The sequence below is a fragment of the Chionomys nivalis genome, chromosome 14 (assembly GCF_950005125.1).
Source record: "Chionomys nivalis chromosome 14, mChiNiv1.1, whole genome shotgun sequence".
Lineage (NCBI taxonomy): Eukaryota > Metazoa > Chordata > Mammalia > Rodentia > Cricetidae > Chionomys > Chionomys nivalis.
Window position 1 is genome coordinate 7602158 of NC_080099.1, and position 67275 is coordinate 7669432.

At 48.4% G+C, this 67275-nt stretch overlaps 1 pseudogene; it reads left to right on the forward strand.

Annotated features, from left to right (window-relative positions):
• Positions 1-7802: 7802 nt before the first annotated feature.
• LOC130886982 (60S ribosomal protein L14-like) lies at positions 7803-59767 on the forward strand (annotated as a pseudogene).
• Positions 59768-67275: the final 7508 nt, after the last annotated feature.

Below are 67275 nucleotides of genomic sequence, written 5' to 3' on the forward strand. Positions count from 1 at the left end.
CTGGCGAAACCCTGGGGGTCTCCAGAGTATAGCCATTCTATCAGTCTCCCAGGCCACCTTCCTCTTCTTTTCACCCGAGATAGTCCAAGCTTCTGCCACACACCCCCTTTGTGTCCCTCCTTCCTCTACATGGTAGCTTTCCAATCTTTTTCTAATCAAGTCCAGCCCGACCAGCACATACTTGCAGGAGTGAAATAAAACTTGGTAAACAACACCCTCTGATGAGCGATTCCCGATGGAAATCGGCAGTCCTGTTATGACAGAAATAGATGGTTCTGTCCTGCTCCACCCCGTGACTTTAAACTGTTCGTTAGGACTCATTAATTTGATTTCACAACCAGCTAATGGGTTGCGACCTGCAGTTTGCGAAATGCCCTGTCGTCTGCAACCTGGAAGCGGTGGGCAGTGCCGACACCAGCTTCTGGCTTGTCTCTGCATCTCCTACCTTCTTTCTCACAGGATTCTCTGTCTAATAATCCCACTGTGGAGGGCTCTGCCATCACCTCCTCCTGGTCTTAGTGTCGTTTCATCAGCCCACCCAGCCCCACGTCTCTGTGCCCAGCAATCAACACACAGATGGCACCTGCCTGACCCCTACTCCTTGACCTGAGATGTAGAACCCATGTTTTCCTTCCCCAAAGCCATGAGTGTCCTTGAACTCATTCTTTACTGTGGCTGGAGAGTGAGGCAATGCTACCACAGAGGACACAGAATTTTGGCAGTCCAAAATTCTCTCTCTTTAACTCCATATTGTGTTTTTCAAGTTGTTGCCAGTAGATTGTGCTATTTCTTGGAAGTACAAAGGAAACTAAAGTTATCATGACAGTAAAATAAAATATGATCCCTACAGCCTGTCACTCTGTCTATCCCCTTTGGTAGGAGCCCCGTTACACGTGGCCTTTCACAAGGGGTATGTCGTGGTGTGTGTGCTTGCTTGTATGTGCTTGCTGTCTAATGCCTGCTGCACCAATGGAACCTAGATGTGCTGGTCCCACACTGCGCTGGGGCTCCATGTCACAAGGTCATCACTACCACCAAAGGCCATTTGTGGGAATCCCTAGCCGGCAAGATTGTGTCTGATGGCTTTTGTACCTTCAGTGTGCCATCAGCAAATTCCACCTTTGCCCTTAAACAGAGATCTGCTCATCCATTCCCTCAGCGGACTTTTCCTCCAGCACCTTCCTCACCAGAGAAGCGGGCAGTAGCCGGGGCTACCTTGACCTCCTGTCCAACGGGAATGCTTGGGGGCCAATGACACTAAAATTGGGGGAGAAGGGGAACGGTTAGGCAGATCTCTCCTCTTTCACCAAGGGAGGGTGGCCTGGCCAGTGACCTAGGTAGGATCTGCTTGTCATAGCGGCAGCTTTTCTCCCAGAGATCACAGTGATGATGCCGCCCTGGGGCTCACGTGAGATAAATCTTGGAGGCAATGTTGAATGAAGAAGCCAGCAGGACGGCCCAGTACAAAACAGACCCCCTCACTCCCTACAGCTGCAGGAAGTAGTAACCCCTCTGCTGCCCAAGCAGTCCATGCAAACCTTGGCTACCCTGGAGGGGAGGTAGGAGTTAATGGAACAAAGGCAGCTGCTGAAAATGAACGGGTCTGTGTCTCCTGAAGGTAGCTCCAGGACAGGCATCCGCTGAAGTCTCATCAGCTGGCTCTTGGTACCTGAGGGGCTTCCTCTGGCTTCCTTTTTTTCCTCCTGCAATATGGCAGTCTGTGAGAAGGCTGAATTCTTGCTGACAGCCTGGTGTAGTTAGTGTTCTCACCACCATCGTGCTCAGATACATTGCAGGAGGAGTGGGAGGGACAGCCTCTCTCCTCGCTGGCCCAGTAAGGAAGCTGCACGGGCCTACTCATGAATGAGTCCTACTGGACAACGCCTGGCCCTGAGTCCCCGTGGGAGGACCTCGCCCCCTGCCCAGCAGCTTTCTGCTTCAAGGCGGCAGGTGCAACCTTTAAGAAATCACTGTGCCCTTGGAACATTCTCTCCCTCCTCCCAAATTCTCACTAAAATCACAGTTGGGTGTGGAGTGACATCCTACTGGGTAGTGAAGATGAGAGCTTGGTAGTTGTCCTTCAGGTAGCCCCTGGGGAGGATGAGCTGGGGGAGGTTCAAAGGAGAACACTGCACCCACAGATCAGGAAGCCCCCCAGTATGAACAGGAGCCTGAGGCTGTGATGTGGGGTTTCTTTTTGACTCTTTGGGGGCTGCCACCTAGCTCCCAAATAAATACACAGACACTTACTCTTACTTATGAATGCCCAGCCTTAGCTTGACTTGTTTTCTGGCCAGTTTTTTAACTTAAATCTGTAAGTTTCCCTTTAACTACGTTTAGCCTCTGGACTGTTTTACCTTTCTTAATTCTATTTTCCTTTGTTTCCTTCTTACTCTGCGGCTGGCTGGTTGGCTGGCCCCTGCGTCCTCCTCTCCTTCTCCTTTTCTTGTTCCTTTTTATTCCCTCTGCCTGCCAGCTCTACCTATCCTTTCTCCTGCCTTGCTATTGGCCATTCAGCTCTTTATTAGCCCAATCAGGTGCTTTAGACAGGCAAAGTAACACAGCTTCACAGAGTCAAACACACATAAAAGAATGCAACACATGCTTGCATCATCAAACAAATGTTCCACAGCATAAACAAATGCAACACATCTTCAACTAATATTCCACAACAATGGGGCTTGGCAAAGGCCAGGTCGGACTCTCTGCAGACCTGAATACGGCAGCCTGCCTTTGCTTCAGCAACTCAGCAGAGCTAAAGAAAAGTCTGAAACGTGTGACGTAGTCACAGGTAACGCTGCTCTCTGGGGACCACTCCAGCCCTTCTGACTACCACTCTCACGTAGTATTGACATCCAAGACAAGGCATAGGGTCTTTTGGGAGTGATGACAGTGTCCCCAGGATGATGGTGTCTGGCTAGACACTGAAAATATATTGAAAGCGACTGCATGTGCATTTTACATGCAGGTCAAATGGTCTGCGGATGATGCTTCAGAGGAAAAGACAGATCCAGGCACATTCTCAAGTTCGCAGCCATAAAAGCCAGTGTCCAGTATGAGTGGACAGTACAGGCTCATCACCGTCTGTGGAATGTCTACGCAGTGAGGCTGACTCTTTACTGCTACATGGGAGATCTCCACTGATGTAGAAGGCTGGTTGTCCTTAGTGCAGAATTGCCCCTAATGAGAGAGCTTACACTTAGCTTACACCTAAGCCTTAACTTTCCCCCCCCCCCAAGTCTAAATGTTTTTAGTACTTTACCATACCTAAAACAATAAAAAAAATAGAAAAAAAAGGAAGAGAAGGCAAAGATATATTTAGAAAGTTTGAAAATATGTGATCATAACACAAATAGAGAGCCAGGGTTTGTTTGTTTGTTGTTTTTAATTCTTAGAAATCACTAGAAATAAAAGCACAATAAGAATATCAGAGGGAAAGTTGGAGATAAAATGAGATATATAGAAAAGGAGAACAAAGCACAAAGCGGGGGGGGGGGGAGCAGGAGAGGAGGGACGCCCACGCTACCTGACAGTTCTCAGAACCAGAGACCAGAAGAGAGCCAGGACCTTCCAGTGAAGCAGCAACAGTGGCTAAGGACAGCAGTGAGGACAGCACAACAGCCAGGAGAGAAGCCTTGTGTTTCCCAGGAAAGTGAGTGGTGTGTGTCACACACAAGCCCTTAAGAGGCCGAGGCAGGAAAATCACAAGTTCAAGATCAGCCTGAATTTCATAGTAAAGCTTTGCTTAAAAAAAAAAAAATCCCCTCCTCAAATTCCAGCATGGCCAAGAAAGGAAAAACACAGTCAGACATACAGACATGCACAATCAAAAAGGAGCTGTGATGGCTAGGTGCAGGCTGGACAAGAAGGGGGCCGGGGGGTCACAGTCACAGGAAGGATGCTTCAGGCGTATCTCTGGTAATGAACTGAAACAGTCTCACTGTACCACGACTTCCGGCTCTCATGGAAGGTGGGGGTGACTAAGGAAAGGCCGCTATTAACTTCAGGCAAAGTATAACAGTATAGGAAAGATATACAATGATAAGGCAGTGTGTGGTTAGGTTTCAGGTCCCAATCAGCAGTTTAAATTACCCATAAACCCATTTCTCCCATGTGACCATTTGCACTTACGCCTTACAGCTCCTTGGCCCTCCCTCCTAGACAAGTGATTCTGGTACCCGTGTGACAGCCTGATGTGGCATGCAGTGCTGCCATCGAACCTAGCTGTCCTGCGAAGAAGGGAGGGACATCCTTCACTTCACAGGTGCCACTCATAGATGGGCCCTATCGGTCAGAGCCTCACCCTGTGGTCCTCTCTATGAAGAAAGCAGAGAACTTACATTTGCTTAGCAGCATGGGAGCATCCTAGGAAGACAGGTGGGCATCTGGAAGGGACAGTGTATGTGATATCGGAAGCTAACTCCCTCAGCTTAGGCTGGCAGGAAAATGACATCATGTGGTAATGCAAACAAACAAGAACTTGCCTGTTAGAAACACAAACAGAAGTTTTTCGTGGTAGAAATGACGTGACACCCAAGATTTAGACTAGCAAATGCATGAGCCATTACTGGCAGAACGAAACAGTAGGTCTTTTCACAGGTCACAGGATTTGTTTCCTCCTGTCTAGAAGAAGATGCTAGATCTGTTTTTCTCTGCTGGAGCCCCTCCAGTCAGGCAAGAACAGCATATGTATAGACAAGACCTCCAGACTCCCTGCCTAGAGTCTGCCAGAAATCTGACTGGGGCCGGAGTGAGGCAGGCAGCAGAGGAGGCAGACGTGCTTCTGAGCAATGGGCCGTCCTGCGCCCAGGTGGGATAACAGTAGGTAGTGCCTATGTCTTAGGAACCACTGAAGGGCAGCAAAACACAGCTGGTAAACTTGGGAATTAAAAAAAAAAAATCTAAACAAGTGCAAGACCTGAAGGTGGCCACCAAGACTGCTTTGAGGCTGTTTGCTATAAAGAAAGTGTATCTGATTTAAAAGGAAGTCTCGCCAAAGCAACAGTTTCTTTTGCATGACAAAAGAAACTGATCTTTAAAACGGAAGGAACAGCACAGGAGTGACAGTCACTGCTGGCCCAGACCTCTGCCACCACCACTCTGCAGGGTTTGTCAAGGACACAGGAGTCTTCACAACCAGACACCAAGCACAGGGCTCCACAAAGCCAGAAGTCCAAGCTTGGAATGAGGTGCCCTGGGTGGAGCACCCTCGTCCCAGCTGCTCGCAACACAGGTTGCCAGCGTACAGAGCCACTCATCCAGCGCAGGCTCAGGAAGGACCTGTTGTTAGCCCCGCGCTTTTCCCAGATTGCCAGGCTGCTGGCAGCTGGATTCCTGGATCCCGTCTGCACCACCCCTTCTGGCTCCTGCCGCGCTCAGAGTGGAAACACAGGTTAAGAGTTTAACTCTTGCACGGTTGGAGTTTAAAAATGAAGTCTGGCAAGTGATTAAACTAAATTGCAGACCTAATTGCTTTCACTTAAAACAATATTAAGGCAAATGTGATATTGTGTTTAACTTGGAGGAACGGCGCCATTGGCAGCGGAGTCCAACACTGGTTCCTCACAAGGGAGGCCTTGCCCTGCAGACGGCTCACGCAGAAAGCATAGGGGCTGAAATCCTAAGCTGTATTTCAGCTGGAGCAAATGGCCGGCTCGCAGCCGTCCACAGGTGGCGCAGGACTGACCGCTGACCCGGGGTGAAAGTGGAGCTTAATCAAGGAGTGTGGCAGTGCAGCAAACGTGTGGGCCATGAAGGAAAGAGCTCTGGAAGATTCCAAAGGACACTTTGATCCAGGCAGTCCCTGGAAGGAGCCCGGAAGACTATGCAGAATTACAAAACGACAGGAGACCTCTATTCTTAACCATCGTCCTCCACATTTTGCAATTTTTATGTTCACTCCCAAAGTCAAATTTTATTCACTGTTGCCAAAACAGCTGTTCACACAGTGGAGATGAGGCCCTGGGGTTTCGCCCCTCCTAGCCCGCCTACAGTGAGGCAGCAGGCCCCTGCACAGGGTCTTGGCCACACCCAGGAGTGCTGCAGGAAGAGTGGCCCCGGGGACCAGGCAAGAGTCCCACTCCTGGAAAGCCTCCCACAACCCTGGAGCTCCGACCTACAGAGCAGCCAAGGCTTCTCTCTTCAGTGGTCCCACACTGACTGGAAGAAAAAAAAAATATGAGAAGGATCATTAATCTGGGACCTGTTTTATTGGTCCTTCTATTTCACATTTCCAGTTTGGAAAATACATGTTTTATGTGTTCTAGGCACCTCATCACTGGCTGAGATAGGATGAGAAACGAAAAGAGGGAAAAGGGAACTTTTGCAGTCAAGAAAACAAATGCTGGTCAATTGCCACTCGCCCGAGACTCTCCACTGAATCTAAATTCAATATGGTTTAGCTTCAGCTCCTCTGGTCTAACTTCAGATGTGGGCCTCTTCCGCTGGTGCCAAGTGCTGGGTGCCGGGTGCCCTCTGGTGCTGCTGGCTCAAGCTTGTGTTCTACAGAGCACTCTCCCCTGGGTGTGGAAGGAAGTAGGTGTGCAGGCATGGTGGGCGGTTGGATGGGAAGGTTTGCTGTACAGGAGCACACTGAGTGAAGGTTTCAAATGTGTCTCTGTGGGAAAGCACGAACGACAAAGCCTACAGAGGACCTTTCCCTGGACAAGTAGACGGTGTGACGTGCACTGTCTGAGCATGGCCTCGGTTTACCAGAGGAGACAGTCACAGTCACCACTCCGTTTTGGTTTGGAGCCATGGCCCGAGCACAGGCTCTGGTTTGGCCATGGTTTCTTTCTGCAATGGCCCAAGAAAAGCTATTTCCATTGAATTGTGAATCTGGGTTTACTGTGGCTGTGCCTTGAACAGCAAGAAGCCAGGCCCGGGTACGTGGGGTTTTAACGTGCCCCGGCTGTGCTGGCCTGTCTCCTCTAGCCGCCGTGATACTGCTAATACAGTACCAGCAGCTGGAAGCCATTCAGTCTTCTAAATCGACGTGAGAAGATGGAGAAAAAATCCAAACCTGCCCGTCTGCCCCATTCCACAGCTGTACTCACGACTCAGCGAGACTGCCGCCCAAACAAAGCCACCTCCCTGGTGTTGGCTGGCTGACAAGAGGAAAGAAAGGAGATTGCTGTAAGCCCCAGGTATTTTGGTGAGCTGGAAGCTGGCTGGAGCGGACTTGGGCGCCAGTAACACCTCCAGCTGGCGGATAAACTTGGCAGCGGTCCTCAGAAAGGCACCCTGGAGAACGTGGGATGTCCTTGGGTCAATGACTTTCCGGCTGCCCAGTAGGAGCCATGTAGGAACCTAGCCCCAACATGGGCCAGCACAGAATTTCCTCAGTGGGTCCTCTGCTCTCCTGAAATGATTGCGGAGAGAACAACAGAGAGCCTGGGCAGGAGTCCATGTCTACGGGTCCAGATCAGCTGACCACTTGACGTACTAAGAGGCTAAAGACATGAAGAAGCTGCCTCTCAGCCTGTGCCAGCTGGACTTAGACAACACCCCCCAGCTCCTCCACCCTACTCCCACCCCTCCTCTCCACTTGTGAATATCCAGCGTTCCTACTTCAGAGGCCAATGATGCCTTGGGAATTGGGCCACCAGAAGAAGAGGATGGCTTGGATGACTAGGGATAGTAATGATGATCATGGCAATGCTGTCAGTCATGGTAGAGCTAGTGATGGTGGTGACCATGGAGATGGCTATGATAGGGATGGGAATGGTGATTGTGCTGCTGCTGATGGTGGCTGTGATGACAATGGTGGCTGTAGTCATGGTAGTGGTGATGAGACTATGATGATGGTCAAAACAGTGGTAGTGGAGATGGTGACAGTAGTGATGGCATTTGAAGCTAATGGTGGTGATAGGGGTCACGGTGGCAGTGTTTGTGGTTACAGTAGTGGTGGTGGTGACGACAACATTGGTGGTGGAGTCAGTTGGGATAGTGGTAGCTACAGCAATGGCGGTGGTGATGAAGGCGAGGATAGTAATGATGGAAGGAATGGCAATAGAGGCCTGGCAGTAGTGATGGTAGTCATGGTGGCAATGATGGTAGCTGTGACAGAGGTGGTTGTGATGGTATTGATGAAGCTGTGGCTGTAATGCTTATGGCAGTGATGGTGGTTAGAGTAATGGTGGGGGTGAAGGGGGTAGCGATGGAGTGACGGTGAAGATGTTGATGATGATGGTATGGTAACTGGTTTCTGTTGGCTCGATGTGGATAAAGACAAGTGTCACCTGTCCTCCTGTGTCCTCCACATGTATGGATCTCCATATGTACCAGCATCCTGCTGTGTGGGCAGCATGGCGATCAGCCGTCCTCTCTACTCTCAATCTGAGAGAAGAACCTACAGTCATTGGCCACACACGAGCACCTACAGTGTAATGTGCACACCTGCCCGGTGCTAGCTATGGCTATAAACTCCGTGTCAAATTTAGAGTCACATAAAAACAATATAAAATGTCTAGTAATTTTCACTTTGATTACAGATTGAAGTGTTAATGTCTTCTTGGGATGAGTTAAATAAAATAAAAAATTAAAAGCGTTATTTATTTTTACTTTTTAAATGTAGCAACTAGCAGACCTACAATGATATGTTGCTTCCATTAGCTCTCCGTCAGGCTATGTGTGTCTCGAAGTTGCTATAAAACCTTCTCTGCCTGCTGAGTTTATGGGCGTTGTGTCTAATCCCCACAAATGTGAATATGGGTCACCGGGAGATCTTCACAGTTGACATGCTGAATGATACTGAATTATTGGGTTAATGCACTTAACTTGGTGTTTTTCTGTTTTTAAAAATGTCAATAATACAAAACTTCAGGCAGCATATGGTCTAGAAATAACTCTTTGTTCAAATTCAGGACCAAACTCCCTATTTGCTTCTGAGTCTACTGTAGCCTTTTGCACGTGTGAGTTCATGTGGTCATGTGTGAGCAAATGAGGTGGCTCTAGCAGTAGTGAGATGTCCACTGTTCTCAAGTGTTGGAAAACTACAACAGCCTCTGGGACCCAGGGCAAGAGTCAGCAAAGTTGTTGGCTTCATCCCTCTGCCTTTCAAAGTCTGCACTGGAAGCATGTAATACCTCGACTTGATGGTTCTTTGCATTTGGCCATGTGCTGTGATGGAGGGAATGATGGGAAGCAATGAGGAGGCCAGAAGAGGCAGGATCACCAAAAGCAGACCTACAGAAAGCCCCCAAGGTGGCCAGGATGCCCATCCTCTGCTGTAGAGGACCAGCATCCACCAAGAACAGTCAAAGTGATTGTGAAATCAGTCATGGTTGCTGATCCAAGGGTGCATGACCAGGTTCTAGGTTCACACGGGTGTATCCATTCTGCTATGAGCTTGGCAGGCTTGTCTCTGTAGGAGAGCATTCTCATGATGGCCATGGAAGGCTGCATGCTTGTAGCTACTCTTCATTCCTTCACGGGGTCTCAGACTGGAGGACCCTTCGTTGTATGTCATGATGGGCAAAGCCTTGAGCACTTCCTTCCCCCTTTCCATCACTTCTTTCCTTTACCAAATCTGCATACTGCTGGTGTGTTTGTGCCAGGTTTAAGAGAAGTATACGAAGACTCCCTCAGATGACTTAGACATAGAATATTCTGGTCCTAGACACACGCCCACTTCATTCCTCACAGTGTCCGGAGCCTTAGAGCTCAAGTCTTGCTTGCATCAACACATAGATGTGCTCCCCTTATCCTTCAGGGTCCCACTGAAAGTCCCATCAGCCTATTTTACAGATAGTAGGCCCACTTTCCGGTTTGAAATGTCCAAGTCAAGGCGTCAGGTTGGGTAGCCACCTACAGTTCCACACTCACCAGGAGGGACCTGGATTATACCTGGGGCTGCACCACCCACTCCACCACATGACCTGACAGGGAGGGTGAAGCCAGGGAGGGAAAGAGTCTCTTTCACAACCTCATACAAAGCCAGCTGTGACAATACTTTGGGTTCCTGTGTCTGGGCCCAGTGCTGTGAGAAACAGTATATAGCAAGAATCCCTCAGAAACAGGAAGAGCAGCATTAGAAGAGGGTCCCAGAGAGCCACCTGCCCAGCACCAGTGAGAATGCCGGGAGAAGGCTCCGTCTGTGGGCCATTGTATGGGGATTCTGCACTTCCTGCCTCTGGAGCCTCGAGAAACCAGGTCCATTGTTTATAAACCATCCATCCTATGGTACTTTGTGACAGCCCCACAAAGGGACTGAGACACAATCAGCAAGGGTTATGCACTCAATGCTCACAGGGCTGTATTTGAAGGCTTCTACCATCTCACGGTTTAGGAGTACTTCCTCAGCCAACGTGACAATGGCCAATGAGTAGGTTTTCTTCTATCATTAACAAGTGACTTTCAGATGAGCTGGGTTCTGCATAGACCATTGGCCATGGCATGAGAAGAAGCAGGGTGACTGGAATCCTCAGCTCTGGCTCCATTCCTCCCAAAGCCAGCTGCGAGCAGTTTAGTGAAGGTTTTGTATGCCCCAGCAGCCAACACATCTCTGCAGACAGACGATATCCACGGGAGCCGAGGGCTGGCTCAGGAAGAAAGCTTTGGAATGACTGGGAACAAACAAAGGACGCTTACAAGAAAGGTCACAAGAAAGGAGATGTGACCAGAGTCATGTGTAGGCCATCAGGTCCTACATCAAACAGAAAGCCACAAAACTCAGGAAGACCAACTTAAATACCCAGAGACAGTGCAGATTTGGAGACTGTCACTGTGTGGCAAACCAGATCTGTTTCCATTCCCCAGTGTGATTAAACAGAGTGTACAGCATACATGGGTCTCATCTGGTGAAACATCTGGAACCAGGTGCAGAGGGAGGCTCACCCTAGGCTACATGTCCATAGGTTGGGGACCAACGGTCTCTTTCCTGAAGGCCCTGCACATGAGACAACTGTCCTAGCCTGGGGACACAGTTTGAAGGAATTTCCAGTGGTAGGGTCCCTTCCACCTCCAGAGCCTGTGTGTCAGCTCTTGGGGGTATGCTACAGGGATGGGATATCACACAGGGCCAGTGGGAGCTCCAATGGACACAGCGACCAATTACCCTTACCCAATTCTGCTGCCTGGGTTCCTACTTCACTCTTTTGGGCCTCTGAGGTGCTACCAAGTAGAGATCTACTTGGGACAGATAGGATCCTGATCTAAGAGCACAGAATTACCTGAGTATTAAGACACTATCAGCCTCTCACACATTAGCTGGAATAATTCTGCTTGTTGGTTTGTTTCCATCTCTTCAAAGCCAGCTACAGTGTTGGTCTGGGCTTTCAGATGAACCCAGGGCCAAGCTGGAGGGCTGGGCCTAGACTATCAGATTCTCATGAGAAAGGAAGCCTGGCCCCAAGATACCCTGCTTAGAGGGATAGACCTGAGCTCATGTTTGCAAAAGATTTGGAAGCATGTAGCTTATGGTGGAGAAAGTGTCTCTCCAGTGGTTCATTTGCGGGGAGTACCCTTTATTACCCTGGCCTGTAAAGAAATAGTGTCTGTTGTGCGGAACTGAAGTGGCTCTCATGGAGGCCAAGAATAAATTAGCTTAAGTTTCTCTCCAAAGTTAGAGACTTGAGGCTGGGCATAGTAGCACCTGCCTGTAATCCCAGTTGAGAGGCAGAGGCAGGAAGATTAGTAATCTAAGACCAGCCTCAGCTGTGGTAAGTTCAAGGCTAGCCTAAGCTACATGAACCCTTATCTTTAAAGAAAAAAAACACTAAAATAGAAAGACAAAAGGGGGAAGGAAGAGAGAGAGAGAGAGAGAGAGAGAGAGAGAGAGAGAGAGAGAGAGAGAGAGAGAGAGAATAATTGGGGTAGCAAGTACATTCGCACAAGGCATACAACATATAACAAACACACACACTCACACACAGAATCTACTCATGCTCATGTTCGGTACTTTCAGGCCCTCCTGTCCCAGCTTCCTTCCCACCGTGTTCCAGGTCATGCTTTTTCCTGCCTTCATTTTGGTGAATCTACTTCCATGAATCCAAAGGATGACAATGACCTGAGCTATGTTTCACCAATAGGCTCTTTCCTCTTCCTAAACAAACATAATTCAGTAATAGAAGACTTGCCAAGCATGCATGAGGCCCTGAATCCCATCACTGGCACAGGAGGAAGAGAAGGGGGGGGTGAATGGGGAGGAACCTCTTCAGTGGGAACAGGATGCAGTGTCTGAGGGGGCAGCTGGCACATATATAAGACAATGGCCCTGGTCCCATCCCTGACCTCTGATGAGCTCACAAGCCCTTCCCTGATTCCTGGATGGGTATTCATCCCACTGTTCCTCAGTAGCCATCTTCATGTTGACACAAAAACACACTTCCTACCTCAAATATGAGCCCAGGAGCTTAGGTTCAGATTATTCCAAATACCAAGTTCCAATGTGGTACCAGTTTCCCAGAGTCTTTATAGTCACCGAACAAAGTAAGGTCATAAGCGCATACTTCAAATGTGTTCGTGGAAACATCAGGAAGGCAGGTCACAGAACAGCAGGGAAACCTCTGGAACACGCTGGTCGGCTATCGGATGATATCCTTCCTTTGGGCTGGTGGAATCTAGTAGTTAGTACAATCCGAAAGGATTTACCTAATGGCCTCAGTTAGGGCGAACCCAGAGACAAGCAATGAATGAGTAAGAGATCTAAAAATAGTACAACATAATTTGGTTCCAAACCTGCAATAATCCAATTCTCTATAACCACAAACGTTTCTAATGGGTCAGACAGATTTTTGGACTGTTTGTACAGGTAGAACTTTTTTCCCCCTCTGAGAACTCCAATTCACACTTCCAATTCTCAGACAAGGGTCCCCACTGTGTTGTGTCCCCTTGAGAGTCCTCCATCTCTCTCAGGGAGCCAAGAGAAGTCAGTCTAGGAGGGATCCCTAGAGATGCAGATCCACCCCAAGCCTTCCAAAAGTAAGGGAGTGGAGAGGGTAAGTGCTGCACAACACTGCACACATTTCTCTACACAGAGGATGTTGTATCGGGTACCACACAAGTCTGCTGCATGGGGGTACCACACAAGTCTGCTGCATGGGAGTACCACACAAGTCTGCTGCATGGGGGTGCCACACAAGTCTGCTGCATGGGAGTACCACACAAGTCTGCTGCATGGAGGTATCACACAAGTCTACTGTGTGGGGGTACCACACAAGTCTGCTGCATGGGGTACCACACAAGTCTGCTGCATGGGAGTACCACACAAGTCTGCTGCATGGGGATATCACACAAGTCTACTGTGTGGGGTCTTGCAGGCAGGCTTAAGCCCCCATGCAGGCTGCCTGGCTCCTCAGTCCAGGACTCAGAACTGCTTGTTCCATGTGATGCAGAGTTGCAGTCCTGCCTGCCAGATGGATGACCTCTGATCCTTGCTGGCCTGCAAGTGTCCAAGAACAAACCTGGATCATCCTGAGAGCTGTAGGAACGTCAAGTTACTACAAACCGGGTGACTTAAAACCGCAAACCAGTAAAACATTTTTTTTGTATGGTTTTCCTTTTTTTTTTTTTTTTTTTTTTTAAAGAATTTGCTATGTTGCTCAAACCCCCTGCCTCAGTTTCACAAGTGGCTGGAACAATGGGCTTACGTCACCCAGACTGACACTCACAGCCCAAAGCAAAAGGGCAAATTAAGATGTGGGTAGTGCTTCACTTGGATGCACTAGGGACGTCATCCCTGCCTGCCTCAGTTTGGATGGCTACCAGAGCTGCTTGGCTTGTGGTCACATCATCCTGGCCTCCTCCTTATCATCACACAGAAGCTCTTTGAACCCGTGTCCCTCTTCATTAGACACTGGTCCCTGGGGGGGGGGGCTTCCATAGTGAGCTGATTCTGATACATCTGCAAAGTCCATTGCTGGAGTCTGCACTGGGCGTTTCCAAGTTCTTGGCATCTTGTTCAAAGAACTGGAAAAAGTACGCCCTGGAAGCCAGGAGGCAAGGGGTTTTATTCAAAAGCAAAGTGAAAGTACAGAGCGTTTAAGATGCAAAATAGCAGCGGGCCTGAGCAAGATTTTCCTATGAGCTCTAGGTTACTTTTCAGGACTTTTTTGGGGAAGGAGGGGTGGTTGCTAGGGGTGGTTGCTAGGGGCAGGACTGGGGAGTTTTCTGCTCTGTTACACTCATGAGGGACACACTTGGGTGATGTAACCCTTTATTCACTCACCACACAGGTCCTTTCCAATAATGCATCTGATTTCAATATCATGTGTGCACAATCATGCATAGCCATGAGATGCTAAATGGGGGGGTCCCTAAAGGTTCACTCAGAGGACACAGGTCATCTTTTGAGGCATGTGCCTAAAACTAGTCCACACTGGCTCAACAGGCTGACTCTGGTTCCAGCTGTGTTCAGCCACAAAGGAGATGTAATTAGGGGTTACAAGGGTATTACTAGGAGCCCTTAGGGTCGAGTGACCAGTTGCTTTGTTTACTAGGTATGTGTGTGTGTAACTTGATGGAGATGGAGGTTCCAGGTTACTAAGCTATCCCCACAATTCGTCTGCCTCAGATCCTCCTATAGGGAAACAGGTACCTGAATTATGGTGTCTATGGGCCTGTGGGGGAACACAAAGACATGATTCAACCCCCAGCAGCATCCTTAGAAGTTTTCCTGGTACAAGAAGTGGGGGACTAGGTTGCTTTGATGTTTAACCAGTCTCCTCCGGCTTGAAGCCTGGGGTCCCCAGTCACTGTCCTCCAGAGGTTCATCTACATACAAATGGTTTCACTCTGGCTGCCAAGAGATCTGAAAGCCCCCTCAGACTGTGATTGGAATCCCAGGTGGGCTGAGGGCCACTGGGGCAAGCCCAGTGCCATAGAGCCGTCCTCTGCTTGTCAGCCATGACTGCCAGGTGCAGGGGATGTGGCTGGCCCACATGAGCACACCTAAGCGATGCCCATGGCTTCCTACTTTTTCAGTTCACAAGCTTTTGCCCTAGTGCTGGAGGGTGCTCCAGGCCACCAGGGAAAGGAGCTACCATTCGGGTCTCGTGGCAAACATTTGCTTATGTGCTCTACTAAAAGATGGCTCCTCTTCAGCAGGTGCTTCAGAAGGTAAAGGCACTTGTTTACAAAACTGACTGCCTGAGTGTGACCTCCCCAAAACCCAGATGATAGAGGGAAAAAACTTGCTCACACAAGTTGTCCTATGATCTCCCCCATGGGGGATGTGGCATGCATGGATCCCCTCCTCCACCACACACACACACACACACACACAAATAGATGTGATCTTCTAAAAAGGAGGTGTCCCCTTGGGCCAGGACTCATGTGTAGGGGTAGAAAAGCCATGGAACTACCATGACTAGGCGGTAAGGGAGTGACTTTTGGGGGAGGGGGTAGGAACAGTGTCTGGAGAATGGAGAAGTTATCCCTTGGGGTGAAGAAACCACATCTGGGGTATACAGGAGTCACTTCTGAGGGAGGAAAGAATGAAGGTGAAGAATACAGAAGTCATTTCAGGGTGGGGGTAGAGGAGCCACGTTTGGGAGATGGGGGAGCGCCTTCTGGAGACTCTTAAGTATCAGCACATCTGAAGGCTGAAGAAGTCACATCTGGAGGACAGAGAACCCACTTCTGGGGAATGGAGAATGCAATTCTAGGGGATGGAAGGTTTGTCAGCTCTGAGGGAGAACTTTGAAAAGTTATTAACTGGACTTCAAAGAGTGTTAAGTTTACAAGACCTACTGTTTCATCCTCGCTTGTTTGCTTGACCCTCGACACTTAATGTTCTTTCAAGTGAATCTGGGTTTTCAGGGTGTTCTGATTGGTTCCCTGGCTCTCCTTGAGTGTTCTCTCTCTCTCTCTCTCTCTCTCTCTCTCTCTCTCTCTCTCTCTCTCACACACACACACACACACACACACACACACATTCCCTATGCCCTGGGAATGAAGCAACGCGGTATAGTGCCACCAAGATTCTTTGCCAATCCCCTGCCTCAGTGGCTGACTGAGATGGGCCATATGAGAATTGGATTTTTGGGTCTACTAAGTGGACCCCAAAACTCTGAGGAGCGACTTCATTAAGAGTTAATTAGGAGAGTAGAGGGGAACTAGTAACACAAATGAAGTCTCTCGGCATTAGTTCCTATGGCTAAGACTCCACCCAAACCACCTCTGAGGGCCAAAAAAACTGTTCTGGGGTACTCCTGTATCTCCACACACTGCACAGCCCCTCAGACAGGCTTGGGCATAGCAAGGCACTAGGAGTGAGGCGTAGACAGGCGAGACCTCTTTAGATGTGATAGACATCAAGCAGGTCCCATGGTGGGTGAACTCAGATGCTTCATACTCTTTCAAATGATCAACCCATAGGCAGCACAGCACCCCAGAAATAAGACACAATGAGATCCCGGGGCATCATCTGGCCTTCCTGAAGAAGACATATAGTGTATTCCTTGGGAGCCTTCAAGCTCAGGACAACTTCCTGGGGATTCTGAGCCATCCCACTCTTCAGAACACCCCACTCCAACAGAGTAAGAGTTCAGAGGGCTCTAGAAGTACTGGCCCAAAATACAGGGTGCAACGGTGGGAGGCATTTCCCTCTTATTCTGATGGTGCAGGCTACTCTGTAAGAGCTTAAGAGACAGGGTTGCTGGGCTCATTCATCTGAAAGGTCCTGTGTGTGTGCTGACACTGGTAGTGTAGGGACACCAGGGGGTTCCGAGTGGCACATGATGACAAAGGATCCGGGCTCTCATGAGGACCACAGTATGGAGGGTAAAGATACAACATACCCCGAATCCCAAGGAGCTGGCACCTGTGCAAGATGGGGCCATGCGAGAGTTTCATAATCCACCCAAGAACAACGGATGAGAAGCTGAGAGCCATACTCCACATTTCTGTCCCTTGGTGGCGTGACATTCGCTAAAGAACTCCTGGTATTGGTTCTTGAAGCTCCCCTCTGGTGAACAAAATGGAGGAAACTTCCATTTCCGGTGTTTAGAAGCTGTGTGCTATGATGCGAGTTCCCTGGACTACCAGGAACGTTAAGGCGTACCGACCTTGGGACATTTATGTTAGATCCCTCTATGCCGGTCTACAGTGTGGCTTTCGCTTCCCCATTTGGTCCAAGGGCTACATACACCATTGGTGATGGGCTCTCTCCCCTGTGGATAGACAGTCTGGTGCCTCTACCACTGTTCCAGGAAGAACGCTTCAGCCTCCCAGCACTCTTGGGGAAAGCTACCTCCTTCCCAGTAGGTGTCTGACGTCACATCTGATTTCCACTGCAAAGCCAGCTTTTGCCCCCACGGAACCACGGGAGTCCTGTGAATGAGGCTGCTCTGGTCATGGCTTCTCTTTCCAATCTTGCCAGAAGCCTCAGGCCTCCCATGGATCCTGTTCCCTCCAAATTGTCACCTCCGCCCTTTCTGGGTAATCCAACTTCCTGCTACCATGATCCTCACTGCCTGCATTTGATGTGGTCACAGCGCACCTGACAGGCCACCTAGTTCAGCTCGTCCAGCAGGCAAGAAGTTCAACCTCCAAGTTCCCAAAACCCACAGCATAAGGCTCAGAATGCAGTAAACCTGTCTCCAGTTCTATGAAGTCAATGTTTATTAAGCTTGTTTTGGAGCCAAACTGGTCTCCTGCCACGGAGCTGAATTGCATATAAGCTGCAGCCGAGCCGGCTCAGACAGCCTTCCAAAGAGGTGCGAGAGGAAGGCAGGCGGGAGGCCCCGCGACTGGGCTCCAGGGCCCCACAAGTGCGGGCCAGGGTTTTATTTGCTAAGCAAACCTGCGCAGGCGAGCCTGGCCCCTTCTCCAGGGTGAGGCCCAGCCTGGACGTGAGCATCACCAGCTTTTTGTTTTGTTTTCACCAGAGCCTGTCTCCAGCCTTCCTCGCCTGGTTTTATGTAAACTCTGGGGCCCTGCTGGCTGAGAGCGGGTTCTGTTTTTTCGGCAGCCCTGTGGCTTTTGGACTCAACAGACTTGAAATTAGTTCATGGCGACCCAGACACACATCACAGCTCGGAAACCACACGGGAGCTATGCTGCGAAGGCTGCCGCGCCTCGAAGCAGCCAGAATGAAATTTATAACAGTGACCTGGGCCTCGTCAGCCTCATGACAGTGTGTAAAGTGAGTCGCTGCTTACTCACCAATTTGCTGGCGAGGCCGGTGGATTAGGAAATACATCAAAGGTCAGACAGTGGGAGTGCGTCTAGACGGGCTATTTCAGATTCGACACTCCTTGTGTTTCTTTAGCAACCTTTGCAAACACTGATTTTTTAGCAATGTCATAAAGAGTTTTGCTCACTTCTGCAGTCAGAGAGACCACTCCGAGTGACAAGTACCGCATCCAGTTCATGTGTTTCTGTAGTGGCCCCAAGTTCCTCTATTTAGAGAGAGCTGGGGCGGAAGGGTAAGTCCTGCCCAGCCCTCCCAGGGTCAGGCTCCTGGAGAGGCCAGGCCTCCAGGAAGTTCCAGGCCTATGGCCAGAGTGCCTAAAAGAAGTGACTATGTTCCCCTGGGACTGTGAGGGTAAGCCTGGTTTGTCATGGTTTTTGTCAGCCCTCACGAGTTCCATGTAGGGTTTTCTGAGGGTGGAGGAGCATCTGTGAGAATTGACCCATGTGACTTTGAGGTCCACGCCTGTCCTACCTTGAAAGGATGTGGGGAGGGTGGAAGGATGGAGAGATGTATGAGGACAGGAGAGTGGCCTCCTGCTTGAGTGCCCTGGGATTCCCAGGACGACCCGTCTCTAGGGTTCTGAGTCTCAGGGCCATGGGGCCATCGCTAGGACATAGGTGGTCTTAATGACTGGGTGCTGTGGGTGGAAAGCCAAATGCTGCTTCTTACCCTGTAGCACTCCAGCTGGCAACACAGGGTGTTTCTCGTTGGTGAGCTTGCTGATGGTGAGGAGACCTGGACCAGAGAGGCAACCAGGCAAGAAAAGGGGGAAAACCTGGCCAGCAAAACTGAAGCACCGGTTTCGCATCTATGGTAACTCTTGTTCCCATTTCTACTCACCTGCTTGGGATGAACTTATGTCCCATTGGCTCTGGCCCACCTCTAAGGGAGCTGCTGTAGTCCAGGCTCTGGCAGGCCAGCCATTCCCGCCAGTCCCAAAACCAAGCAGCTTACTGCAGCAGATGTAAGGTTATCATGGGTGGGAGTAGCAAGAAAGGTTAAAGGAAATGACAGATACAAACAGTAGAACCTGGAAGAAACACAAGAAAACAAAACAGGGGTGCAGGGCAAGACGGCTTCCCAGGCCTGGAATGGTGGTTCAGTTCTGCAGTCAAAAGAACTGGTTGTTCTTCCAGAGGACCAGGGTTTGGTTCCCAGCACCCACATGGCAGCTCACAACTGTCTCTAACTCCAGTTCTATGGGATCTGATGCCATCATCTGACCTTCATGGTACCAGGCACACAGGTGGTGCATAGACATACATGCAGGGAAAACACAGACACTTTTAAAAATCTTTAAAAAAAAAAAAAAAAGGAGGAGGTGGAGAAACAAGAGGAGTAAGAGGAAATGAAGTGGACAACATAGGTACTAGCTAGGTGCAGGGCCCATGCTTAGAATCTTAGGGCTAAGCAGGCAACAAGATCACTACAAGTTCCAGATCAGTCAAGGATACACAGCAAGACCTTGCAGAGAGAGAGGGAGAGAGCTGCATGTCAGAAAATAATGCTAAGGCAATTATGTGAACCTGTGCACTGCCCTTAAGAGAGAGTACCAGTTCAGAATGATTTACATATGTGTACTTCCATGCGTGCGCCTGTGTGTATGGCTTATCATGGCTTATCAGCACCTGCATCTGCGAGTGCATTTCCACAAGGCCACTGGCATTCTACTGGAATCCTCCAGGGGTTAGAAACAACCTTGTGACTGGGGTAGCAGCCTGCCTAAAGCCAAAACCTCAAACCTGGGTGTCTTTGACTAGTACTGCTGATATTGGATCAGGAAGCTGCTGAGGTGTCACTGTAGTAAGGAGTGTGGCATTTAAGGTGTCCTTGTGCTGCCCTGGACTGATTCCATAGAACAACAGCTATAAGGGAAATCATACTGTCTAAGCACTCTAACCTCTACTTATGGATAAAGCAACCTCTTCCTAGTGATGACCATTAACATAGCACATTGCAGGTGTCTCCAAGGAACCCTGAGCTCACCCCCATCAGGGGCCCCAAACACATAGCACAAAAGAACCAACAGCCACCAAAAACGAGGGGTATGAACCCCTATAGTCTATGTCCAATCGGCCAATGCTAACTCCATGACAGCAACTTGACACTTGGTTTAAACTGTAGTCACCTGATAAAGTGTGTCCGATATGGCTTGGTCTGCTATGCCTGTCACTGTGGTTCCTGAAGTATCCTTTCCTTTCTTCTAGCCATAAGGACATGACTGTTTTAACCCTCTGTTCAGTGCAACACACAACACCAGAGATCAAACAGCCAGAAGACAATATAGACCTTTAGGCTGAGGGCAGAGCTCTTCTTTCTCCCCCGCCCCCTCCACCTCCCCTGACAGCAGGAACATAGCCAAGCCTGGATGAAGAGCACAATGCAAGAGGACCACCTCCCCCAACCCCATTAGAACTACTCTAACAGGAAATTCGGGACAAATAAATTACTCTGGCCCAGTATTCTAGCTCTGCCTACAATAGTCCTCGCCAAGGTAAGCCGCAGGTTATGGTTCTGAGCCACCCCAAAGTAGGGACTTCTCAAAGTAGGACAGTAAGACACAGCCTTCACTTTGGATACTAAAGATGGGTAAGGAAGTACAGACAAGTGACTAAGCCTATAAATGAAGGGAAGAGGATCTACAACAGTGCAAGAAGCTAGAATCTCAGTGTAGCCCAAGGGTCAGGCCAGACCCTGCTCACCACTGCTTACCACAAGCTCTTAAGACCCAGGAGTGTGAATGGGATAAAGGTAGAAATAGAAGGGACAGGAGAAGCTGGCATCTGGCCTCTGCAAAGACACGGGCAGAAGAACTCTGTGCAAGTGAGGTGCCAAGACAATCCACCTGCTCTAGTATGCCCAGAAGTTGATCACAGGCACAGAACAGGAGAGGAGAGTGAGCAGCTGTGGATGGAAAACCGGGAGACAGGGAACTGGAAATAGAGGGCTGGGAACATGCTCGGAAACAGGAGCTAATAACAGGAGGCTAAGGGTAGGGGACTTAGACTAGGGCCAGGCATGATGGGGACAGGAGAGAGGAAGAGGCTATGATGTAGGTTTTTTATAAACTTTCCCCCAAACAGTGTGATTTTGCTGGTTTTGGACCCATTTTCAAGTCTTTTTGGCTTGGATATAGGAGGTGACCCACTAGAAGATGTGTCTGAGGTGATCTCCAGGCTCTCCTGGAAGACCAGAGGGCCCTGTCTGAAGCTGGAGGGCCTGTCTCATTTCAGAGCTGTGGACATATAAAAGGGCAAACAACTCTCAGTTTTCTTTAGGAAGAATAATCAGGCCAACTAAGCAGTGTGTAGGTTCTGTCTGGAAGGGCAGTTTGGACCCAGGAGGTCCTGGCATTCAGAGGAGGGGGCAAATATTAGTGTCCCTTGGACACATGTGGATCAGTCCTTCTGTGTGACTCATACCTGGTGAGCAGCTGGAGGACACACCCTGCTCCATGGATGGAAGGAAGCATCTGTTAGTTGGAACTGCTCTTGTGCACCTAGGTGGGATAAGATGTATCTGGGTGCAATATTGCCTGGGGATAGCACTACTCAGCCTTCCTGCATCAACTGCTGATGTTTGCTGACACAAAGTATCAAAGACGATTGTAATGAAAGAACAGTGAGCACAGGGTAGGACCTGAGGCAATGGGCTCATCCACAGCCTAGGCACCAGTTAGGGTCAACAGCTATTTAGGTTTTCAGAGAAGCCCCCAGTCCCAGGAAAGCTCGGACGTCTGGGTCGACCTCCCCTACCACTTCTTTCCTATTGCTGCCTGATCCTAATGAGTCTTGTGTTCCTCTGGCTCCTGCTGGCTTTTTCTTACCACACAGCAGGAGCCATCATTGTGACACAGCGACTGGCAAACAGGTAGTAGCCATTGTATGCTGATGTACCCTGACTCCATGCCAAGCTCAATTGGCACCCTTCTGGCATCTTGAGGTGACTCACTCTCAGAGCTCTCCCTGACTCTTTCCTGTAAGCACATCCCTAGGCCAACTGGTCTTTTTTTCTGGCCCCTTACCAGTTGACATCCTTTCTTTTCTAGGAGCTCTAGCCGGACCTGCTGTCCAGACAAGAAACCAAGCCTGTGATCTCAAAGCCTTGGGTTTCTGTAGTCTTCAGAACCATGGAGACTGTGGATTATGATGTCTGTGGATGTCTTCCTGTTCCTGAGTCTGTCCAATGGCTGCAGAGCTGAACATGCATACATACCACTGCCTGTATCACATGTTCAGCCAACACAGATCATGCTAGGAGGAGCTGCTTCCTCACATCTGTGTGGCTTTCACCAAAGTAACCTGTTCCAGAGGCCTCAAGGAGGACATTCCCTACCTGACTGAAGCCTAGAGATGATGTTCAATCTGAATGCTGGCTTCTTTATTTTACAGATGTTGTAAGACATGCTGTCACTTTTCTCCCTTTTCCCCCTCTTTTCGCTTGCTTCTGGAATGTACAGTGAGCACTTGTTGCTTCTAAAACACCTATCTGCCATGAGTAATGGCTCCTACCTATAATCCCAGCAGGTGTGAAGTCAGAGGATCTCCAAGAGTTCTAGGATAGCCAGGGATACAGTGTGGAGACTCTGTCTCTGAAAGCAACAACAAAAAAGACCACTGGAACCTCACTCCAGTCTTGTCTGGGAGAAAGTGGAGCAAATCAAAACACCCGGGCTAAGATCCAGTAAACATCAAAGGGAGGTCCCAGGCTCTGGGCTCCAGCAGGCCCCATACATAGTTCAGCTGTTTTTTAACAGAGCAGGTGACTGACTGGGGTCTGAATGAAATCTTCCTTTTTTGTTTTGTTTTTTGAGACAGGGTTTCTCTGTAGCTTTGGAGCATGTCCAAGAACTAGCTCTTGTAGACCAGGCTGGCCTTGAACTCATGAAGATCTGCCTGCCTCTGGATCCCAAGTGCTGGGATTAAAGGTACGGCACTACCACTGCCCAGCATGAATCCTTCCTTAAGGACACAGTGGCTCCAAGTTCCCCTACCCTTCCTCTCAGTGGGATTTGCCTTGGCCTTGTGCCCCAACCTTGTCTGGTCTCGCAGGTGTTTCCCTAATAAATCTGCATATTTAATCCTGCTCTGGGAAGGATCTGCCAGATAGGGCCTTGCAAATTACATTTACTGACAGTGGACAAAGGGAAAGGGGTCTGCTTGTCTCAAGCACGCCCCTGGAGGCCACAGGCAACATCAGAATGGCTGCCAGTTTTATCAATGACAGAGTGAATCCGTGTGAATACAGGGGGCTGGAGGTGCCCAGTGTGACACAGTCTCTTTGTGGGAAGCACGTGAGCTCCTGGTTTTGTAGCCCAGGGGCTTGCTGGTGTTCCATCTACCTGGCTTTGGCTCCTGCTCTCAGCATCTGGACTCAACACACCCTCATCCACTCACTCATGGGGAACGTTGGGTGTGTAGAGTGTTTCCGTCGAGCACCACAAAGGCCATGCCTAGCTGAGCAGGAGGGCAATAAAGGCTCACGTTTCACAGCATGGCATGAAGGAATGGGGATGATCTTCAGGCCCAGAGCACTGGTGTGTTGAGGCACACTCAGGCGCACCATGAGCTGGGCTCATCTCTTCCTCCCAGAAGCCACAGGCCTGTCTTTCATCTCGTGCCTCCCAGAACCTGGTGGTTTGGGTTTCCCATGCCTTGGCAAACTGCCAGAGGCCTCCATCCACAGGCCCAGGACTGGCTCGGGCACAAAGGAGCTCTGTTGGTAGAGCATAGGGCGGAGGCCCCAGCTGGCTCCAGAGGGGTCTGGCCCAGACCAGTATTGGCAGGAAATCACTGGCAGCCTCGGGTACCAGAGGGAGCACTGAGGGCGAGAGCAGCCTCAGTCAGGATTTGAGCCATGGCAGGCACTGAAAACCCCATAGCCTAGTAGCTCAGGAGGGGCTGCCAGTGAACAGCTGAAAGATCTGAAACACACACATACACACACAATACACCACACACACTTGCATACATACACACACACTACACATTACATACAAACACCACATATACTATGCACCATACACACATGAATACATACACACACTACACACTACACATTACACATACACCACCACACACACTATGCACCACACACACAAACACATCACCACTACCACCACCACCAGCAGCAGCAGCAGCAGCAGCACCACCACCACCACCACCACCACCACCGGCAACAACAACAGCAAGCTCAGAAGTCAGAAGGGGCGGAGCTGGTCCCCATAAAATAAATAAACATTAGCACTTACAGGGAACCTGAGCCTTGCTGGGGAGGGAGAAGCTAGTGGGTGAGAGTGTAAACATGTGGGATATTTGATCTGCTCCAGCAACAGGCACAGGCCCTTGGCATGTGCATCCCAATTACGGCCACAGTTCTGCGCTCCCTTCTCTTGCTGTGTGGGCGCAGTGTCGTAATGGAACTTGCCCCATGTCTCTGCCACTAATTAGCAGGTGACCTTAGACAACTCCCCCGAACCTCGCTTCCCTTGTCTATGGGGAGAGGAATGATTAATGGAGACACCAAGGGGAGGGGTGGGGGCCAAGCCCTTGGGAAGGCTCTGGCTTATCAAATGACCAAAGAACAAAGTGCAAAGGGGGGTGGAGGACTTCAGGGCTGCACATTGCAAAGGTAGCCCCCATCTGGCGCTGTTGATGAACCTAAGCCCCTTTGATACAGATTCTAAGGATCAAGGTTATCTGAGAGACTCCAAGCCCCGCATCAGCTGGGATCTTGAGAGACAGTGCCACTCCGACTGAGCCTCAGGCTGCTACCAAAACCCAGTGAGTTCCTTCCAGGACTAGGAGGAAGCAGATTGCAAACCCTACTAAACTAGGCAGGAGAGAGGTGGGGGGCACCCTCTTCAGCTGCCCTCCAGAGTGCCTTAGCACCCACATCTTCTCTGAATTCACCCTTCATCAACATTAAAGCCATAAATGCGGCATATGATGAGGAAATGTACTTAAAGAACTCCGAGCTCATCATTAGTGACTGTCCCTGATCACAGCTGAGCCCTGCATGCCTCATCCTGTGTCCTGCAGGTTCCCTTTCCCAACCCTCATAGGTAGCACCTTTGTGCCCAACATCATAGGAGCCACCGTGGTGATGTGATGTCCTTAGTACAATGCCCTCACTGTGCCCTCACTGTGAAGTCCTAGTAAGCTGGCTCCCGGACACTCTGGTCCTCCCTGATGGTGGAAGGCTGTTACTTTCTGTTTTCATGGGGGAATTAACGAAAAGCTATTATGCATCTCCCTGTTCCATGAGATGCTCGTAAACTGTGTCCTACCCTCAGAAGCTTGTTTGAGGACCCAAAGTCATCCTTTCCCTCCCCCTTTCTGCTGCCTTCATCCTCTGCGTCCTGGCTCAGCACTGAGGACTGGGTGAGGAATTAGAAAGCCTCACTGGCTAAGATGGAAAAAGTCCTGCACGCTGACATATGCACGCTGCAGTATGGTTAATAGGAAGACAGTGTTTGGATGCTGTGAACTCGCTGTCTTTCCACATAAAGCAAAATAAGTGCAGAAGGTGAATTCTGTAGATCACCCCTGCCCAGCCCTCTCTGGAAGGGAAATTCTCAGGACCTGTCCTCAGACGTCACCACTAACTCAGGTCGGAGCAAAGACTTGAACCCATTCCTCATCTCTACGTGTGTTGTTTTCTCCCCAACTGTGTGTGCCTCCTTTCTGGGAGCTTGTGAAGCCTATGGAGTGTGCAAGAATCACAAAGATGAGCAGAGTCAGACTCAGTGTGAAGAATGGGGCCTGTTCACAGGAGATCTGTCTACGTACCAGCTATCAGTGTTGACTACCCAGACCGCCGTCTGTGCCACTTCTGTACGGGAACCCATGGTGTGGATCACTCAGCAGCTGGGGCCAGTGCCAGAGTCACAATCCTCAGCTGGGGATCCATTCCCTGTGCTTCTGATCAACTCAACCCTGGGAAAAGGTGTGGGAACTGACACCACCACACATGGGTAGCTGGACAGACTCCATGTGCCCCTTGCACGCACGTGTTCCTACCCTGGCATCAACCCCATTCCCTCCTGGTGCAGCAGGTCCTGTTTTGTTTTCCTTTCACTAGAAGGCTTTGTGTCTGCTAGGCAAGTGCTCTGCCTTTGCCAGTTCTCTCTGCTGCTGAATTCTGTTCCCTGAAGACAGAAGGCAGGTGGGCCGAGAGGGGAAGCTCCATAAGCAGCCCCTGGACAAATGAGCAGGAAAGCAAATGCATGAGGAATCGGGATTAAATGGGCAGGCTCCAATATCTTCAAATTAAAATAAAAAGATTCTCCATGGGCCTTAGCAGTCCGAGCACTGTTGGGAATCCCAAAGTCTCTTGAGACTCAAGGCAAACTCTTATCTGTGACAGTGAAACAAAGTTACCATCCCATTCCAGGTAGAAGTAAGGGGAGTGTGGAGAAGACAGATGGGACCAAAGCAGTCCCCCAAACCACATCTCCAAATTCCTCCCCACTGTCCTACAAACCAGCTCAAAAGACCCAAGAAGCATGTGGGTCAGCTTTAGTCATCACCACGACCCCACATTTCTGAGACCAATTTTATACCCCAGTTATTTTTCCATCACTGGAACTAATGCCTGACACAAACAACCTAGGGGAGGGAAGGTTTATTTTGGCCCATGGTTTCAGACACTTTAGGTCTGTCAGGGTGAGGAAAGACCTTCTGGTGATGCTCACGATAGTGGCTACGGTAGGATTCCACACATTGCAGATTACCAGGAAACAGAGGAAACCAGAAGCAGGGACGACACTAACCACTAGTACCCACTTCCGCTAACTAGGCCTTAAGACTACAGAGTCTTCCAAAGCAGTACTGCCAGCAGTGAGTGCCTAAAATATGAGGCAAGAGCTAGGACATGCCGGGTTCAAGCCATAACAGTAAAGACAAAATAAAGGAGGGAAAAATAACTTGAGACTTCTGGTGTCCTGCTCTGCATGCCAAGCGTTGGGAAGTTGCCTCTCCAGTCCAACACTAATAGAGAAAAAAAAAAGGTCGAACAAACTAAGAAGTCAGCTGTTCTTCTTAGAACCATGAAATAGATGAGGTCACAGAGAAACGGTTGTCCCAGTCATGAAGAAACAGGCAGGAAGTCACAGCTCACCCAAGCAGAACTCTCTGAAGAAAGTGAGAGCCAAGCTAGGAACCTAGACTGCGGCTGACACCTTGGTGGAAGCTCAGCCTTGGAGAGAAACTAGAGCACCTCGTCCTGAGGACACTCTTGTGAACTTCCTCCCAAGACTCTACCAAGTCCTTGGGAATATCAGTGGAAAATCCCCTAATGCTCTGGCAGAGGGTGGAAAAAAAGCCATGCTTGCATACACCTGCGCTCTACTCTAAAGAAATGGCCTCCTGAGGAAGCTGACCAGAGCCCAGCCTGCTGGGATCCTATGAGCGTCAAACCCACCAAGACGAAAGGAAGTGTGCTGGAGTTCCCTCTAGTCTTCCTTTGCCTCATGTTTGTGAGGTTCACAGTCCAAGATCACGGGATCACTAGGGGTAGGACCACAGCCACCTGACTGAAGTCTTGATAATGACATCTTCTATCCCCTGTATATAAAGTCTTTCCATTAAAAAAAAAAAATCCCAAAGTTTGAACCTGGCCAGGAGTATAGCCCAGCTGGTAGAGCACTTGCCTCGCATGAACAGAGCTCTGAGTTCAATGCCCAGCATCACTGAGACTGAGTGTGGCGGTGCATGCCTATAATCCCAGCACTCAGAAGACAGGGTCAGAAAGATCAGGACCGCAAGAGACTCCTTGTGCACGTAGCTGTAGCATAGACTACACAGCCTCTGTCTCAAAAGAAAAGAGATGAGGAGAATCCCAAAGCTCACAAAGGAAAGACCATAGTTTAAAGAGACAGAGAAAGTCTGAGCTGCGGGTGGAGGGTTGCAAAGACCAAGCAGGAAGCATAAACGGTGGTGATAGATAAAATGGCAAGTTAAGACGATGAGCAAGGAAGGCAAAGAGGCAGGAATTCTATGAAGAACCAAAAAGAAATGTTAGGCATAAAAACTGCAACACGTGAAGATTGCCTCCAATAGACTTAATGGAGGGCTAGAGAGGAAAGCTCTGCACCTGTGCACACAGTAGCAGAAACCTTCAACCAAGAAGCAAAGAGAATAAACCCTGATAGGAGGAGAGAGGGATATCCTGTAAGTATGATGGGAATCACAGACAATGAAAGAGAAGACAAAGTATCTCGAAACAAAAATGACTGAGATGAAGCTCAGAAAACCCCACACAAGATAAATACAAACAAATAAAAACCCACATCTAAAACCCCCACTTAGAGTATCATTGTCAAGCTGCAGGAGGTCAAAGGTAAAGAAAAGCACTGGGACTGGAGAGATTGCTCATTGGTTAAGAAAGTGGGCTGCTCTTGCGCAGGTCTTGAGTTCAGATCCTAGCTCCCATGTCAGAGGATTCACAATGGCTCCCGGGACCTGACAGCCTCTTCTGGTCTCCACAGGCACCTTCCCTCATGTGTACGTGTCCATACCAAGCACACACTTATATAAACAGAATTCAAAAATAAAATATAAGTGCAATAAAAGAGGAAATGGAAAGCAGAGATTAATTTGAGTGGGTAATACTGCAGGAAAGAGAGCAAAGAGATCTAAATAATATTAAGGATGTTTGAGAAAGTCTAGGGAAAGCGTATTATCGTATAAGCACACGCCACACATATTTAATGGAGTTACACCACGGTGATACCCAGCCAGCAACAGCCACAGACTAACAAAAACCCAACTGCCCAGCATGAAAAACCTCCATTCCAGTTATTGGTCAGGAGGATCTAAGAGACTCCCCCAAACATGCAGGCTAATGCCAATGTCCTTGGTTGACTCCCAGAACTAGGAGGTGAGATCTCACTGCTAGTGGAGACGACGCAGTTTGGACACAGGACTCGGCAGAAGAAGACGGCACAGACCTGGAAGCCCCTCCTCCCCGAGGACTAGCTCTCATGGCATTAGAAGGTCTACAAGCTGCCAATGGAGAAAAACAACCACTTGTCCTATCTAGTCATGAAGCTTACAAACCACAGTGGCTGGCCACTGCAGGGTCTCCCAGCGGTGCAACAGTGCCACTTTTATCATGTTGTTAATCAACAGCTGTCTATTTGGACTTAAGGCTGCCTCAGTAGAAGGTAATTCATGCCTGGAACTATAAGCCTAGGCAACTCCCTGTGGTTAGTGAGGTCATGGACCCTAAAGGAGAACCTACTACTGTCATTTAAAAAAAAAAATAATATAATTTCTAGTTGTATTCTAAATGCTTTTCCTTATCCCCACAGGTAAGCATAGTTCTCACTCCTCATCAAACAAGCCTTATTTTATATCATATGGAGATAGCATTATAGGTACACAGCTAGTCAAAACGCAGAGAATAAGTGGGCACAAAGTGCCCATCTCCAGCTGATACATCTGCGTTGTAGCCCGTATACATAAGGCTCGGGGAACATTGCAGAGGGGTGGGAATTCCCCTTAGGGTGGAAAGATGGTAAGAGCCAGCAAACTAGGAGGCCTGCTGTAGATAGTGTCTTCTAGACAGGACAGAGAAGCTGCACCCACAAACTCTCAATAATATGGTTATCTAAACAAGATTGGCACAGTGACAATACCAGTTGGCATGCCCTCATGGATGGGGGACATGTTAGCAGGTCCCACTCTTAGATGATGAGCTGCAGGCAACCAGTGACTGCTGAGAGAGGAGAAATCAGTTGTTAAAAAAAAAATAGATACTAATTCCCAACAGATTATTCAGTCCCAAGTGGTTGACAGTAAATACATGTACATACAAGAGATACTAAATAGTGGAGTTTCTTGGAGTGGGCTGTTTGTTTTGTGTGTGTAACAATAATGATTGAAGAAGAGGTTATGATTCTGGGGGAGCACAGGAAGAGGTGTAGGGGAGAGGAGGCAGAAAGGATATAAAATCAGCATGCGTGTATGAAATTCTCAGAAAAAAAACTTTGAAAAAGTAAATTAAATAAAATGAACCTTTAAAGAGAATCATTCATATGTATGCAAAATGAATGGCAAAGTGGCTCAGAGACGGAAAGGAGGGACTCTGGTTACTTTGTTTCTATAGGGTATTTAGCCCCACACAAAGCATAGCGACCCAGAGACAGAAAGGAGGGACTCTGGTTACTTTATTACTGTGGGGTACTCAGCCCCACACAAAACATGTGATTGCAAACAGGATGAGATTAACGATAAATCTATACTGCAAGCCAGGGAAATTTGCAAAATTTTTTAATATAGCTGATGTGCTAAGAAGGGAGAAAAAATGAAGCAATATAAATGTCCCCAAACTACAAAAGTTAAAAAAGAGTAGAAGGTGAAAATAGGGATTGGAAGCAAGATCGTGGCAACAACGACATGTTTACTCCACTGCCTCGTTGGTCACTTTGAGTGTTGCTATGTAAATGTATTGATTAAAAGAGAGGACAGAAATAAGATCTCCTGAATCAATTGGGAGCATGGGGGCGGGGTGGAAAGGAGAGGAAAAGGGAAGTAAGGAGGAGAACATGAAAGAACAGAATGGTCAAGTTGAGGGAAGGACAGGGAGAGAGAACAAGGGGGGGAGAGAGAGAGAGAGAGAGAGAGAGAGAGAGCCAGTATGGGGTTAGTAAGAAATGTGGTACTAGAAAAATTCCCAAGAATCCACAAGGATGACCCCAGCTAAGACTCTAAGCAATAGTGGAGAGGACCCCTGAAATGGCCTTCCTCTGTAATCAGATTGAAGACTACCATAATTGTCATGGTAGAACCTTCATCCAGTAACTAATGGAAGCAGATGCAGAGATCCACAGCTGACCACTGGGTCAAGCTCCTGGATACCAGTGGAAGAGAGGGTGGACAGATAATATGAGCAAAGGGGTCAAGACCATGATGGGGAAATCCACAGAAACAGCTGACCCAAGCTAGTATGAGCTCACTGACTCTGGACTGAGAGCTGGGAACCTGCAATTAGCGCTGAGCTGGGTCCTCTGAGTGTGGATGACAGCTGTGTGACCGGGGCAGTCTGTGGGGCCACTGGCAGTGGGACCAGGATGTATCCCTAGTGCACGAACTGGACTTTTGGAGCCTATTCCCTATGGAGGGATACCTTGCTCAGCCTAGATACAGGGGGCTGGGGGGCACTTGGTCCGGCCTCAAGTGATCTAACAAACTTTGTTGAGTTCCCATCGGAGGCCTTACCCTCTCTGAGGAGTGGATGTGGGATGGGGGGAGGTAAGGAAGATGGAGGAGGGGAGGGAGGGCAACTGGAGTTGGTATGTAAAATAAAAAAAGATTGTTTTTTAAAAAGGACAGAGATTGGGGTAGAGAGATTGGTTAAGAATGCTGTCTGCTCTTTGAGAGGACCCAGGTTCAACACCCAGCACCCAAATGGCACATTGCATCCCTCGGAGCTGGAGCTACAGGTTGTTTTGAGCTCCTGACATGAGTACTGGGAACCACACTCCAGCTCTTTCCAAGAGTAACAAGCACACTTAACTGCTGCTATCTCTCCAACACCCCAAATTGACTAAGTTCTTGAAAGACACAGTCTGTCAAAATTCCTTCAGGAAGAACTACCAATCTCAGTAAACGTATATCTAGGAAAGAAATTGAATCAATAACTAATAACTTTACAAAAGAAAGTCCAAGCTTAGAAGAGCCTACCAGTGAAATTTATATAAAAATTTTTAGAAATTATTCCTGTTCTCTTGTATCTCTTTCAAAATATAGAGGCAGAAAAAACAGCTCGACTGTGAAGTCAGCATCACCTAACGGCAACACCAGACAGAGACATCATGGCAGTCACAGATAAAGACCAGCATCTCTCAAGGACACAGATCCAAAAAAGCATTAACAAATTATAACACCCCTGCCAGGAAGGATTTATCCCTGGGATGCAGTGCTGATCAGACACGCCCAAGTCAGGTAATAGAACCAATCACACCACCAACTAAAGAGGAAAAACCTCATCTTCAAATCAATGTACTTGGAAAAAGCACTTGACAAGATGCAATCCCAGGAGCTCAGTAAACCAGGAGACAGAGAGGACTTTTCATGATTGACAAGGAATATGAAGAACTCCTCTAGCAAATAGAACATTCCAAGGCTGAAAATCTTGAAACTTTTCCACTAAAATCAGGATCAGGACAAGGAAGTGCTTTCCCACTGTTTCTTCTCAATATCCTACTGAAAGCTCGAGCCAATGCCACAGATAAGAAAAGGAAATAAATGGTGTACTGATTGAAAGGAAAGAAGGAAGGAAACAGAGAGAAACCAACAAATGTTCATAGATACAAAGACTCAATATTGTTATGATATCAGTTTCTTCCAGCTTCCCTGTCTACAGTCAACATAATTATAACCAAATCCTGGCAAGTTATTTTGTGTAATATTGGCAAACCAATTTTAAAGTTTATTTGGAGAAGCGAATAACTTGGAATAGTCAACACAATACTTAAAGAGAAAGACAAATCTGGAAAGCTGACCTTCTCAACTTCCAGAAGTACCAAAGAATCACAATCATTGGGACAGCGTGGTATTGGTAACAGAAGAGATGGGTAGACCAGTGGGCCAGAGAATGTCTTGGAAGCCTGAGATAAGGTTCTGTGCTCTTGCTCTGTGTTTCTGTGTGATGTGCCCTTGCACAAATTTCATAATTTGCATACCACTTTAAAAGAGGCTGAGTGTAGGCAGCTGGGGAGAGGAGTCCCCATCATCAGTCACAGTGGGAGCACAGAGTCCCACTAGGAGAAAAGCTGTGGAATCTGGACCCACTGCCTCTGGCTGCAGCTCTTGGAGACTCCATGGGTACTGGACTGTTCTTACTCAGAACTGTGTGGTGCTGTAACTGACCTTGTAAACTGTTCATTGATGATAGCAAGAGCTATCTTTCCTTCTAGGAACTGTGTCAGTCTTACATGGCACCAAGAGTTCCTGCCCACTGTTGAGTTGCGAAGGAGAGCAACAGACAACTCTCAGACACAAGCTGGAAGCAATGCCCACATTCTTACATACCAAGGGAAGTTTGTTTGGTTTTATTGTTGTTGTTTTGAATCTAGACAGTGCCCTCCTGTTGGTTCCAGGTCAGGAGACAGGTCCTTGTGTAAAGTCCGTGAAAAAGACAGCCTCTCGGTGCTATGTGGTCACTGTTTGGCATGTCAGCCATGCAGCCTGAAAGATCCCAAGGGCTGGAGCTGCCCAAGAGCTGAGATAGGAGTCTCAGAGGACTGGGAAGAGCTCGTAGTACAGGGGGGGGGGGGGTGCTTTTTCATAGTGCAGGGATGGGAGCATTCTCTCAGTGCCCGGTGGGGGAGCATACAAAAAGCATCTGGCATGCTTAGCAAAAGTACTTAGAGGTCTTCAGAGTAAAAAGCAACATTGTATAGAAAAACTTGGAGAAGAAAGGGGACCTAGATCTTGCTCTTTCATGACTTAGATTAGCTGAGTTTAACAAAACTTACGCAGCACAAAACACTTTGCCCAAAATGCCCCGTTCTTTAGGAAGGTGCCAGCTATCTTCACGGTCACGACCACGACAGCCTTGGCCTACCCCACCCACATGCAAGGCCAAGAATACTTCCTTCTGCTCATGGCTGTCTGACCTCACTAACAGAGTCGCTTGACCAAGTGGCACAGCCCACTTCCTGCTCTGTGGGTATAGACAGAGAGAAGCAGGTCAGACACTGAATAGCTTGGAGGCTGGGCTTCCCTGGCCTGAGGCTGCCCTCACCACAACCTGTCCTTGTTTTGCTAGGTCTCAACCTTTTTCTGTTCCCTGGGAGCTAACACTGAGTCCTCATCTAGGGGAGAGTACCCCAGAATGGGCAGGGTGCTTGAGGAAACAGGGAGTCAAAGTTCACCCTTCTGCAGTTGGGTTTCACTACCCATGGGGGGCATGCGTGCACCACTAATGGGGAGCAGGGTGGTGATAAGGTGGGAACAACTTTTGGGCTGAAAGGCATTTTAGGGTTAAAGCAGAAAACTCAGAACACTGTGGATCTGAAATAAAATGACTGAGAGCTGGATATGAGTTAGGCAAACAGACCACACAGGCATCTCCATGACGGGGCCAGGGAAACATGTGGAGGAACACATGCTAACATGGGAATCTCCATGGTGGGTTCAGGTGAACATGTGGAGGAACACATGCTAACATGGGAATCTCCATGGCGGGGCCAGGTGAACAAGCAGAGTGGGAGGCTTCCCAATTGGCTTGTGATGTACTCAGAGTCTTATTAACCGGTGACAATAGACCATCACCTCAGAATTGTCATTTCCCACCACAGGTCCCAATTAAAAACAAACAAGCCCAAACTGGGCACGAGCTAAGGGACAGCCCTTCAGGGCCGTGTCCACGGGGTACCCAGCCCCAACTGATAAATCTACACTGCAACACAAACGCCTAAGGCTCAGGGGAAACTGGAGGAGAGAGGGTAGGAAGATTTTAAGAGCCAGGGAACTCATGAACTCTCAACATAGAGTTACCTAAACAAGGCCCGCATGATTACAGCCCCAACTGACCACGCCAACATGGAGGACACCAGGTTCCACCTCTAGATGAAAACCCACAGGAAATCAATGGCTACATAGACTGAAGGAATGGCTTCCCTCAGGGACAAGCTCCCCATACGCTCTCCAACCCCAAGAGCTCAGCCCTAATGCACGAAACATTAAAATGACTCATAGGTGTATGCATGCACATAAATACATACGTGTAATATATATGCTTAATAATAATAATTAAAGAGGTAGTAAGCTTGAGAGGAAGGAGGAAGAAGACGCGGGAGGAGTTGGAGAGGGGAAAAGAAGAGATGGAAATGATACAAATACAGTACTCAGGCTCCAAACTCTGAAAATATTGAAAATTAAATTAAAAAATTCACTCCCAAGGACGCTCCCTTTCCCACATTTTAATGACTCCAACAGGAATTTTAAACTAAGAGCCTGTAAAAGTGTGGCTCATACCTTTTTTTTTCTTTTTCCTTAAGTAGTAAAGAGAAAGGCCAGTTGAAGTAAACATCCTTCTACAAACAGCAACACCAGAAACACCTCCCAAGTTTGCCTGGTGGAGGCCTCCTTGGGGGGAAACTGAGTCCCAGAGGACCACCTGACAGTCTGGCCTATTTCTTTATTAACTTGCCTTTCAAACTGTCTTCAGAGAGAAGGCAGTGACTCTCTCCCGTGCCCACCCCACCTGAAGGCGATGTCATCAGCTCAGCAAACTGCTGCTGGCTTCCCTGTGTGGGATTCTTTCTCAGGGCCAGCCTAGAAAAGTGTCTGTGTGGGAGAAAACTCTAAGGACTGACCTGTCTACTCCCAAGGCCACCAAGCAGACAAGCCTGTAGGGTGGCCACAGAGGCCAGGGTTCACTCTTTGTGTTTGCTAACACCTTTGGAGAGACTTTGCATCCTTGGTGGGTTCAACAGCCCAGCAGGTGCTCTAACAGCTGAGAATGCCCCCTCCCTCCTCCGGCGAATTTACAGCAAAGTCCTGCTGGCTTGAAGCTGGCGGCTCCACCGCAACCCCTGTAACTTGCCAGGGATAGCAACACTCACAAAGGCAGGGCTTTGTTTGAACTATGCCTTATTCTGAAAAAAAAGAAAGAAAAGCAATTATATTTTAATAAATGTGGCTGTGCTTACAGATGGCACTTGGTTTCACAACAGAACCTGTATGCGCTGGCAATTAGCAGCCGGAAAATGAGCAACACGGAGCCCATTGCCGGGCCTGCGTGATGTTTTCATTACAGGAGTTACAGATCACCTATTAATCTTCCGCTAAACACACAGCAACACGCTCACATTCCTCACCCCAAAGTCAGTTCTGTGAAGCCGTTCTAAGTAAACAAAACAGGATGCCAGGAGGCAGCTTGTCAGCCCGGGATTCGTGACATCACTGGATCCCCCAGTGTACTGGAAGATCAACCCGCAGGAGCCATGGAGTGGCTGGGACTAGCCTGCAGAGCCCAGCCCACCCACAGCCTACCCAGAAGGCCAGTGTGTCTGGGAGTAGTCGCCGTCCACAGGGATAAACAGCCTCGGAGGTACAGAGGGCTATGGACGGCTGCGGGGAACAGAAGGAGCCCTGAGTGAACGCTTAAGAAGTAGATGAAGGCCTGAGTGAAAGCGTATTATTGACAAGGACCCCAGTGCCTCAGACCGGTGGAAACTTCCTTGGGATAAGACTCAGAGGAACAGCAAAGCCTTCCTCTGACCCAGTTACAAATGTTTGACCAGTTAGTGCAAAAACTAGCAAGGGCAGCTCCCTTCTCCAGATGCTGCAATCTGAGACTGCTCCCCTCCAGAGACCCCCTATAGAGACGAGCTAACCTCTCCTCCCAGTGTTGCTGAGGTTAGGCCACTCCCTCCGAGCAGCCACGGCCCATCCGACCATAACTTTTCTGTACCTGTGTCTGTATCTCTGCCCTTTCTTCATTCCTTCATTGCCTTAGGTTTTCAGGACCGAGCTATGTAGGATACGGCAGATACCCTACATTTCTGCCTGTGTACAGAGGGTAAGTGTGTATGGGAATGGCCAGTCCTTCCATGGACAGTTCAGTCTACTAGGTGATTTCTTGACCCCCTAGCAGCCTGTGTCAGAAGCCAGGGGTCGCTAACACAGTCACACTAAGGCGCGTTCTGCTTCCGCATTGCCGCTGAACCAGGAAATGGTACAGATGCAGACAGGGTCTTCAGTTTATGAAGCCTCGGGTCCCGTGCTCACATCCCGGCTTCCTGCCTCCTTCATCCGTGCTACACTACTTCTTTCTGTAATAGGCCAGCAATGGTAGAAGATAATGAGTAGGGAGACAGGAACGCCAGCTTCTCCTTCACAGAGCCGTGGCAGCTGTGGATACGGTTGTCCTCATTCTAGCTCACTTCAGCCTCTCACGAGCTGCTCCTTCAGGGACCCAAGGCCTAGCAAGCTCTGCCCTAGACTGACTAGTTGATAATCAGGGTGTGCGCATAGCCTCCTGCCCAGGTGCTCAGACTCCCCAGCAGGGTATATCCTGGGACACGTAGAGGCCAGAGCAGGGTAGGACACTGTAGGTCCTTCCGCTACTCACTGGCACGAAGACCGGGCTGGGAAGGAACACTGAGGATTTGTTTCTCAAGTAGGAACTCCCAAGCACCAAGATTGGATGCCTGCCCCTCGCACACATAGCGGTTACAAGAGGGGACCACCCTGTCCACAACTAGAGATTATGTGCCCCCACACTGGCCCTAGGGGTCAGAATAACCACTCATAGATTTCTCTCCCTGAGGTCTTGAAACAATGCATATTTATTCACCATGTAGCCTGAACACCACAAGGATGCCAGAAGACAGCCTAGGAGGAAGGTGGCCGCTGGGTAATTACTCTGTCCTGTAGGGTCCTGGGTCACCTCCAGTAGACTATCCCGTGGGAGAACTGAGCCACATTGCTGTATGCTCCCCCCACACCCTGTTCCACCCCCACCCCCACCCCGGCTGTGCCTGTTGGGAGTTTACCTCTCGACCTCAGGCCCCACAGGGAGCTATAAGGAGTTCACACAGGGTCAATCCACCACGTTGGTCCAGGAGCAGCTGAGCCAAGGGAGGGAGCAAAGTCCGTAATCTAATGAAGTTTCCCGTCTCTGGCCGCAGCGATCGCACGCTAAGAGCCACTCTCTCTTAATTAAGCTCAGCTCCGAATGCTTTTAACCACGCAACGTTCAAAGAAACATGTATCTTTCCAAATTAGCTTTGTATTTAAGAATGATAAGAGAGCGAGGGTGGTATTAATTAACTTACAGTCAGCTGTAGAACAAATTTGCCAGGTTCTTATTTGCTTCAAAGGGAGCCAACATTATTAAAGCTAGAACAAGCCTCTAACACTTCCTGGGCACGTCACAGCCATCACCCCGTCCACTGCACGGCGTTTAGGAAGCTGAGATGAGAAATCGGGGGTCTCAAGTGAAGTTCCTCCCCAAAGTCCAGCTAGAGAGCTGGGTTTCCCACCCAAGTGTCTCTCGCTCCAAAGCACATCCTATATTTTAGAACATTGTCAAGATTAATGACATTAGCTGCACATTCGTCAAAGCAATACAATAAAGGAATCTGTCTAAAATATGAGTTTTGAAAAGGCAGAATGAAATACTTTTTCAAAGAATGGAATTTTCTTTTTTTAATTTTATTCATCTTTATTTTATGAATGTGCTTGCCTGTACTTATGTATGATAAGTATATCATAAGAAAGAGTACAGTGCTCACAAAGGCCATTAGAGAGTGCCAGAAACGGGATTTACAGGATGTAAGGTGCCTATGTGTAGTGGCATGTCATTTGTATTTTAATAAAAAAAAAAAAAAAAAAAAAGCTTGCCTGAAGATCAAAAAAGTAAAACAGCCACACTGGCCAGTTTTATAGACCAGGCAGCAATGACACACACCTTTAATCCCAGTAGTCACACTCGTTGCCATAGAAACTGGGTGGTAGTGGCACACACCCTTATTCCCAGCACTAGAGAGGAATATAAAATGGGTGGAGACAGCTCTCACCCACAATCTCATTCTGAGGATTCCTGGAGGCGGATTCACTATTTCGGACTGAGGTAGAGGTAAGAGCCAGTGACAGGCTGTTTTGCTTTTCTGACCTTCAGGTTGAACCCCAGTTTGTGTCTCTGAGTTTTTATTAATCATGCTTCACATATGAGTGCTGGGGACCTGAACCCAGGTCCTCTGCAAAAACAGCCTGGGCTCTTAGCCTCTGAGTCATCCTTCTAACCCCAAAGGATTGCAATAGAGCAGGGACTGTCTAAAAGAACTCGTCAGGTCTTTAGCCCTTGGCTGATGAGGCGTTTAACACATCAGTCTGGACAGACAGCACTCCACCTTGAAGCTGATTTCAGGCCTGGCCATCTGAGTGCACACAGAGACAAGAAGAAGCCCTCAGGAGGTCAGAGAGCGAGTACAGTAACTGAGGTATCCTACAACATGCAGAGTAAGGTACCATGTCTCCTTGCTTACCCACCAGAGACAGAAAACAAAATGCAGTAACCAGCTCAGCTTGGGAAAGACGGTGCTTAGGGGGAACGAGACTGCAATGCAGCCCCCCTATTCACAGAAAGATGAGAAGGGAGATGGTAGCCATGCTCTGTGGTGACTTGCTGTTTCAGAGGCCTCTCAAAGACCTGTGAGTCCAGCACCAAGCAAGTTACCACTCCCCTGGGGCAAAAGCTTCTGCATAGCCAAAGCTGAGGCAGCATCATACTGGAAGCAATAAGCTTTTGTTTTGTTTTGTTTTTGTTTGCTTTGGTTTGGTTTGGTTTTTTGAGTCAGGGTTTCCCAGTAACTTTGGAGCCAGTCCTGGAATTCATTATGTAGACCAGACTTGCCTCAAACTCACAGAGATCCACCAGCCTCTGTCTCCTGAGTACTGAGTTTAAAGGCATGTGCCACCATCGCCCGGCTGGAAGCCACTCTTAACAGAGAAATATCACAAAGGAAGAAGAGAGAGTACACAGGGGTGATGAGGAAAGTGTGCCAGTGACCAAGACAATCCTCAGCCTGGAAGGGCTCTGGAAGCTGGCACCTTACAGGAACCATGCCATAGCACAATGTCTTCGACACTCCAAAAGAGACAAACGCACCCTGTGCTCTCTGAACAGAGTAGCAACAACAGAATCCACGATTAATGAAAGAAACGTGCACTCAATTATACATGGCACCATTATTGAGGGTTTAAACATGCTTTGAAAAGAAACGAGCAGCCACACTTCCTGCGTGGTTCCAGAAATAGCCCAGTTTCCACCACCACTGTCCCAAGAAAGATGAGAAGTGTCCTGTGAGGAAAAGGGCTCACGATGACACTGTTGTCCTCACGCCTATCCCTAAACCGACGTCCTTGCCTGCAGCACTCTGGGCCAGGCTTTGTAACCCATATTCCCTAGAACTCACCTCTCTAGCTCTGGCTGGTACCTGAAGCAGGGCACAGGCTGGCCAGGCAACTGTGTCCTTGGCAGTAGAGGCGGGGCTCCCAGGAAACAGTGCCCATTTCCTCCTCTTGGTGTTCAGCCTGGATTCCAGAGGAGGCTGTTTCTAACCTTAGACTAGACTGGGCTTTGCCTCTCTGCACCATTCTCATCCAGGTGATGAATGTGTGGTCCCTCCACCCACCCAAGATGCTCTTCATTTTGCAAAAGGTCAAAGTAGTCATTCATAAAAGCAGACTTTTTTTCTTCTCTTGAAGAGAAACTTAGAAGTCAACTGAGATAATCTGAATGCTTGGCAAGGCTGTCCCAGCTTTAGGAGGCTACCAACCACTGCACTTCCTGGCATCTGAAGTACTTTCTGCCCCACTCCAGGGAGCTGTGGCTCTCCTTCTCTCTCCTCCCTGGACACCTTGGTGAACTGTGGCACTGAGAACCCACGTCAGGTGGAACCATGTGGCTATGCGATTTTGTAAAATGTTATGTCCGTCTTGGGGAGAACAAATGCTCTGACTAGTCAAAACTACTTGAATAATGCCATCCACACAGATGGACATCTGCAGCAATCCACAGACAAATGGACTGGGCCGGTTTCTGTTCTCATGGGTATCCTGTGCCTTTCCAAGACTGTCCATCAGATCTTCCTGTCGGTTACCCAAGATGTAAGAGTTCAGGTCCTCTCCTGGTCTGGAGATGCAGCCAGATTAGAGCCTCAAGTGAGGCCACAGAGTAGAACCGTAGAGACCAGTGCTGTCTATGGCACTTGGTGCCATGGTGTTTTTCTTTCACCTATTCTCTTAAGAAGGTGCCACTGGCTGGGGCGGGGTAGTGCTGATGGCCTGCAGTCCCGGTATGATGATAATGCAAGTTTCCATCTAGTGCCTCTCCTGGCAACTCCAGTGGGCTACCAAGGAAGATGCTGCCTCTTCAGATGATAGGACTGGCAGAGATCCAGAGACACAATAGCTAAGGTTAACCTAGTGGTCACATCCAGGGACTGCACGGTGTACTCCCACCCAACAAGCAATGCCACTGGCCATTCAGACATGCATACTGGGCAGATGTGTCTGATGACAGGTAAACTAGAGAGATCATCCATAACAAGACTGGAGCTTTCATAGACGCGTGCTGCTCTCAGTCTTAATCAGACGCGTCTTTGTACAGAGGGCAACAGCTTATGGGGACTCATAATTGGTCAAAGCACTTGGAGTAAGTGATGAGTTCTGAGCCCTAAACAGAACATTCTATGACACCCGCTACATGCCCCAGGAAAGGTCACATCAAAGGGATAGAAGGCCTGTAAAAGCTGGAAGATGAGGAGGCGTGCTGCAGAACACTGTCCTCCAGATGTGGCATGCTGTTGTAATCATGAACCCATAGCAGCAGTGGCTCCCTCCACAAGGCTACAAAAAAGAAAGAAAGAAAGAAAGAAAGAAAGAAAGAAAGAAAGAAAGAAAGAAAGAAAGAGAGAGAGAGAGAAAGAAAGAGAAAAAGAAAAAATAGGGAACATATTTGTTCTGTGAGGGTGGTGGAGGGAAGTAAAAATGATAAAATTATCATGATACCCTGATAGCAAAAAAATAATAATAATTTAAAAATTTAAAGAAAGGGAGCTTTCAAGTAAGCATGTTGTTTTGGGAAACATGCATCTACTACTGCTAGCTTCCCAAAAGTTCCAAACTTTCCAAGGAAGTGAGCAGCCACTCTAAATGTGACTGATAGTCCATGAAGCAATGCATCACCAGCCAGAAACCCGGGAAGCCAGATTTTCCAGATGAAGAAGCCACTATGTCACAGCCACACACGGATGAAGACCCTTTCAGTACATGAGTCAGGCCAGGAGGCGTTCGTCCATGCAGACAGAAAAAGCGAGTCCACGTGGCTTCTGAGTCCCCAGACAGCTGGCCGTGAGGAAGCTGCCCTTGTCAGTGCTAGGTGATAGCAAAGAAGACTTCACAGAGACACAGCCAAAGCTATGCAGCTGCACAAATTTGCTGCCCTGTCCCAACCAAAGAAGCGGCATGCACAGTCTGCAGAGAAGCCAGTGGACCATAAGCCGGGCGAGAGAGACTCGCCGTTGTCTTTGCTAGTGTTTGCTGTGTCTCATGGTAACCCGTAATGGAGTTATTTTCAAATGCTTCAGTACCATGCTCTGTGTCTTGGTTTTCATCCTAAGGTGACCTACCCCACCAGGATAGGGATAGCACTTTAAAGAGCACAGCCATCTTGACACCAGAGGGGTGGAGACCTGCTGGGGACAGCAGCTAAGCACAGATCAGTTTTCCACCAGTTCATCTGGGCTCAACCTCTGGGCCGCATGCTCTGGAGTGTGTTGGAGCAGTCTTGAAGCAGGGGCTGAGCTCCAAAGCCAGCACACTCTGGGGTCCTTTGGTGCATGTGATGACCACCAAGCCCTCCACCCTCGTTGGCATCTTCTCACAGACTTCTGCCAGCGTCCTTCTACATAGGAAGTCAGGATTCTCCTGTATCTCCCGTGTTGGTTCCTTGCATCATTACCCCCAATGGAACGAGCAATCTCTACCCCTGGTCCTTCAGTGTCTAAGTCTGAGCAGAGCATGGCCCAGCAAGCCTCCACAGTGTCAGTTCTGACATTACAAACACGGAAGAGGGTGACATGTAATGACTGACGAGTATCCAAAACCAAGAGACCTCTGGATTAGAGTGACTTCTGAAATCTGAACTGCCAGAGGAATGCAATGGGCCCCCATGGAAGAGCATTCACCTCAAGTAGGACAGTGTCTTTGTGTGGGCCCCTGAGGAAAGGCAGCCCCATCTTGCTGGCCTCTCAGACTCAAACAGCAGGAACTACAAGAGGTAGGGGAGAGGGAATCAGGAGTGCATTGCCAAGACACTTCGTGAGGACCCCTGCCTAGGTCTTGCTTCCAGGCCCACCTTAAGGATTAGAGAGTATATATGAATGGTTGCATATGTTTATGTTTGTGTGTGAACATAGGTGTGGTTTTATTTGTGCAGATGGATGTGTCTGCTTTGGTGAGAATATGGGAGATCAGGTATATATGTTTGTGCATGCCTATGATTACGTGCATGTGTATGTATTGTATGTTAGTGTATGTTTCTGTTTGTGTATCATAGGTGGGTATGTGGAAATATATGTCCCTATGCACATGTCTGTGTCAATGTGTATTTGTGTATGCACATGTCACATGTGAACATGTGTGGTACGGGGGTTGGCTGCGTCTCTGGGAGTCTGCCTGAGTATGTCTGTACATGTGAAGGGTGTTAATTCTCAAGCATGGTTTGGTATGCAGAACTAACCACTGTCTCCACGAGGCAAAGCCATGTGGCAGGGCTTTCAACTGAGGCTCATAAATAATGTGTCGCTGATCAACACCGTCTGTCTAAACTGGATTGAGTCAGTTTCTTGTGGAAAATCATGTTTCAAATTCCATAGGCTCTGTCTCAGAGGTCTCAGATGTCTGGCCCATCCCCGTAAGGCCCAGAAAATATGTCATAAGGCTATTCCTTCAGGTGTGAGCCCAAGTTCTGCCATCTTGGAGTTCAAATCACTTTGCCAGAGTGGGGTCACTGCCAGTCTGTGTCTTCGCAGACCCAGAAGCAATGGTTGGACTTGGAAATTCCTCCAAAGAATTTAACCTAGCTTGCCTGCTGTCATGGTTGTCATCTAAATAAAAAGTTACAGATGCGCTAAACATAAAACAACTCTCAGAAACACCCACGGCCGCTTAGAAGGAAAGCTGTATATTTTTACTTCACACAGCAATCCTTACTCATCTAGTCTGTCTTCCTCTACATCTTCTCGACACTTTTTAAATATCTTGACCTTACAGATGAAAGGAATTTGAACATTGCCACCTTTCTGAACAATGTCTTTTCCCTTCACTTAATCCCAGTGAGTTTAGTTCCTCCTCTCTCACCCTGTAAGGGGCCTGGGGTGTTCTGTGATGCTTTAGCCCTGGAGATGAGAGTTGAGTTGGGAGGCTGGCTGGCCATCACACTGGAAACGCAGGCTGATGGGCACCGAGCTGGGATATTGGTTGGTTTACTGCATATTGCTGAGCCGCAAATAAAGACTTGTAATTCACAAAGATGTGGAGAACCCCAGGGAGACCGTGCTGCGAGGAAGACATGCACGAATTTTGTGCTGGTATGATCCCCTCTGATAAAGAAAAAAACATAAGGACATCCAGGGAGGTAGAGACGGGGACCCCTGCAGTGGTATGATACATGGAATGTTGAACGACGTTCTTAGGACATAGGCAGCTCACTATAAACACATTTTTATTTTAAAAAATTAAAACACATAGAGGCTTTCATGATGTGCAACTGACCTTGTAATGCAAAGGACAGGTGGACACTGGGGAGTGGGGAAGGGAGGGACCAATGCGTGAAGAACAGAAATGCTCACTACAGGGTCCCGGGAGTCAGTACATGAGAGTTCAGTGAGGATTTACTTCAATCTTTCTTCATGTATGACTTTTTTTTTTCAATAAGATGCTTCCTGAGTTCCATTTGTCCCATTTCAAAGCAATGTGTAAGATTGAGTGTTTCATCCCACCAAGCTCAGCATCTCTTCCCCTTTCCCCACAAATACCCACTTTGCTCTCCACCATAGTCTTGTTGTGATGCTGGAGCTAATGCTAGCCCTGGTTCCTAAAGTACTGTCTAACAACATGGTATCCCCTTGCCTTTGATGAGCATTTTGATGAACCTATGCCTAAAATGAGTTCAGGAGGACCACTCCTTAGCTCTGGCCTCTAGTGCAGGACCTTCATGCTCATGACTTACGTTCGGTCAGAAACCACCAGATAGTGAGTGACTGGTGGAATTAGCCTCAGGATGGGTGAGAATACAAAGATCAAATTATCTTGAAGCCTGATCCCCGTGAACCTGTGAGCTACAGTCAGCCCGATTGTTATGTGCCCCTACACATGAGTTTAAATTAACAGCAGCCCTTGCTAGGTACGTGCTGAAATTACAGTTCGGTTTCGTGCAGCCTGGAAAACTCTGCCTGGGCCAAATGAAGCACTAAATGGTACCTTCAAGGGGCTCCAGCCATGTCTGTACTGTAGGCTTCCTAGTTTATAGAATCTTACTGGTGCCTCTTTATGGTTGCCACTGGCTGCCATTTTTATCATTTTCATTTTTCTGTGGTCAGAGTTGACTACCTTCAGGACTATAGATCCTCCACCAGAAATACAGTTTTATAAGACTGGGTCCTTTACATACCTAAATTCTCTTTAAAAAGGATGTTTACACGATACTAAAAACATCATTCTCCTGTTCCATCTCTAACACAAGAGGCAGGCGATAGCTTATTCCTACCTGTGAGGGAGCTAAGACTGTCGGCCTATCTGAGAGCTGAGCACGGGGACTTTCCTGTTGTGAGAGTCCCTGAGCAATGCTGACTGTCTCACCCGCAGAGAAGCTATTTCTGGGAAAGAAGAAACAATCAATTCTCTAAAAACACCCAGGATCCAGCCTTGCTTCCCCTTTCAAAGAAAGAACAGAAGTTTCCTCTTCCGTGTTCTTGTGGGAACCAATGCAGGTGCAGGGATGCGAGGAGCCCTGCTGGCTGGTGGTGACGGGGCCAGCCAATCTGCCGATGAATAATCCCCAGAGTCACCATGTGACAGTCTGAACCCTAAATGTCCACCATCGGTAGACAGTGGTTAACAATGCAGTGGGCTCTTCCTTCCTATTGGAACTGGGGGTGGGGGCCAATTTTTCTTTAACAAATATCAAGAAAAGCAAGACAAAAACGGGAAGGGGAATCTGTAAGCCCCAAATCAAACATCTATAGTGTATGAGGTGTTCCATTTATAGCACATAAGATGTTCCATCTACAGTGTGTAGGATATTACTTGAGTAATGTCTTTTAAGGATTCTAGAGGTGGAGAGATGGCTCCATCAGTGAAGTGTTTGCTATGCAAGCTTGAGGACCTGAGTTCAGACCCCAGATGAAAAGCTGAGCAAAGAAACACAGGACCAGGGGGCTGGAGAGATGGCTCAGTGGTTAAGATCTTCTAGAGGTCCTGAGTTCAATTCCCAGCCACCACATGGTGGCTCACAACCACCTGTAATGAGATCTGGCACCCTGTCTGGTGTGAAGGTGACCATGCAGGCAAAACACTGTGTGTGTGTGTGTGTGTGTGTGTGTGTGTGTGTGTGTGTGTGTGTGTGTATGTGTGTAATCTTTAGAAAAAAAACACAGGACCCAAATGCCCACACTGAGGAGTTAGAGTCTAAAGAATTCCTGGGGCCTGCAGGCCAGCCAGTCTAACTGCATTGGGAAAATAGAAGGTTCAATGAAAGACCTTGTCTCAAAACTTCAAGGTGGAGAGAAACTGAAGGAGATAATGTCAGCCTCCAGCTTCCACACAATGTGCACCCACTCATACATATGCACACACGGTGAGGTCTGGGGTGTTCTCCAACAAGCAAAGCAGGGGCCATTTCCAAAGTTTATTTAGAAGTTCATGAGATTATTCACATGCCAAGCAGCTAAGATCTGGAGTAGCAGGGCTTCCTGAACCTGTTCATTCTTAGGACTCCAAAAGTCAGTGGTATTTCGGAGGCTCATTCCCAGTGTAGCCACAAGACTCTGGATCTTCATTGTTCTTACCATACACTCAGAGGTAGATACTTACAGAAGTAATTGTCAGTGTCTCTGCAGCAGCCTCATCACAATACAAAGGGAAGAACCAGGCTGAATCTTTCAGTAACCTCTAGGCTTGCCCACATGAGCCTTGCCCCTCCACGTGGACTTGGGTGCCAGCACGTGAGTCCCAGGAAATTTACACCCTGAGCAGTGGCATGCAGGCACCACAACTCAACTCCTTCCTCACCTGGGCAGGTTAGGGACAAATCTGCAATGCCTGGAGTCCCATACCACCATTGTTCTAGGACCGGAACAGGGTCCCTCTCCTGACCACGGCCAGACAGGTCCCCTGCCTCTTATCTTTCACACAATAGCCTGCTTCGCCCATGAACACCCACGCTCCATCAGACTAACCGGTTATGCATTTCCTCTGGTTTTGAGCCTCATTTTCACTTCATTTCAATTTATTGTGTTTTGTCCATTTGTGTGCTCTGCCTGATGTGACCTATCTCTCATCTTTTCTGGAGTTAGTCCAGATTTAAATCATTTAGTCACATTAGTTGACATATATTCTGGTTGTCCCCACCTTCAAACAGTCACTTCAAGCTGCCTGGTCCTGTGCACAGGTCTGGAGACAGATACTGCCCCGTACTTCAGGAGCAGAGGCTTCTTTGCTTGTGCTCCAACTCACAGAAGGTCAGAAAGATGCAGGGTAGCCTCAGTGGCTGAGCCAGTCCCACACCACCTCCCTCCACAGCTGAAGAAGAGGTAGCTGCTGCAGATCCCAGCAGAGCCCGCACCATGTACCCTGTGTTGAAGGCTGCCATCCGAAAGCTAAGTATAACCTATTACATTCATGGCCACAGCTGTCAGGGTCCAGGGAGTTCCACCCACTTCTGGGTCCACACTTGAGAGAAGCCCTGTGTTTAGAGATCCTAACAGGCAGGTGGCAGCTGGCTGCCCCCGAGACTCCCGGGCCTGCTCCTAGGGAAGCTGCCTGCCGGTTGCTGTATCCATTCCCTCAGCTGGCCGTGCGGAGGCAACAGAGGGAACTAAGAGACGCCTGACTGGCGAGGTAGCAAGTGCAGTGACCGTCCAGCGGAGGCTCTCATTTGTCATGTCCAAATAAGCAGGTGTCACTCTTCCTAACGGAACCCCAAATCACAGCCTTTCTTCACGTCTCTCTTCTGCCTGATTCGTGACAGCAGAATGGACCAGCGAGGTTTCTGTGAGGTTATACCATCCTTGAGGAAAGGAGGGCCAGAGAGCAGTTCAAGAGATTGGGGACAAGGGAAAGTCTGGTAACACCAAGAGCTACCAGGACAGGCTCACATGCCCCTTCCAGGACCACCAAGAGAGTGAGACTTCAGTAGACCAGACAACACAACCTCCTAACAGGCATCCAGAGTAAACTCAGAACCCCCACCCAGCACAGGTGAGCCCAAGGACTGTTACCACAAGTGAGCCCCAGACCTTGAGAACAGCAGAGGGGTGCAGCTTTCCTCTCTGTCCCCTTGAGGGAGGCTGGTCACCTGAGAGACACAGGCTGGAGGCTGTTGCCCAGCTGATCTTGAAGGATGCTGAATGGACAAGGGGCAGAAAACCCCAATCTATCAGAGATCTCTGCTGTTTCTCTACTGTGATTTCTTTTTTGTTCTGTTTTGTTTTTGTTTTTCAAGACAGGGTTTCTCTGTGTAGCTCCAACTGTTCTGGAACTCACTCTGTGGACCAGGCTGGCCTTGAACTCACAGAGATTCACCTCCCTCTGCCTCCCAAGGGCTGGGATTAGAGGAAAGCACCACCCTGTCTGGTTCTGCCATGTTTTAACTATCCCAGCTATTTAACTGCCATGAGCTACACCCTCGGAGCACAAAGGTCTACTTTTAGCTCCAAATATAGGAGCATGTCTCCATGCAAATCTCAGTGTCCTTACCGGCATATAACCAAGGTTTTCTGCACCTGAGGAACATCTCCATAGGCATTAACATCTGTGGTTGCACCTGTGAAGACCCTGGGCAAGACTGCCCTTAACCTTAATGCTGAAAGTTCTGCTAACTGACCATTTGCTGTGGAGACCCAAACTACAACCAGCCTGGCATATGCCTACCATCACTAATGAGGGTGGCAGATGGCCAGGCATCCAGGGTATTTAAAATACCTATTATTAATGGGCTGATGTTAATCTGTGTCTTTAAACAAGTAGTACATTTTTATGAATTTGAACGCTACGGAGTTTGGTGTGTGTATATTTAGGATAGTGACGTCATCATCTTGGTTAACTAGTCCCTTGATTAAGGTGAGGTTTCCATCTTTATCTTTGCTGATTAGTCTGACTTAAAGGATCAAGAAACAAAATCCTTTCATCTGTTGTCCACAAGAAACACATCTCAACTTTAAAGGTAGGCACCACCTTAGAGTATAAGGACGGACACAAGTATTCCAAGATATGTTTCTTGTGGACAACAGATGAATGCATAGTGTTTCTTGGTCCTTTAAGTCAGACTGTGCCTTTTGATTGAGTATTAAAGTCATAATATTTAAAGTTATTGTTGAAGTGCATATGCTAACTTCAGTCATGGTGCCCCGACTCTCTGACTCCTGCAAACACCAAGACATCGCCTCTAAGCCCGGCCCAGGCAGTCTCGCCAAGCCAGAACAGCAAGAGCACAGGCAACGGCCCCAGCCTCTTGTCTGCCCCAGGACAGACATTCAAACAAACACAACTTTGTCAAGACTAAATGGAGTCCTACAATACAGACAGCACCTGAGCAGAGGAAATACAAATACAACTAGGTGTGAGACGTGAAAACCTGAAGCAACTGAAGGAAGCAGGAGGTGTGGGAAGAGACCTTTACCTCGCTGCCCAGATGGGCACCACAGCCGTGAAGCACAGAGAAAAGGCTGCACTCTCATCAGAGAGCGCAACACACACGAGAAATCCCTGAAAGTCAAAGTGATGATAGGGAAAGTCCACAGGAGCTGGCACATGAAGGGAAAAGACACCCAGATCAATAGGGGAGAAGTCCTGAGCAGCCGTGGATGGTTCAGACGGACATTCCAGAAAAGGCCCAAAGATGGAAAAAAGAAACCACCAACCCAGAAGCCATGAGAAATTTTATGGGACTAACAGGCTCGTCCCTTGGCAGGAAGACCTAAGGGCTCCACTATGGATGAAGACCACACACTCATTCCTTGTGGAAACCTGCAGATCTCCAGAGACAGTGGGACACACCGTGGCTTTGAACAGCTCCAGAGTATTTCCGGAAGCTAGCAGATGTGGTATGACCTCACATCCCAGATACATCCACCGTCCAGACTGTCTGTCTAGCTCCCTGCAGGGCAGGACAAGGCTTATGTCCACATCTCCTGGAGGAAACCATGAGAGAAGAGGCTTTGTCCACACCCAGCAAGCCCAGGGTGCTGCGCACTAGTCATGAGATGGGAACATGAGAGATCAGGTCAAAACAGAGAAAGTCAAAGGGTGGAGGAGGGTTAAGGCAGTGAGTATTGGGATTTGAAGCCCGGGGAGTCTAGGCATAACAGGGGGGTCTTTAGAGTGATGAGACTGGTGGACATAGTGGACAAGATAAGGGAGGTTTTTTGACAAAGAGGTCCATTAATGCCTATGCAGAAAGTAAGATGAACGGGAAAATAGAAATGCTCACTCCCAGAGAAGGAAACACCATTCCGTTTGCTAAGTATTTACTGTTTATGAGAGGATGCAGACGGGGCAGGGAGAGTAGGAAGGAGTTGACCCTTGCTCTCCAATCAGGGGAATCAACACGTAGCACTCACCTTACTGTACAGGCTATTACTGGGTTGCTTTTGTTTGTTTCTCATGTAGAGTCTTGCTGTTCACCCTGCCCAAGCTGGTCTTGAACTTGAAATCCCCCAATCTCAGCCCCAGAGTAGCTGAGACCTCAACACTTGACTTTATGGCCAATTATTAGAGATCCCAAATGTTAGACACAAAACAGCACAGACTCAGGAAGAATGTCCTAAAGGAGGAGAGCCGAGGCTGCTGTTTGTAGAATGTTCCATAATAAAGACTAATCACAACATCCAATATGGCCCTTATGAGGGCCTGTCCCAGCAGAGGGTGTGGGCCCAGGAGAAGGGCGTGTTCCTAGAGCATCACAGGTGCTGGCAGTTCCCAGTACAGGTAACAGCAACTTGTCTCTCATGCCATCTGTGGGGCCTTCGTGGAAACTGTGATTGTCCCCGCTGCTTTCTCACAGTCCCTAGGAATGGGAGGTGCTGCCTCCCTTGTGTAAATGTAACCTTGGTTTCAAGTCCTGCTCTGTCACAGACTTGGTTTAGAAAAAGCATTACGTGAACTTTGTGGGATCTGCAAGCCTTCTTCTGGGGCCACGTCCTTATCAGCAAGGGGTTTAAAGTCCACAATTGGGGCAGGAAGACACTTTCTTGAGATTCTCCAATGTGGACAAAGTAGATGTGGTGCCTCATCTTGGCCCTATTGTGCCCCTGACATCAACCATTTGAGCACAATCCAAACTTAAGTTTACGGCTTACACCCACCTGGAGCAACCACTTGGGGCAAATCACAGAGCGTTTGCTGGGCAGTGCCTCAGTTTCCTGGTGTAAGAAGTGAGATCAGGTGCTTTAGGCCAACAGGAAATAAAAGGAGTTGAAGAAACAGGCAGTGTAAGGCTTGAGCACTGAGTCTGAGGCTTGAGCACTGAGTCTGAGGCTTGGAGCACTGAGTCTGAGGCTTGAGCACTGAGTCTGAGACCCGGAGCACTGAGAGTCTGAGACCCGGAGCACTGAGAGTCTGAGACCTGGAGCACTGAGAGTCTGAGACCTGGAGCACTGAGAGTCTGAGACCTGGAGCACTGAGAGTCTGAGACCTGGAGCTCGGAAAGTCTGAGATTCAGCCTCCCTGTTCTAGCTGTAAGTCACCCTTCACTCAGGGAACCAGGGAACTGAGTCAGGAAAACAGCCTGTACTTGCTGTCTTGAATGATTTGGGGCCATCTTCACCCAGTAAACCCACTGGGACTGACACTGAGTCACACACAGTGGATGGGTGCACCGTGTGAGTGTGACCTATTGTGCATACGTGCCGTAAGCAGTTTGCTCAGGGCATTGGAGCACTTCTTCCAGGCAGCACCTGGCCAAGTCATCCCATGAGTGAAGTTCCCTTTCTAAGTCACAGGTAAATCCTCCGACTGTGACCTTTCACATCAGAGAACTCTCAGGTAAAACTATTAAGAAAAGAAGACAATGTTTCCTTGGTGTCTATGACCTTAAGAATGGAATACAGAATCAAGAAGTCATTTTCTTAATAGGACAACCTGTCACAGGCTTGGGAAGCAGCTGACTACCAGTCACCTCCCATTGTGGGTGCCCTAAATGCTCGGGACAGTCCATGTTCTCGGTCCTTGAAGGATCTGGTGCCCACACGGCATCGGATGTGGCATGCTGGCCACTGGTCTGGTCTGATGGCTGAGAGCTGCGGTGTCTCCCATTGGGTCTTCTCCTTTGCTCTCAGGAAACCCTGCAGTGGCCAGAGACTATTTTTACTTAAGAGCTGACTCACAGAGAATCTAGGCCACCTAAAACGTGCACTAGTGTGGCTTTGGTGGTGGGATGACACCCAGTCAAAGACTCTGCATAGCCAACCATAACTGTGCCATGCAAGTTCCCATTAAAACAATTTTTCTGGTTTCCTCAGGAAAAACAAGCCAGGTATGATCCAAATACTGGGAAGCACATAGAAAACAGAAGAAGGGAAAAAACTAGGTGCTACCCACTGAAACGCAGCTCATGTTGACATTTTATATATGCACTTCCAAATGTGTGAGTGTGAAGATGTGTGTGCCAGTGTGTGTGTGTGTGTGTGTGTGTGTGTGTGTGTGTGTGTGCTGAAGCCAGCCAGAGCCTGAATGGACTTAGGTGAGAAGGTTTTTCTCCAAGCCTGGTCTTCTCACGCCCAGTCTCGTCATATCCCGTGATAGCACAGACTTTAAGAGTGTGTGCCTGCAGGTGCAGGAATACGTACACCTTCTCATTTATATTTGAGTGAACATATATGTGTGTCTGTGACATGTGGAGGCCAGAAGTCAACATCAAACATCTTTTTTCAGTCACTCTCCACTGAAACAGTGTCTCCCACTGACCACAGAGCTCACTGCTTCGGCTAGACTGGCTGGCCAGTAAGCTCTGGGGATCCATCCACCTCCACCCTTCAGTGCTGGGGTTGCATACGTGTGCCATACCTGGCTTTTGAAGAATGTGGTTGGCATTTGAACTCAAGTCATTATGCTATGATGGCAAATGCTTTACCAACTGAGCCTCCTCCCCAACTGGAAAACATGATTTCAACCCGTGACACTATTTCCTACCTGTTGGAATTTCATGCTGTTTCTAATTATAATGACACTGTCTTGTGTGTGTGACCAGGTCACCATCCTTCCTTAGAATGAGGGGTAGAATTCCTGTTGTGGACAGAGCATGCATATGAACTTGTTTGTGTTACACCAGCCCTGGGACCCCACTGAGGAGCTTCCTTCTTGGCCCACAGCCTCCCCGTTCTTGCCTGCCAGCTCCCAAGGCTAACAGAGCTTCACATTCAAATGCAAAGCTAAGTGTTAGGCAGGGAGTTTGGGATCAAGCAGAGAATTTGAGACAGAGTGTTGCTCATTCCGCTCCTGTGTCTGCAGTTGTCCTGTCCTGGAGCACCGGCCTCCTTCCCAGGACTCTTCAGGGAGCCCTCTCTCCTCAGACAACAGGCCTAGTCCTGTTGTGCAAGAGTACAGCAAGACACGGTTCCTTGTGCATCAGGAACTCAAACAGTACATAAGGATGCAAATCAGACCACTGAGCAACCTCTGCCTTTTGCCAGCTTTTTTTCTACATACTACGGACTTGGATGGACTTGGATCTTACCTATGCTGTCACGTGTCTGACTTAGCTCCTGGTCCATTGTGGACTCAGGAAAATATAAATTATTAACACAAAAGGACAAAGGTAGTGGGTGTTAGAAATGGTGACATGAAGTGGCACTCACCCAGCTGAGGCAGAAGAGACCTGCAGATTGAGGGACAGCCGAGGAAGACAGTCTGGGCTGGGAACTGAATGAGTGTGTTTCGTGAGTGCACGGAGCTCTAGTGTGGCGTGAACCATCACTGAGCTCTCCCCGTGGGACAGTTACCATCCTCAGGGCTGCTGAACCATGACTGTCACCTTCAAAGAGTTCAAGGAGACAGCATTATATTATCTTGGAATTTGATAGGAAGTTAATACTGTGTTCCGTATGTCTACTTAGACTTCAAACCTTTAAAAACGGTTAACATTGCAATGAAATCTAAAATACTTTACGAACTTTCAGAAAGCATAAACTACCTAAAATAAAAAAGTAAAGAATAATAAGTTACATAAGAATTCATCACAAAAGAAAATCCAGTTCTAAAAGAGGAAATCTAATATGGCCCACTTGGCTGCAGTCCTCTGTGAGTGACCTAACCTTTGCCAGCATGACCTTCACACAACTGGACACCACAAGATGAGTAGATGAAACCCAACTTCTGCATGAGGTGAGTGTGCACCTACTCCAGCTACCCAGCACCTACACAGCTCAGCTCACCAGAGAAACAAGACCTCCTCCAGGGAAGGAATTCCAGTCTGCTTTCCAATGAGGCAGCCAGAAGTCCATAGCATGAGGAGCAACCTTGATACAATGTTAGGTCCCTTCAAATGCCCTTGTGGAATACCGTCTCTCCCTGTGTTTAGAGCAGGTTTTCTTCCTGTAAGAACACAGTTACACACAGGTAGTATGTGTTCCTTCTCGTTCCACTCATCCTTAATCAACCAGTCACTCAACAGGTAATTACCACGTGCTATTTAATGTGGGCCTGGAAAAAATGCAAAAAAAAAAAAAAAAAAAAAAAAAAGAAGTCACTTGTCCTCAAACTGTTTGTCATCAGGTAGACCCTGGTGGCAGAGCAGAGTGTTGGGGGCAGGTTAGAGGGACACGCCTCTTTCTGGAGTACTGGGCGTACAGGTAAGTCTTTATTTTGTAAATGTCTTCTTTATGCTTTCTGTGAATGATGAAACCATCAAGAGCTGACTCTTCCACAGGCCCTTCACCTATGCCTGGCAGCCACCATCAGGGAGTTGTCAGGCAAACACAGCCTATGACTACCAGCCAGATTTCCCTTGTGACACCCAGATTGCTTTGAATGCAATGTATCTGTGGTTCTCAACCTGTGGGCCATGACCCCTTTGAGGCCAAAGGATCCTGTTATAAGGATCACATATCAGATATCCTGCATACCAGAGATTTGCATTATGATTCACAACAGCATTATAGTTATGAAGTAGCAATGAAAATAATTTTATGGCTGGGGTCATCACAGCATGGGGAGCTCTATTAAAGGTTGCAGCCTCAGGAAGGTTGGGAACCACTGCTCTGGGGTCACTCCTGCAGTTGCAGAGGGCCATTGTTCTGTCTGCTGAAGACAACTCCAGAGCAGGTGAATCCCCAAATAACAGATGGGTTAGGGTTAGGGTTAGCAATAGCCAGAACCTGAAAACAACCTACATTTCCCTCAACTGAGAAATGGATAAAGAAAATGTGGTCCATTTATACAATCAAGAGTATTATTCAGCTGTTAAAAACAAGGACACCAGGGAATTTGAAGGTAAATGAATGTAATTAGAAAAAAAAAACATCCTGAGTGACGTAACCCAGATCGAGAAAGACAAACATGGCTTGTACCACTCATACGTGGACATTAGTTTTAAATTAAGGGAGAACTATGCTACAATCCACAGACCCAGAGAGACTAGGTAACGAGGGGTCATGGGGGGAGTACCCGGATCTCCCTGGGAAGGGGAAATAGAAGAGATTTCATGAGTGGACTGTAGACAGGTGGGGATGAAAACAGGAGCAATCAGGTTGGATGGAGGTTGGAAGGGGAGAGTACGGGAAGGGATGACTTGAGGGTGGGGGGTGGGCAGGTATTTCAGGGGCAGATAAAAACCTGGTGCAGGAGACTCTCCCAGGAATCTACAAGGATGAAGCCAGCTAAGCAACGGCAATAGCAGATACATAGTCTGAACTGACCTTCCTCTGTTACTAGGAAAAACTTCCAGTGGACGAATTGGTATGCCAGCCCAGTCACATGACCTTCAACCTACAGTCTGTCCTGCCTATGGGATGTACTGTCTATGGTATGTGCTCTAGAGCTTGAGGGAGTGGCCAACCAATGACTGGTCTAGCCTAGAACCCATGCCAGGAGAGTAAGCTCACCCCTGACACTGTCTGGAGTACCAGGACCCAGAGGCTGGATGACCCAGAGACCTAGGGTAGAAGCAAACACAACTAGAAGGAAAAAACGTCAATGTAACGATGTCTAATGCTATTCTGTTATACTCATAGCTCGGTGCCTAGTCCAGCTGTCACCAGAGAGACTTCACCCAGCAACTAATGGAAACAGACATAGCCGAACATTAGGTGGAGCTTGGGGAACACTGCAGAAGGTTGGGGGGGGGGAGGACTGGGGGAGTCAGAGGGATCAAGGACACTACAAGGAAACTCACAGAATCAACTAACCTGGGGCTAACTCATAGGGGCTCACAGAGACTGAACTGGCAACCAGGGAGCCTACATGGGACTGACCTAGGCCCTCTGCATATATGTTAGTCTTGTGTAGCTTTTGGGATCCTACTCCTGTTCAGTCTCCTTGTCCAGCCTCAATCCACGGGGCGGTGCTTGGTCTTACTGCAGCTTGATGTGCCCTGTTTACTTGTTACTCACGGGAACCTACCCTTTCCTAAACAGAACCGGAGGGCAAGTGTACTGGGGGTGGGAACGAAAGGGATGGGGGAGGGACTGGGAGGAGAGGAGGGACAGAAGCTATGACCAGGATGTAAAATATATAAATAAATTTTAAAAAGAGAGAAATGGCCTCTTCTGCTTTGTAGGGTTAGAAGGTGGCCCCACGAAGGGAAGAGAAACCACTGTGACCTAAAGCCATTGCCTATGTGACCACTTCCTCTCCCAGAGAGGACAGATTTCCTGAGTCTCCAATGGTGTCAGGGTCAGAAGACAGAGACACACACAGGGCTCCATTTGCCCTCCCCTCCTATAACACGGGCATTTCCTGTCTGACCAGCAGAGCTGCCTCTAGGCAGCAAGCATCTCTGGTGCCTCATTCTGAAGAAGGTGCCCCTCCTGTCCCCAGCGCAGACGAAGGATACTGAGAATCAGTACTCCCCCCGGCAACAGCAATCTTGGAGTACTCCACTGCCTGTGCTTGTGGCTTTTAAAGTCAATGGATGTCGCTGGGCCCATCCTGTTAGGCACCCAATTAGTCTCGTAGTCTGGAGCCTAGATGTACCAACGTGAACCCTGGTAGTCCCAAAGACAAAGCCCACAGCCAAAAAGACCAAGTTAATCAGTTCTACAATAGGCAGAGTCCCGAGCTATGTATAGTTAAGAATGTGGCACCAACACACGGTCTTTAAAGCCGCCACCACGTCAGAAATCACCTGGATGTCTTTCTTTGATCAGTTGAGATTCAACAGGTTTAGTTCCTGTGGGGACAGGACATTGGACGGTGCTCCCAGGCACTTCTAGCCTACAATAGCAGTAGCAGACAGTGCTCTTAACAAAGCTGACTCTGTTCCCTGTCCCCAGCCACCACTGGTAGAGACTCAGACACTGGGTGGTGTGCACTGAATCCCTGGAGGGCCCTGCTTTCAATGCCCTGGGGCTGTGAGCACCATTCTTGGTCTTTAAAATGCGGAAGCTGGGGTTAAAGCACCACCATTGTGGACAAGGGTGACCAGGATGGGGTTTATTGTTCCTCTTCAGGAACAGAATAGCCAGCAGAGGTTGGAGGCTTGTCCCAAACTTGTGCTGCACATAAGAAAGAGCCCCTATTCCACAACCACCAGCCAACAGGAGCTGAGATGGTCAGACTTCATCGGGACAGGAGGCAGCAGTCAGGAGCTGAGGCCGAATGCCAGAGAACTCTTCCGACAGGGCCATGCCTCCTAGATGTGAATTTGGACAATGCCGTCCAGGCTCCCGAGGCAGGGCCCTACAGACGCAGAACGTTGACACGCCAGCCCTGGGGCCGCCCGCTGTCAGCCACACTTTCTTTTCCTGTGGCAGTCGGGGTGGTGAAGACAAGTCGTCTCTAGAGACAACCTCAGACTTCTGTTTTCCAATTGGAAACAGCGCTACTGGCTCTAATTTTCTGTGAAATTAACCGACTCTCTCGCTCTCCTCCAGCGCTCGGGCTGCCATCCTGTGGGCGACAGCGGAACAGGCGCCAAGAGCGGGTTTCCACTGGAGGAGGTGCTTGCTCTGGGAAGGCTCTAAGCACCCATGGGAAGAGCTGTGGTCCTCTCGGGCCCTGTAGGTTGAGCCTGGGCAGAGGATCTTACAAAGTGGTGATGGTCTCCGACTGATGTATTGAAGACCCCAGGGGAGGGCTCCCTACCTGACCCTACAGAGTCCAAGTGAACTGGGTTCTGTATCAGACCTAGAAAAGTGGTGAGATACAGCCGGGCTCCCAGCCAACCCTTTGAGTCACGCAAGGCTTTAAAGGCTCTAAAATTCTTGGGGAGTGGGTTCTCATGAGATGTCTAAGAACCAACTTCAGAAAGAAACAACCCCTGCCCAGGAAAGGCAGGCAGGTGTCTCCCGGAGGTGCGAGCTGAGGTTTTGCATGCCAGTCTTTGTGGTAAACTGGAAGGGTTCCCCTGATTTGGTTCCACCAATTCTGTCTTTCTCCGTCGTCCTTACAGAGGCAAACTCTGCCACTGTGTCAAAAAATTTGGCTTAAAAGTTTAGGTTTTGGTTTTCTTGAGAAAAAGCATCACAATGTAGCCCTGGCGTCCCTGCGTCCCAAGTACTGAAATTATGGACATGAGCCATCAAGCCCACTTAAATCTGTTTATAACCGTTAACTCTTCAGCTAAAACTCCTAAGTAGTTCTATTTCTCGAGAAGTTTGCTGTGCGGTTTTTTTTTTTAAGGCATTTAATTTAGTTTAAGAAAAATGAGCCCATCACTCTGTATGTTCAGACCCTGCTCCCTATTCCAGGGTGTACAGGGTGGTAGGGGCTTAGAGTCCATGTTCAGGGGACTATCTGAATGCCTGCCCTTCCGACAGCCACATGGGCAATTGAGACCCCCCCAGAGGGAGCAGAGCTTATGAACAATCTTTCTGCCTTATTCTTTACCCACCAGGATTTTATCACTTGAAAAGCAGCCAGAGATGGGGGTGCAGTGGCTGGTGCCGGATCTTTGTGAAGCTAAGACAAGAGGATTATTGAGAGATCAAGGCAAACCTGAACTGTCTAGTAATGTTTCAGGGTAGCCTGGGCTACAGAGTGAGACTCTGTCTCAACCAGAAATAAATCAATCCTTCTCATCACTGATAGGGCATTCAGGGTCTTTCTGGAGTTTGGTTCAGTGACCTATGTTTTTTCTGGGCCTCCTGCTGGAAAACTGGTCATGACTGTAAGTGTTGTGGGTCAGAACATGGCTTTGATGGGATACGGGAACAGGGCATCCCTTCCAAATGCTTGCTGCTCACTGACTTAATCTCCAAGTTCACACACAATGCCCTCCATCTCTCAGAAGTATGTAGGGCAAGCTTGGGAGGAAGCAGATATCAATACAAAATGGACAACCCCAAGAAGAACCGCAAAGATTGACACAAGGGGAAGGGAAGTCAAGATGATACATTTTGATGGTTTCAAAGTCATGGAAGAAAAGAAACTGATGAACAGAATAATCAAGAATGAAGCTAAGAAACTTCAAAAAAAGAGGCAATGCTGGAAACTTCTCCCCCCCCACCCCCGCCCCGAAACAAAAAAGTGTCAGTTGCCCTGTGGCGATAGCAACAGTTGGCTATAGCAACTGCAGCTGCTGCTATTGCTGCTGCTGCTGCTGCTGCCGCTAAACTATCAACTGATAAGGGCAATGGGGGCAGGCAAGAAGGCCCCTGCCCAGAAGGCCACAGTCCAGAAGTCTGTGACTCCTCCAAAAACTCAGAAGGGTCCGAATATTCCAGCACAATAAGCACCTGCTCTGAAGACATCTGGAAGAAAGCATAAGACATGTTTAAGAGGAATGGGGGTTCTTTTGGCAATAATAATAAGAATAAGCTAGAGTGGAACACTCAGAATTCTGAAACCAAGTCACGAAGGGCTAGCCTTTCCTGGAATGGAAAGATGAACCTTCTGTGGTTTTGAAAACTATGTTAAAATATATAGACTGCCTGGTTTTCCACCCTAACTAGTTCTAGGCACACAGTTCAGCAGTGGGTGTATATCTACATGACTATGTCACCATCACCATCACCATCACCCATAGAGCTCTTCCTGTTGTGTATAGAAGAAACTCTGTCCCCTTTATACTCTGGTTCTCTGGACCCCTCAGAGCCACCATGCCACTCTGTCTACGAGTTTGGGGAAATCACAAATGTGTGCCTTTTTGGCAGGCTTATCACAATGCTCTCAAGGCTCAACCGTGTGTTGCCTATGTCTCGTGTCTTTCCTTTGTAGGGAGGAATGCTATTCTGCATTGTGTGTTTGCCCACTCAGCCATCGATCAACAGTGTTTGGCTGCACCGTGGCTACTGTGAACAGGAGGAGTAGACAACTCCATAAACCCCAGGCTTCATTTCTTTGGGTCTGTCCTTAGTCTGCACTGTATCTTAATAAATGATTTTATCTTTCCTTAAGCCGTTTTGCAAACTCTTACATTTATTTAGCTGAGATGTATCTGTAATAAATATTTTTCACAGTTGTAACTATAGATACTTCTAAATGAGGTTTCTGCTAATAAACACTCCAGGTCTTAAGAGAGATAGGGAATGGAGGGGAGGAAAAACAAAGGGAGAGAGGCGGGCAGGCCGGGGAGGAAATGGAGATGTAAAACGCTGACCCACATCCCAGGGCTGAGCTGTCAGGCTTCTCCTGTGGTGGTGCCTCCTCTTCCTCCACCATCTAAAGCCCCCTTCCTTCCCACTCTCCTGTGGCCCTGTTAGGACAAGTCAGGTCTGTCTAACTTCCATTCAGCCTTGGGCTCCTTCCCTCCTCTGAAACTGTCCACTGATATTTTGGGAACATGGCAGCACCTGCTCTCAAAATCCGTCCTCAATAAGTAGAGAGGCATGGGTCTCGTTTGGAGGATGTGGGAAACAGGGAAATAAACTCCACGCTGCACGGGCAATAGCTAAAGACACAATTGTGCCCCAGTGTGGTGACAGTTAAGATTGCAGACCCGAGAATGCCCATCAGTGCATCAGGGCAGGTGTGACAAACTTGCACAGAGCCACGTGCCTCGTGCCACGTCTGGAGTAAGGGAGTGACAGCGATGTCCCACCAGCTCCCCGAAGGTTGTGGCTTGTGTGATGCCTAAGATGAGACATACCGACTCGGCACCTCAGTAAATGTTTCTAAAACGTCTCTTCTCTTCGCCCCCAAGCACTGTGGGCAGATGCTTAATAATAGGACGAACCCTCTACGAAATGACACTGTGCGATGCTGTGGCTGTCCACATACACTCGAGCGCAGTGTGGGAACTCCTAGCCCAGAACCTGCAACTATGCTGAGGAGTCCCAGCCGACCCACATCCCTTCCGTCTATCTTCTCCCAGAGAAAGCGGGTGGCCGCCCTGCCTGAAGTCAGCCAGCCACACGCAGATGTGTGCGAGCAAGGGCGGAATAATTCTGAGACAGGGTAACCGACTCAGAGAAATCTGTAGATGACCAAAAACTGACTACTTTGGTAACCTCTTTGGTAAGTAGTCACATTGGCTGCTCAGACTGTCTGTTTCTTCCAGGAGAAAATGAGAAATACTAGAATAATTGACCTCTGGTCGCTAAAATCGAACAACCCAAAAAGCGTTGGGAGCTCACACATGCACACTCATACACATGCATACATATACACTTACTTACACACGCAACTTTCCATGGCAAAGGGAGGCAGTTGGGGGACAAAAAGAGGCCTCCACGCTCCTCCTAGTCCTGATGTGAAATGAACTGGGAAACCCCAAGGGATTTACTAACCTGATTGTCAAGTTTCGGAGAATCTAGCTAAGCCCCAAGGATGACTGTGTAGCCCACAGATCCTGCATTCCTCCCCCCCCCCCCGCTCCTACTGAGCCCCCAGTGACACCCATAACTCCTAGCTCCCAAGGATGGGTCCCTAATTCCATAAAGAGCCGCTTCCTGATTGCATTAGCTACATGATGAATCTCCATATCACCCCGGGGCGGACCTTCCCTTCGCTTATCTGACTGCGCGAAGTAAATCAAAGGCCGCCTGCTTCAGAGGCCTGAGAGAAGAGCAAATGAGGTGGAATTATCGGCCCCTGGGCGGTGAAGGATTCTCAAATACCACATTAGACACTAGTTTCTATCCATTTCCAGATACGGAATTGCCACCGCACTGAGTTAAGAGGCTTCTGTTGCCCCTGCCGCATTGCCCATCAGCAGGACCTGCAGCCTCCACCCACAAACTGGCCACTCGTGCAACAGCAAAGCTGCCCATCACCCCCATTTCCCTTACATTTGTTTGTTGTTGTTTCAAGACAGTGTCTCGCCATGTAAGTGTGCCTGGCCCAGAACTCACTACGTAGACCAGCTGTCTTCAAACACACAGAGATTCCCCTGCCTCTGCCTCCTGAGTACAGGGATTAAGGGTGTTCGTTATCACGCCCAACCTCCAGTACATTCGCGCTTAACAGTCTTTTCTTAAAAGAAATTTAGTCTCACCCTCAGTAAAATAAGTAGCATCACTAGCTAAATATGATTCTTTCTAGCACACATACAAAAAATATATACATAATCAGTCCAGCGTGACAGATTTGTAATCAAATAAATGCTATGCTTCACACTCTCCCTAAAATGCCACCCCAGGCCACAGCTGCAGGTGTGGTGTGTTCTGGGAACTTGGGAATACAAAGCTTGCCTTCACTCACCTCCCCACCGTGGGACCACAGCCCCGTCCACACTGACTACAGGGCTATGGAGAGAGGCCTCCATCTAGCGGCCTCTTCTCTCATTACATCAGAGAGGAGAGGCACCTCCTTCTGTCCCCACTGGGGAGAAAGGGTTTTCTTTGATGGAATCAAATAAGGGTGATGTTTTCATAAACTTGCAGAGATGATGAAAGGCCAGCGCTGGAGGGAACGGTTTAAGGAGGGTACAATATGGAAAATTCGTACTTTGTGATTTAAGAAGAATATTGTGAAAAGTATCTAATGAGCAGAAAGGAATGATCCATATCTTACGGCAGACTTCCCCAGCCCAGAGAGGCTGTTCTCTTCACCTCGTTGCAGGAATGGGAAGTTTGACATCCAGGGACCACAGCCATCTCATGTGTGTTTGTAAACCATGTCTCCGTTTCTGGGGAAGGAGTCCGCCCAGGACCCTTCTCTGATATTAACTAGGTTGTTGCTTTTTAAGGCCACCTTCCCCCACTGAGATTCCAGGCTTGCAATTACAGATCTGAGACATGCTCACAGGCCTTCGCTCCTGCTCCGCTGGGCTGGTGGGCGTGGTTAAATTATGATGCTTTATTCTGGGGGAGCAAGAAACATCTGCTTCTTGATGGGAGCCGTGTGTTATTCCAAGACACTACGTCAGGCATTTTAACACGATATGTTCCTCGCAATTACACTCAACCACACAGAATACCGAAGCAGGATTCCCACTAATGTTCTCATCACACACCAACTCAGGGATCTTCCTCTGCACCTCCGTGGGATTGATCAGTGCAATTATTCTGTAAAGGTCTTTGTCAGTGGATTCAAAATAACCAGAAACAGTAATTATTATTATTTAGGATTCAAGTGTTAATTTTCCAGCTGAGATGCAGCCTCAGCCACACACAGCTACAGGTGTGGATAAGAAAGAAAACAAAGTTGTCTGAGCCCAGCAGATCCTCACATCTTCGGAAGGGTCCTGGGAAGACGGTTTCACCGCTCTACGAGAACAAGCTGCCTGTGCCAGTGTTGAAGATGCTGCTACAGGGGTCTCTGAGGACCCCCAGGCTTGGCAAGTACACAGTATGTCCACCCTAACGGGTCCTCCTTCTCTGTCAGATAAGGAACTATCTCCACAAGCAAACTCAACGTGCTGTCTGAGGCACGAGGAGGCTGGTACTGCCTCCAGGGCACAAAGCCCCAGCAGAGCTGAGCAGGGCTGGAAAGCCAGTGTGAGCAGCAGATCGGGGGGGGGGGGGGGATTGGAAAGCCATGTCCCTGAGGAGCCCTGGCCCAGACTCTAGGATGCTCAGCCTGCCTCCCCTCTAGCTCCCCTCCTCCCTCTCCCTCTACTCCCTTGCCTTGCCTTTCACAGCTGTGGATACTCAGAAGTCCACCTGCAAAGCAGACCCAATCTACACAGGGCAGCCTAGGAAGCAAAGAATCATCCAGTCCAAAACACCAGCGCTACAGAACCTGTGGGAGGCCCTGAAATAGACTGACCAAGGAAAGAGACTGATGCAAAGCAGACAGAAAGACAGGAGTCATGAGGGAATGGGACATCACCACCAATCGTACCCCAAAGTACAACAAAAAAGACGCAAATGATCAAAAGTGACTCAAAAAGAAATAAAAAGCATAAACAGCCTAGAGCAAGTAAACAAATGTAACTGTGACTAAAAGTCTATCCATAGAGGGAAGCTCAGGGCCCAGAGGTTAGGCCTCTCAAGCCCTAAAGATAACACCCATCCTACACAACCCTTTTGGGAAAAGGGCTACATGACACTTCTGAGCTCACTCTATGAAGCAAGTGTCACCCTGACACCCAAGCTCCAGTGCCATGAAACAATATTAGAAGTCATGGCCAACTGCAAGACAATGCAAGTTCAGTCTAACATCTGGAAATCAATCAATCTGTAGAAAATGTGGGGAGAGAATGCTGCAGCTCTACATCTGCTTGTGATCTTTAAAAATCTCTCAGCAAAGACTGGGGAGAAGGGGGTGTTCGCTCAGCACTGTGCTGGAAGTTCTGGGCTTCTAGAAGGAGAGAAGGGAATAAAGAAAACGATCGGAGCCACAGATCATGAAAGAAAACTTAGCAATCAACCCAGTCTACCAACCAGCAAAATCCTAAGGAATGATAAAAGAAAAAGCCTACTCAACCCAATACACAGAATTATAGGATGCACAATCCACTGCATTCCATTTGCTATCAACAAGCAAACTAAACATCCAATGATGAAAATAATTTCATTAGAAACAGCCCCAACTCACCAAGGGCCTGAGAGAGCTGGCTCTACCCCACCTGAGAGGAGTGATCACTGCGGCGGGGGCTGACCAGCTTGGCTCCCACCCAGGCACACATCCAGGGCTTGGAGTAGGCACACCCCAACATCTACCCCATCTATGACCTGCTGGAGTGTGTGAAGGGACTGGTCCTGCGGAACAGTACCAGCAGGGTCTCCATGACTCAGGACAACAGCGGATATAGAGAGGAGTGTCGATGCGGGTCCCGTATTGACGGTGTGCCAAAGCCAGAGGCCTTGAACCTGACCAACAACTTATTACACGACGAACATTTGCAAGTAAAGCTGTTTGGACAAAAGGGTCTACAGCATGACACACAGCAGCTCCCAGTGCCACTGGGGTCAATGAAGAGGTGATGGAGAGGCGGGAAAGATGGAGGAGTGAAGCGTTTTTCTTTTTTATCATTACTGTTTATTTTTACCTTATTTTTATTCTTTTTTAGCTTTCCTTTGTGGTAGGCACTACAAGAGGGGGGGCAGATATGGAGGGCCTGGGAGATGAGTGCGATTGGAGTACATGATGTGAAATTCCCAAAGAATCATCAACAACAAAGCAAATAAAATAAAAACAGCCTCCAAAAGAACAGAGTACCCTGGCATGGTGAACAAATGCCTTCAATCTCAGCACTCGGGAGTCAGAAGCAGGCAGGTCTCTGTGAGATTTGAGGCCAGCTTCATATGCATCCTGAGTTCTAGTCCAGTCAGGGCTACATGGTGAGATCCAGCCTAAAAAAAATATTAAAAAATAAAATGATTTTTTATTAAATGTAGTAAAACCATGCAACATTTGTTCTCTGATAATTGTGCAAACATGAGAGAGTTAGGCCTACCACGGCTTCACATGGCAAACATAGAGCTAAATAAACAGACAATTTACACCCACAGATTAAAAGATTTAATAATGTTTATATGTCAGTTCTCCATCAATTGCTATAGCTCAATGCAATCACTACCAAAATGTCTACACGCTTTTGTGGAAACAGGTAAGCCAAGTTGTTCATTTATTTGAATAGGAGAATGGTCTGGAACAATCAGAATATTATGAGAAAGACAGAAGTCAGAGAATGCACTCTACTGAAGCTCAAACTCATCGTAAAGCTAGTGTTATGGGTAGGTGGCCCTGCTATCAGAACAGGCCTCGGGATCTCAGCACAGAACTCAGTGGACACTGGTCCTGCTGGTGCAATGTGGTGTTGGAGAGCCACTAGACTGCGGTGTCTTTGGAGAGGACCCTCTCCATCCTGAAATTTCTCCTTGCACTGCCCTACACTGTCTGTCTAGGATGCTAGCCTATTCTGTTTGAATCACACGACAATGGTGCATCTTGAGACCTACTGTTTATCAGCTTTCCCCAGTGGATTGAAACTCAGAAAGAATGAGACGAGACACAAATTAGAAGGTAAGGTGTTTATAAGTTGTACATGAATTTATTCAGTGAGGCTCTTTCCTCTGGACCAAACTTTAAAGTTGCTCATCATGAAAAATTTCAAAGACAGGCAAAAAAAATAAAAATAACATTCCTGCCCACCCTTCAGCAGTCCCCAGTGCAAATCCACCTGGCTTCAGCTGCTCAACTGTTTTCTGATCCTGACTATCCTGAGGCAAGCCCCACTTAGCATCTCATTCCATCTGTAAGAGCTCTGGCAGGCACCTCTTAGTGACAAGGGTTCTTAAATCAAGGCTTAAGCCACTGTTAAGCTGCCATCAGGTTTTATCATATAAACAAACATCTTCCAAGGGTTGCATGGATTACCTAAATTCAGCCCGGAAGCCAGAGGTCTCCAACAGGGCTTCTGCAGATGACCCATGTGAAAAGAACAAGCAAGGGGGCTTTAGACCACTGTCCAAAACCTGCACCTGTCCTGGCTGGAAGCACACTTTATCGTACGCAGTAGTTGGTGAGCTTTGGCAGTACATCTGCCAGAATCAGTATGTTAGGGATAAGCAATGTTAGGATCTGACCACTTGTCACTTGTTTCTCCGGGACAGTGTTGGAGAAGCTGAAGACTGCCCCCACTACCCTTTAGCCCCACAGGGCTCTCCCTAGAAAGCCAGTTCCACACCTGGCAGAGCACTAAATGAAAGTCTGTGGGCCGCAAGGGTGAATCCAAGTCACTCTGGAATTTCTTCTTTTCTTAAGCCCTGACTAGAAAATTAAACCCAAGCTGAGTGGAAATATCCAGAGTGCAACATTCTCATCCCCTGACCCCGTAGTATTAAAATAAACATAGTCACGATCCTGTGGTGAAATCAAACCCCTCACTGAAGTGCGATACTAGACTCCCAG